Source organism: Pygocentrus nattereri, chromosome 13, assembly GCF_015220715.1.
Source record: "Pygocentrus nattereri isolate fPygNat1 chromosome 13, fPygNat1.pri, whole genome shotgun sequence".
Lineage (NCBI taxonomy): Eukaryota > Metazoa > Chordata > Actinopteri > Characiformes > Serrasalmidae > Pygocentrus > Pygocentrus nattereri.
Window position 1 is genome coordinate 6,179,691 of NC_051223.1, and position 72,089 is coordinate 6,251,779.

Consider the following 72,089-nt stretch of genomic DNA (forward strand, 5'->3'; position numbering starts at 1 on the left):
GGAAATATTTTGGTGCAGAACTTATGTCAGTAGATGGCAAACTTATGCTGATAAAGTTGTCAAGATGAAGTTGCAAGCTATATAAGGTACAGTTAGCCCACCATTCCAGCACTAGGAACCTGATAGCACATCTCAAGAATATGCATCCAATTCAGCCAAGCCAAACTCCCTCTGTCATGAAGGCAGGCGCATACACACATGCAGCACTGAAGCAATGTGTCACGCCTGCTACCAATCCACATTTGCTTCAGGACTACAATTCCCAAGATCCATTGCAAGGTCACATGACCCAGGACACAACACCATCGATCCAGAGATCCAGATCATCTGAATACTGATTCCTCACAGCTGTGTAGTATGGTCATGTGATAGTTTAGGATATATATAAGCCTGGGCTTTAGTTCAGATTTACTGAGCGTTCTTTCCTGTGTTTATTATCTTCGTGTGTGATTTCCTGCCTGTTATTTCTCTTGACCCTGTTTTTGGACTTGGCCCTTTTGGTACCTATGCCTGGTTTGTTTGCTACTTTGGTTTTTTGACTCTCTGACTGTTTTGTGGATTTTGCCTTGCCTTGCCCTTTCTTGTTATGTTTGCTTTGGTTATTGTATGGGTTATCCTGGATATGACCAACGCCTGTTCTTTGACTCCTCTCTGCCTGTCCCCAAGTAAAACTTCACCTTTGTTTTTGAACCGCGAGTGTCTGCTTTCTGATTGCACATCACACAATGGAAAGTGAAATGAGTGAAAAGGTCTTATGCCTTAAATTCATATTTCAATCTGTGGGAAAGTGCAGACTCTTTCTTGAACCTTTTTGACTTTCCGTAGTTGCAGAGTTGTTTGGTGCTGATTTCTTCTCAGTGAATGTGCTTTTGGGGGCTTGGCTCATAACGGGGAATGTAATTTTAAGGAGGAAATCTCTGATGCAACATTCTTGTTGTATTGATTTGTCCTTTTATGGACATACTGTGTGAAAAAGAAAGATATTTGAATGGTTCAAACCTATTTGTTTTTTTTTTAGAAGGAATAATTGGACATCATTTTTGGCCCGTTTTGATGGCCCTAATGCACATTAGATAATTAATGACACTAACTATAAAGTAAGAAACACAAATATATCATTATGCAATTCCTTAACTCTATAACAATATAATAGACTTCCTGAAATTTAGTTATGGCTTTTGGTTTTGGTGTACCCAGATTTTCAGTGCCCTCCCCATCTGGCCACTGTTTAGGATTGCCACTCAATGTGTCCGGAGAGCCTGGGTTACATATACAGTGGACCTATAATGTGGATGGAGCTCACAAAGTGTACAATGAGTAGAAGTACAAGGTAGGTGTTTCTAATAAAGTGGCCAGCGAGTGGAAGTACGAGGTAGGAGTTTCTAATAAAGTGACTAGTAAGGTGAAGTACACGGTAAGTGTTTCAAATAAAGTGGCCAGTAAGTGAAGTACAAGGTGGGTGTTTCTAATAAAGTGGCCAGTGAGTGGAAGCACAAGGTAGGTGTTTCCAAAGAAGTGGCCAGTGAGTGGAAAAACAAGGTAGGTGTTTCTAAAGAAGCGGCCAGTGAGTGGAAGCACAAGGTATGTGCAAAGCTGGTCCCTTCGTCAGTCAGTATCTCTAACGCTTTATTTAACATTCAATTGGAGGTCAAACCATTGACAACAGGTTGTAGACTGTGGTTTCTGACCACAAATGTGACTTGAGAATGTCAAATGGAATCTTGCCCAGATGTCGAAACCGTTTTCTACAGATTCCACTGAAAAAAGAATTGCTTTCCTTCCTCTTGTAAAAAGAGAACTGTCCCTCTTCTGTCTTCCTTCTGTCATTCACCAGTTCACCAAAGGAAGGAACAATTTGTATATATGGGGAAAGCTGTGGAATTTCGAGAAGAAAATTAACTACACAAGCAGAGCAGCAAACATTCGCTTTTATCTCCTCATCAAGAAGCCCAGTATTCGTTCTTCTAGTGGCTCCGTACAACTCTCAGTATAAGATATTTGTTGTGCACATCAAAGCGATGAAATGGATCATATACGTTGAAGAGGCTCAGTAAAGCTTTTGAAAGCTAGAGTGGAGGATATTGCAGAGACTGTAGTTCATGGTTTTGTGGCTAGCTGACTGGAGGACAGGCAGATGGCAGGCAGAACAGATCACACATAATAACACATCATTAATTATAATGCCAAGGCTGCAGTTGATGGAGAAAATAAATACAGAATAATGTTAGTCTTTTAAACTTCTGCAAGGCATTTTGGCTCTTCATAACCTTTGATGTGAAATGCAATGCCACAAGAACAGGATTTACAGGGCAGTAATACAACTACAGCTACTCTAGCCCACTCAGAGTCTGTGGAACAAACGGGAACTTGAGGCACTAAGACGTGCAGTATCTGTTCACGAGGGCATTTCCAATAACCAGATTCATAGCCAGAAACAGGGGTCTGGGAAGGTTAACATAGGCTATAATCCATAAACCATATCCCAAGAAGCTCAGGTCAAAACTGGAGGAAACTTCAAGACTTATGTACTATTCATCAGCTTTTACTTGCCGTAAAATAAAACAACAAACTCAGGTAATATACATCCCCTGCAAACTGATATGTTGGTAAATATTGCACCATCTGCTTTGAGAAAACATTATAAGAGTTTCTTTATATGTGTGGAGGCTCTAGAGGATGTTTCATACCAATGGTTCTCAAACCAGTCCTCAGGTCCCTGAGATGGTTCATATTTTTGCTCTACCTCTATGTGTTGGGTGTTAGGATTGAGTGAATATGTGGACCATCTGGGGGTCCCTGAGAATTTAAGAACCTCTGTTCTATGCTATACATTATTCATGTCCTCAATTCACTGCCAAGTCCACCATGTTCTACAAAATATGTTCTATATCTAACATCCTGTATGTGTTCCATCACGTTCTGTATGTATTTCTCTGTCTCTGTTCCACAATATTCTATATCTCCTATTCTGTATGTGTTCCACAATGTTCTATATCTACTATCTTGCATGGGGGAAGCATGTTCTATATCTTCCATCCTGTATATGTTCCACCATGTTCTAAATCTAATAGCCTGTATGTGTTCCATTGTGCTCTAGATCTATATTTCTGTATGTTCCACCATGTTCTATATCTAATGTCATGTATGTGTTCCACAAAGTTCTGTATCTACTATCCTATGTATCTCCCATCCTGTATGTGTTCCATCATGTTCTATATCTTTTTTCTTGTGTTCCATCATGTTCTATATCTCCCATCCTGTATGTGTTCCATCATGTTCTAGATCTACCAACTGTTATGTCATCCACCATTCTCTGGAGCTACAGGATGGATGTGTCCCACACAGTCAGTAGATCATCCAGATGCTTTACTAAGATCACTAGTGTAAGTCTTGGTTCTCCTCCCAGGAGAAGTTTTTCCTTTTAAATGCTGGCTCTTCTTCCTTATCTTCTTAGAGAGTTTGTCCTTTTGGGGTCTTGGTTCATCTCAGATACTTTATGCTCGTAAAGAGGTTTTTCTTTTGAGTCTTGGTTCCTCTCACTGTTTCTTTTTCTAAGCTCTGACATGGTTATAGAACGTCTTGTATATATAAAACTGAACTGTACTGAAATTGGAGATAAAGTTTCTTCTGCAAAGCTTCACTTCACTGCTTAAGATGCATTCTCTAACCTTTAACTGTCCACTACTTTGATGGGATTTTGCTGCCAGAGGCAACAAATGGGAAGCCACGTTCCTCATGATGCCCTCACATACACAAAACTACTAACAATGGCTTTCAGCAAGAATGCTTTGGGTGAGAAGGTTGAGTCATCCTCTAAAGCACTGGATATATTTGGCTAACGAGTGCACCGGCCCTGTTTCTCAGTACGAGTCTCAGCCTGAAAGCCTCATTTGCTGGCCCTTAGTGTGGATCTCATGGCCACACTGTTGCTATGGTCACCACAGGCTTGGCGCCTGGCCTCGCAAGTACACACCTCTGAAATGAAATGGAGATCCCAGGCAAGAAGCGGCATGCCCATCCACAATTGGCATTTGACAGAAAAGTGATTCTGCAATGGCACAGCTTAATATCTCAGTTTGGGCAGTGAGGGAGTCCTAGCTATGACCATGGTGGCTGGAGCAACTGAGTGTATTCCTTCCAAGCAAAGCTAGTTTAGAGTATTGCTAAGTATATGGCTAAAAACCTAACTTACAGTAAAACATGATGACCATTTACAACCATTAAGTGTCTGGTGACTTTTCCATAATATCACACATGCATGAAAATCAATGTGAAATCAGAATTGATTTTTGTTTATACTTCGCTAGTACATGTGGATATCAGTCTCAATTTATATTGTGTCAGTAATAACTGCGTAATTACATGTGAACAACATATGCAATGACAATGTAACTACTAATGATTTAGGCACTGTTACAGCTGGATTACAGACATACACCTTATGTAATTACACAAGCGTATTAACTACAGTTTTGCCTCATGTAATTACAGTCGTAACAGCATTCTTTCACATGTAATTACAGGGTAATAACACAAATCTAATTACATATGTTTTCAGACGGGAACAGCATAATTTTTAAAAAATATTTATTTACATTATACCATTATTACACTTTCCTAACATTTAACTAGCATTTATGTTACTAGTGCTATATATCATTCTGGATTTATATGTGACAGTAAAATGTAACTTATGACATTAATTAAATGTGTTGCATTTCCGCCAAAGGAATTTCTATAGTAAGTAAGTAAGTAAACTTTATTTATATAGCACTTTTCCAGAGTGACTCACAAAGTGCTTTACAAAATACTTACAAATAAAATACAATACAAGACAATTATCATTATAATCATATACTCAAATAACTAATGCACACAATTAAATACTCAAATGCACACTGACTTATAGCACATAGATCAAAAGCTGTTAAAAGCAAGGGAGTAAAAATAAGTCTTTAAACATTTTTTAAAAACCTGGGTGGAATCAGAGAGTCTGACATCAGTAGGAAGATAATTCTACAATTTTGGGGCATAAACTGTAAAAGCCCAGTTGATTTCAAGTTAGTAGGAGGAACAGTTAATAACCCCTGATTAGAAGACCTTAAAGTTCTCACACTTTGAAGAGGACATAAGAGCTCAGTAATGTATGCTGGAGCCTCATTATGGACAGTCTGATTCAAATTTTTCAATCTATTCTATAGCTTACAGGCAACCAGTGTAGAGAAGCCAATACTGGTGTAGTGTGTTCCCTCTGCTTTGTCCTAGTGAGAAGACAAGCAGCTGCATTTTGAACATGCTGTTGATGAGCCACCTCTCTCTGACTCAGACAAGTAAATAAGGCATTGCAGTAGTCCAAACAGGTGGAGACAAAAGCATGAATCATTTTTTTCAATGTCAGAAAAGGGCAGGAAATTTCTAACTTTACTAATATTTCTAAGTTGAAAAAAAAAAAAACTTGAAGATTGAAGAAGCCTCTTGATGTGCAAGGAGAAACTGAGGTGGGAGTCAAAAGTCACACCGAGATTTCTCACAAAGGGCTTTGCCTTTAAACCACTCTATAGTACCACTCAGTACCTACATAATAACTACACAGGAACTTTCCACTTATTTTAAAGTATAATTTTAACACTGCACTACAGGAAAGTATCTGTGTAGAAGATACATTTGTGCAATTATACGAGGCAAAACTGAAGTTGATATACATTGTAATTACATAGGCTGCACTTCTGTAATCCATCTGTAACACTGACTAAATCATCAGTAGTTAGTGTTAATGCATATGTTATTTATGTGTAACTACACAGTTATTAGTGACACTATAATGTGGGACCTGCATATTAAGATTAAGATTAAGTGACCCTTATTAGTCCCACAACGTGGAAATTTCACCTCCGCGTTTAACCCATCCGTGAAGTGAAACACCACATACACACTAGTGAGCACACACACACACTAGGGGGCAGTGAGCACACTTGCCTGGAGCGGTGGGCAGCCCAATCCGCAGCGCCCGGGTAGCAGTTGGGGGTTAGGTGTCTTGCTCAAGGACACCTCAGTCATGTGCTGTCGGCTCTGGGGATCGAACCGGTGACCTTCCGGTCACGAGGCTGGATCCCTAACCTCCAGCCCCCAAGTACATATCAAGTACATATACACCACATATTTCATGTTTTTTTGCAATCTTCTGCCAAAATGGACCAAAGTGGAAAATTCACCCAACCTCTAAGACGGAGGTGTTGAAAAATCTCCTTGCAGATTTCTATGAATAACAAAACACATGTAGCAGGCAGCATGCTTAAGTGGATGCAGTAAAAACTGAATAAAAATATATTATTTGGTATCTTTACATTATGTTCAATTAAGTTTGGTGTGCTGTAAATGATTGGGCCTTATCAGCATCAAAGCAAACTGCTGACAATAATAAGAATTACAGTCAGACTTGAACATGGCACTTTCATTAAATTGAGCTCAAATCACTTGAGTTGACTTAAGTGTTAACACCTCAGGTGTCAGTAGCTGTAGCTATTTTAGAATAAGGCCAATGGCTCAATCAATCAATTAATCAATCAGTGCTTTGCAGTGTTCCACAGGAGTTTGCATCACCAGTAAATCATGCAAGAGCCACTCCAGCATTCAGAGCTCATAAATTGAATCTTAGCAGGAGGCCATTATGAGAAGTGCAACTCTTCATGCACCCAGTCATTTCAACATAGAGCCACATCATCCACATCTCCTCCACTATTTCGCAAAAAGGTCAATACTTTAGTGCACCTGGCTTTTCCATGACTTTTGAATGTTTACTGGAAAGATAGCGAATGCAAACATAGTAATTAACTGTGTCCTTATTGGGTGTCAAGTACAGTAAGATGAGTTTGTCCTCTTTAATAAGTGATTACAAGTGCTACTGGTTTGTGCAGATGTCATTGTCATTGTCATAAGGCCAAAGACTTTACTTGAGTACTGTTGTAAGCATTGACAATATAGATGAAAACATTGAGCTAATAATATGAAACGTTGAAGATTGTGGTAGATGAATCAGAATTCAAAGGGGAATTCATTCAAATCAACATTTTTTATAATTTTGTGATTGAAATGTAACATTTGAGTCATTTAGAGTGGTTTGGTGTGAAATAGTTGACAGATTCAGGTTCTTTACACTGGTAGTGCCATGTCTACAACATAAATATGTATGAGGGAAGACTGATTGAGAACTCTGAGAACTTGGGCTGGAGTTCTGGGCAGCTTTTGCTTGTAGACAGAAGGCCAGACCCCCCCAAGTAGCTGTAGTAGGAACACGAAGGAAATGGCGTGGCAGTGGGGAATGGCGAACACTCTATCACGGCAATGGAAGGTGAGGATATAATTTATAGTGCTTTAGATTGGAAGAAGGAATGTTCTTCCCCCCAACCTTCAGTTATAAATGGTGGTAAATCTGAAACTGTGTTTTTTTGGGGGGTATTTTACTTCGAAACACCCCATAGGAATGGATTTCAGAAAATACATTTTAGCCCAAAACCTTCTCAAAACCATCATAAAACAAGAGGTGTGCTTCAGGTATCAGGCAACTTGATTGTTCACAATCTTTTTATGTAATGGCTTTCTATGCCGTAGCTTTTTACTCTGCACTATGGATGACTCCGCTTACTTCTTATCAAAGTAATTATGCAGCAATTTAGAAAAATCTGAAAATTGCCCTTCAAGGAATAATGAGTACACATCAGTTTGATCCACATTTTGAGTTTGAAACCTCTACTCATTTTCCTCCACAGTATGGGGCTATTTCTGAACATTTGGGGTCCCTAAACAGCATCCTACTTGTGGGGCCACTTACCCAGCCTGGTCATATTATTTTGCATTCATGCTTGAAAAAGAACCAATACTTTATTCATTTATATCAAGATAAAAGAAAGGAATCAACTTCATTCCACAGTATTGTGTAAAAGTCAGAGAGCACCCTTCATTGATTTAATTTGAAGTCAAAACAGCCATAAAATACAAGCTATACATTCTATACATTAGATATAAGACAATCCATTGCTTATGAAGGGAATAAGTCAAATAAGGAAACAAGACTTATCAAAAAACTGGAGTTTAAAATGGGGCTCCTAACAACCATCTGGAAGAGCTGGTAGACACCAAAACTGCCCCATCAGATAAACAGCACTTACAGCTTTCATCTTTGTGAGAAGACAACTCAGTGCTGTGGGTCTGAAAGGATGTATAGCTGTCAAGAGGAGCCTCTCTGAGAAAAGGAGACAGACACATCAAACAAAAAAGCTGAACAATGGACTGACCACTCCAGAGTCCAGACCTCAGCACCACTGAATGTGTTTGGTTTCTTAAAAAATATGATCAACCAACTTCAAAGACTGAACTTTGTATGGAAAAATATCCTTAAGTACATGTTTTCCTGGTCCGGAAAAATTAAGAACCTGTATTTAATAGCTGTTTCAACGGGAAGTTAAATAAATGAAGGGTGGTCTCTGACTTTTGCACAGTACTGTATATAAGTAAATAAAATAAATACATGTCACGTACTTGGTTGGCCCTATGCCTTTCGCCCAATGAACGCTAGGATAGCTTCCGGTACCCTTTGTGACCTGGAAGGATAAGCAGCTTAGAAGATGGATGGATGGATGGATGGATGGATGGATGGATGGATGGATGGGTGGTTGGCCCCTATGCCTTTCATTCAATGTATGCTGTGATAGGTTTCAACACCCTCCACAACCCAACAGGATGAGTGGCTTATAAGATGTGTGAATGTCAGACAGGTTCTTTGGTTTTAGTAGCCTGTTTTGAACAGTTTGTAAAAGAAATACAGGACTTGAATAGAAATCCTGTACAAGGCATTTGTCTTCAAGCAGTCAGTCAAAGGGAAAGTTCTCTCTCAAGGAGCTAAAATCTCACCAAACCATCTGCATACAGCATGCCAGATCTTTAGATTTCCAGAAAAAATGTCCAATAGTCAGACATGGTCAGACTGCTATTAGTTAATAAGAGGGTTGGAAGGAACAATGCTAATAGACTTGTCACTAGTCTGCATGTTAAAATAGAGCCTAATTAATTAAAAAAAAACATAGTGCAGAATTATGTAACTGGGTTCTGGGTGATTTGCTGAACATTTTCCATGCCTAATTATGTCTCTGTGTGAGCTACAGACAATTGGATTTTCAGCACTTCAGCTGGGACTCACAGAGTCTCAGAACATGTACGATGGTAATAGTACCACTCAAGGGGCATTTATTAGTGGACCAGTGTGATCAGTGTAAGTCGTTACTGAGTTGTAGTTTCTGTGGAGATGCAGAGATGAAGGCTACTTGAAGGACCCCGTTTGGTTTCCATCCACATATGGATTTGGTAACACTTTTTCGGTCCCACTTTGTATTGAATCTACATTTACTGTGTAGTTACTCATTAACAATACATGCAACAGCAACGTAACTACCGATGATGTATTCACTGTTATGGGTTGCAAAGGTACAGCTCATGTCAATTTGGAATTAAGAGCCATTTGGCAACTGTGTTTTGCACACTGTGGAATTAGACCCCCGCATTTAACCCATCCGTGCAGTGAAACACCCACATATATGCACACTAGTGAACACAAACACTAGGGGGCAGTGAGCACACTTGCCCAGAGTGGTGGGCAGGCCTGTCCACGGCACACGGGGTTAGGTGTCTTGCTGAAGGGCACTTCAGTTATGGAACCGGCAACCTTCTGGTCACAGGGCTGGTTCCCTAACCTGTAGCCCATGACTGCCCCATATGTTTAGCAAGTTCCGTTTCACTCATTTAATTGCACAAGTTTTGCTTGATGGCTGCAATAACATATTTACTCTTAAGTAATTACAGATGTATAATAGGGAAATCTTTTTTTATATCAAGGATAAGTGTAATTGCCTACATTATGACAGTCTTTGCACTGCATCTGCACAAGAAATGTCATTGTGAAGGTAACCAAACCTTCTGGCTTTAAATCACTCAGTAATATCCACTGTAATGGCATTTACACAGCAATTGTGGATGGCCATTTGTTTTCAAAATATGCTCCATGTGAACTCATTCATTTTGGACTTGCTCGGCAGCGCCCCCTAGCATTTGAGAAACCCAGAAAACAAGTAATTCTCCTCTCTACAAGGTCTCTGGTAGCAACATGTGAGTGGGGGAGCCCTAGTTATCAAGAAAACAATGGCCTATCTTAGTTTTCTGTTAGCAAACCTGTCACTCTTTTTTGGCCATTAATGATTCTGACTTTAATAGGAATTCACCAGAATTAGCAACAATAGTCAGTGTCTTGGTTGGCCAAAGGCACAGTGTCTGGGGTCACAGCCCTGGAAAATCTTTCAACATCCTGTTGACACCCCTGAAATAATCTATATATTTCTAACATTTGGAATTAAACCCAGATCTATCATTCACTTATGTTCACTCATTGTGTTGTAGTTAAATAGACTTTGCATTTGCATGTACTGCAGTCAGAGTAAACATCTCTGAGACCCATTGTTGCAAAGTTGTAACAATGGTTTATAGCACTCTCTTTTTGTGTCTGGGGTACATCACTAAAACTACATTTCCCAACAGTTCACACTCTAAACTGTAGCATTGCGGTAGAAAAAGATAGATTCTGAATTTAATAGTACACTAGAACTAACAAAAAGAAGCTGTATTATTGAGTGTGGTGCAGACAGCTCAGCACATCACCGTGGTCCAGCTCCCAAACCTCCTGGACTTATACACCAGAATTCTAAAGGACTCCACCCACCCAAGCCACTGTCTGTTCTCACAGCTGCCGAGCAGGAGAAGGTATAGAAGCATAAAGTCCAGAACCAGCCAGTTCTGGGCAACAGGCTGCTGAGCAGCCAGTAGTGCTTACCTGTCACTGCACCTTGGTGTTATCATCGTGATGATCTCCATGGACAATCTACACCTCATCCACATCTCAACAGACTCTGATCTTACTGCACCTTCAGTCTAGCCAATCTACTTACACGTATAGATTGCCATTATAATCAGTGGGCCCAGCTATTTTCGATTGGAGGGATGGATGCATGGATTTTAACTTCGTAAGGAGAATCACAAGGACAAAAAATTGTAACCTTTAAAACTTATTGCTCAGAGTTTTCCTTAAATCCACCTAAACCCTTGAAACCAAAGCCTGCAATTTCAGGTCAAGGGTTAAAGCCCACAAAACCATATGTAACTTCTAGTCTTCGTAACTTCAGAACGGTTTAAGCTACAGACATGATATACATATCAGGACATTTGGCAGACCCAGCCCTAACTATGACTGTGTCAGCATCTTTGAGAAATTCGGCTTCGAAAAATGGCCGAAAATCCAGATATCATTGCTCTTTTTTTTGGCCTTTGTGTTCCAACAAAAGGTTAAAACAGCAACATGATTCACACAGCAGATCACTCATCAGACTCTGCCTCACCATCCAGAGTGATTTCATCCACCTGTGACCATCCTTCAGTCAGCAATCCAGCTCCAAAATCACCCACACCCCTCTCGCCACTGTTATAGTACATCTCAGCTTTTCAGGGTTTAAAATAGCGACATGATTAACACAGCAAAAACCAGCTCTAACATCCCACAACCCAGGTCCAAACACAGCCAGATCACTGCAAACCTGATATTAGCTCTCATACGACAACAAAAAGGGTTAAAAGAAAGGCGTCAATTGATGTCTGACCCCTCTATGGTCTGTGTGACAAAATAAGATGCTTTGTTATTGCTTAATTGCTATTATTAGCAGCAGCAGCTTGTGCTGCAAGAAGAATATGATGTATGTCAAGAAAAAAATGCTGAAGAGATTATGTAGACAGTGCCCTGAGGAATGCATGTACTCATGCTGAATTCCCTCCCTAAATTGATTCAGTACATTGGAAAAGAAGCAAAATTGAATTTTATTTTTTTTTTAATTTTGCGTTTCATTTGTTGAACACTCACCAAAATACTGATCGAATCTACACGAAACAAAGTAGGTTTAAAACTTGGGTGAAAGGAAGCCTTGTGCCTTGTTACAGTGCCTTACAAGGACGGGGTGGACTCAAAGAACTTTTTCTTTAGTTCGGTCCATTTCGACAGCTGTAAACACTCCATCTGTACTTGGATGCACGCCAAATGGTGGTCGGGCAAAAACTATCTTGGTTTGCTTCCAGATGTACCATGTTTTGGGTTCGCTGCTGGTGGGAATGCATTCTTGTAATGGTCCACACCAAACAAGGGAATTCAACATCAGAGCATATCGCCACTGCAACAACTATAGGCGTACCACTCCCTTGATATGTTTTAGCACCCCTGCAAACGCTCCTGGTGATGCCGTGGCTTGGCCCATTTAAACTGAAGAATACAGGAAAAAACAGAAGGCTGTTTAAGCGCTGGTTATGTAAGAAAAACATAGTGGAGCCACTGGCAAAAGGTTTGCTATTTCCCAGGCAGTGTGCGTGCTTCTCTTCTCTCTCTGACCCTTTGTACATTCTATAGTGTTTCCAGTATTTACTGCTGAACAGATGGTGAAACAAATTCATGGCATAGCAAACTTTCCTAATGCAGCAATCCTGGAGCTGTTATTATGAGGTAATCTAATAATCATTATCATTGTCCTGGCTGTAAAAAGTGGATTCAGTCAGCATCAGGTCACTGAGCCATGAGCCATGGTTTTACTACACAGGAGCAGACTAATTATGCTGCTTCCTATTGGCCCAACCGTGTGTTTCTCTGGAATTCTTTCTGAAAAAGCAGTTTTAACATTGTAATGGTCTGTGTTTCTACACTTGAGGGGCATAAATAAGTAACTGTTTATGTGAAATTAAAATCATTGATCATGCCCTTAGAGCAGCACAAACAAATGTTTAAAATGTATTAAAGGTTTTGGTAGATCTTCCCGAATGTTGGAAATTGGAAATCATTATCATTGTTCTGTGCAAGTACCTGAACTACCTTCAGCATAATTTTTCTACATTAAGGAAATTTATATTGCATTTGTATTGTATTGCCATGTATGACACTATAACCTTGTAAGTAATGTAGCGAGACACGGGTAAACAGTGCAGTAGTGTGGTGCCACAAAGATGTAGAAGTAAGTAGCTGAAGAGATAAATTCAAGCATAAAAGGTTTGACATCTACAAAACTGGCTATATTCCTCAAATGAAAGAATGTAGATTGTGTAATTTTCTTAACATATGAGCCATATAAAAATCCTGATTCTCACATTGTCAATAGACAAGGTAACATAGAAAACCGAGCCAATGTTAGACTTGCCTATTACTTCAGTTTTTCAGACTTATTCTTGATGAAATGGTGACTCGTCCATAATTTAATATGCTGCAAGCTAGTGTATTGAAAGAAAATGGATGATTAGGCTTTGAACACATGTAAATTTGAGCGTCGTCAGTCTATGAATCCTATCTCAAGCTGAGAGGGAGCATATTGATACTAAACAAAATGGCCCAAGAACTAACCCCTGAGGAACAACATACATGATGGTAGTTAGGGCTGACTTTAATAACTCTTACTAACTCAATCGATTACTAAAATAAGACTGAAACCAAGACAGTTTGAGGCCAATAGCATCCACAAGACTATTTAGGTGATGCAATCTATTGAATTCAACTCTAAAGCTCAACACAACAAGTGTCATGTTACTCCAGGACTAGATTTAGGAATCAATCCATTCTTGAGTATTGTAAGACCCACTTCAGCTGCATGCATGCTGATTCATTTAGCATCAATTTTAGCATCTGCCACCACTTTATTAAATCCCTATCACTGACTGGCCACTTGAGCTTCACCCAACTTTTTTTCCCCATTACATACAAATAACTTCTAACTTCATAATAACTTATACCTTCATATTGCTCAGCTTGGACAAACAGTTCTAGGAAAAGAAATATAATTGGTAAAGAGCCTATAGTATGTTTAGGTTCTTCAAACTTTAAAAAAAAATCTTCTTCAAACTTTAAAAAGAAATCAGTCATCTCATTTACAAAGAAGATTCTGAAGAACCATCCAGTGAATGGCCCAAGGGAAAAGGGAAAGCAATGAATGAAATTTTGTTTAAATGAAAGAACTCAGCACTTATACTTATTGTGAAAGATGGCAGTTAATGGCAAATGTAGTTTTGGCAGTATTGACTATGACTGTAATAGAAAACATATGTGAACCCCAACCTCCAAGAGATGGTGTTATCCACTATGCTAGCCTACCATAATAAATGCATTACATACACAGATCAGTCATAACATTATGACCATCTCCTTGTTTCTGCAATCATTGTCAAATTTATTAGCTCCACTTAATCTATAGGTGCACTTTGTAGTTCTACAATTGCAGACTGTAGTCCATCTGCTTCTCTGATACTTTAATAGCCCCCTTTTACTCGGTTATTCAGTGGTGAGGACCCTCACAGAGCAGGTGCTATTTGGGTGGTGGATCATTCTCAGCACTGCAGTAACACTGATGTGGTGATGGTGTGTTTGTGTGTTGTGCTGGTTTGAGGGGATCAGACACAGCAGTAGTGATCGAGTTTTTTAAACACCTCAGTGTCACTGCTGGACTGAGAATAGTCCACCAACCAAGAATCAGCATCCTGTGACCACTGATGAAGGACTAGAGGCTGACCAACACAAACTGTGCAGCAGCAGATGGGCTATCTATAAAGTGGCCTGACAAGGTAGGAGTGTCTAATAGAGTGGACAGTGAGTGGACACAGTTTGAAAAACTCCAGCAAGACTCCAGCAACACACACCACCACCACGTCAGTGTTACTGTAGTGCTGAAAATGATCCACCACCCAAACAGTACCTGCTCTGTGAGGGTCCATGGGGGCCCTGACCACTGAAGAACAGGGTAACAGAGTATCAGAGAAACAGATGGACTACAGTCTGTAACTGTAGAACTACAAAGTGCAGCTATACAGTAAGTGGAGCTGATAAAGTGGACAATGAGTGTAGAAACAAGGAGGTGGTCATAATGTTATGCCTGATTGGTGTATATAGTATACACGTGTCAGTGTCATTGCTGCACCCACAAATATCCAGGAAAGAGCCAGAAACTCACCATTAATGAAGGGCTAGAGGAAGCTGCACAGGTAATGAGTCTGATGGTAGCTACAGGACTGCAGTGCACATATGGAAAACTTCACTGAAGAGTGAAGTAGCAGAAATTAACATAATAATGAAGTTCAATTCATGCCCACACCAGCTAAGCCAGAGTAAACAAATGCTCAACATCATGCTTAGGAACAGAGTTATTGGTGTGTGTGGAATAAGGGCAGCACAGATATATTGATGAACATTTTGCAGAGAACATTTCACAGGAGCAGCACCTGCGAGGGATACAGAGATGGGCTCACTAAACATAGAGGACTTTCATTCTGCCACAACACTGAGACTAATTATGCCTTCACTTCATTCAATCAAGAAGATTCCCTTATTAAAGAGCAACAACTCAACTGGAAATACAATGATGGGCAGTTTCTCTGGGCAGTAAGTTCATTTTTACCAGTTAAAAAAACTATATGACATTAAAATCATCAATACTAATAAACATGAATACACTAAAATTTAGGAAAAATGTGATGGTATAAACAAGTTCTTAATGTGTTGCTTCAGAGAATACAGTTAGAAGAACAGGTTTAGTTCCTGACTTCACGCTGTACTCATGTGCTATCACATGGAACTGAGGTACAGCTGATTTAATTTGATGAAAGATTGATTAGATAAACTACTTATTGGATGGTGTCTGCAAATACTGCTTAGATACATATCGTTTTCCCAGGCCGAATGAAGCAATAAGCTATGAGAGACTGAGTTACGGCGATTTTATCATGGGGAAGGCACATTGTTAGGCACATCATAATGCAGAGTTTAAATGGGTGGGCATCATACTGCTTTGATTAAATGGGGCAACATAAAATATGTTAAAAAAAACCACGATGTTGTTTGGAATTGGAATTGTTTGTTATTATTGCTAGTAATTGACATAAACAAGTATTCCACCAAGAAAAAATATTGCTTTTAGCCTGTTGACCAGTCAAGTTCTAGTTAAGAAAATAAGTTGTCAGATACTCCGTTTAAACAGAAAATGGGTTCTTGCTTCATCAGTACATCTGTGGTCCATCAAGCAGCATGAAAGCTGAAGAGTAAGCTATTACCAGGACAAAGAGTTTTCTTCGTTTTTTAACACAAAGTTCAGTTGTTGTGTATATCTTACATTTTACAATGGCTTCAAACGTGGCTCAGCCAATCAGCTTTTAGGACCAGAACTATCCATTTTATAATAGTGCATTTACACTTGAACAAATTCTCTCCCTTAAGTTGACCGCATGTGGGTGTCACAAGGGAGTACACTGTGAACTCCAGTTGAATGAATCTGATATTTATGTAAGTAATGCTTCCATTATTTTTGAATAAATAGGAAGTCAATGTTGTATGCGCCATTCAACTAACGATTTCTAAAACATTAATAACGCTAAATCTTGAAAAGATAAGAATTTTGGTCATTAATTACCCCTAGTTATTTATATCAGTAATATCAGACATACACAGCTGGGGTCAGAGCCCCTCCTGACCTTGGTCAACACTGTCCATGCTTGCTTGTGTGAACAAGTTGACCTACATAACAGCAGTGGACCCCTTTTTGGTGCTATATTTTTAAAAAGGTTCTTACAGTTGGTTTTGCATCATGGAGAAGTACCACGTGACCACATGACGTTGAGTGTTTATGGTTCTGTGTTGAACAATTGCTTTTACTAAAGAACCTTTGAAGAACCATTTTTACAGTCATACATTCTACAATAACATGTTGAAAGTGTGGTCTTCACTAGGAAAAATCAAATCCTTGTCCAAGATAATAAGACTAGAAGATTTGCGAACCTACTGCCAATTATGTAGCAATAGAAAGAGGTGCCAAATAAGCTTTAAAGCCATGCGACCAACTAACCAGGTTTGACTCAACCTTATGCTTCTTTGAAGAACCTCCATTTAAAGTTTCTAAAGGTTGTTTCCTAGAACAGCAAGGCCAAGCCAACCTTTATAAACCTGTTTTTTTAGCAATCTAGGGAGCCAACATGTATTGGTGTTCTGGGTATTTTGGGTTCTGGGTAGGTAGGTATGGAGCCCTGCTGGTGACATCCTGTATAAATAAAAATAACGCATGGCCACGACTTAGTAAGGCATGGGAATGAGATCGTAATGCGTGGCCATGACTTAGTAAGCCGTGATCATGTTCCCATGCCTTACTAAGTCATTGCCATGCATTAGGATCTGGTTCCCATGCGATAATAAAACGTGGCCGCGCATTAGCATCTATACAGGATGTCACCAGCAGGGCTCCATAGGCAGGAGCTTTGAGAGATGAAAAATTAAATGACTCAAGCTTTTGTTCTCCTCTCCTTATAACACATTTACAGTTGTTTACTACACTAATCAGCTCTGATTGGAGACTATGGGTCAAGCTGACCTTGTACTGGACCATTGCATCTGCCTGGGATGCAGCTTCGGGGTCTCCATTAGAACACTGTGGCTCTGAGGCTCAGACACACTTAGGGAGTAATCATTTAGAGAAAGAGTCACCGCTGTATCTCACTCTCTCAGTCTGAGCACTAATTTATCTCTGGCTAAAAGCTTGTATCACAGCTCGCCGGATCGGATGACGTCAGGACCGACCTTGTTCCTCTGACTGTGAAACTTACAGGTCCATGTTTCCAGCTTCATGGCAATTTAAAAGTTATTGCTCAAAGTGTATTGCTTGGGGAAGTATTTTGAGCACACAGTTGAATACAGTAGAGTGCAATGGATTTAAGTTAGGATATTTCATCATGTTGTTATTTATGTAAGAGACCAGCCTTTATTTATTTAATTTTCAGTCAAAACGGTCATTAAGTACAAGTTATTCATTTTTAAAGAATATATTTCTGAGGAGATTAAATATATATAAATATATTTAATTTATAAATATATATAAGATAACCCACTTGCATAAGTAAGAAGAAAGACAAAGGAATAAAAGTAAACAATAAAATTGCAAAGTTTACAAAAAAAAAGTTGAAAAACTGATTTAAAGTTATAGAGAAAACAAGACTCCTGACGACCACCCGGAAGACCTGGTAGACACCAAAACCGTCACCATCAGATAAACAGCACTGAGGTTGTTTATAGACCATCTTCTATTTTTGTATATAAGGGCATGTTCCTGAGGTTGCTTATAGACTAATATCTTCTATTCTTGCATATAAGGGCATTTTACTGAAATTGTTTATGGACTAATATCTCCTATTCTTGTGTATTAGATCATTTTATTGAGGTTGGTTATAGACTAATATCTCCTATTCTTGTGTATAAGGGCTTTTTTATTAAGGTTGAATATAGACTAATAGCTCCTATTCTTGTCTATAAGGGTTTTTTTTTTTTATTAAGGTTGCTTATAGGCTAATATCTCCTATTCTTGTGTATAAGAGCATTTTATTAATGTTGCTTATAGACGAATATCTCCTATTGTTCTGTATAAGTGCATTTTCCTGAGGTTGCTTATAGGCTAATATCTCCTATTCTTGTGTATAAGAGCATTTTATTGAGGTTGCTTATAGACTAATATCACCTATTCTTGTGTATAAGAACATTTTATTGAGGTTGCTTATAGGCTAATATCTCCTATTCTTGTGTATAAGAACATTTTATTGAGGTTGCTTATAGGCTAATATCTCCTATTCTTGTGTATAAGAGCATTTTATTGAGGTTGCTTATAAACTAATATCTCCTATTCTTGTGTATAAGAACATTTTATTAAGGTTGCTTATAGACTAATATCTCCTATTCTTGTGTATAAGAACATTTTATTGAGATTGCTTATAGTCTAATATCTCCTATTCTTGTGAATAAGAACATTTTATTAAGGTTGCTTATAGACTAATATCTCCTATTCTTGTGTATAAGAACATTTTATTGAGATTGCTTATAGGCTAATATCTCCTATTCTTGTGTATAAATGCATTCTCCAGAAATTGTTTATGGACTAAGATCTATTCTTGTGTATAAGAGCATTTTATAAAGGTTGATCATAGACTAATATCTACTCTTCTTGTGTATAAGAGCATTTTATTAATGTTGCTTATAGACGAATATCTCCTATTGTTCTGTATAAGTGCATTTTCCTGAAATTGTTTATAGACTAATATCTCCTATTCTTGTGTATAATGGCATTTTCCTGAGGTTGCTTATAGACTAATATCTCCTATTCTTGCGTATAAGAACATTTTCCTGAGGTTGCTTATAGACTAATATCTCCTATTCTTGTGTATAAGAACATTTTCCTGAGGTTGCTTATAGACTAATATCTCCTATTCTTGCATATAAGGGCATTTTACTGAAATTGTTTATGGACTAATATCTCCTATTCTTGCATATAAGAACATTTTCCTGAGGTTGCTTATAGACTAATATCTCGTATTCTTGTTTATAATAGCATTTTCCTGAGGTTTCTTATGGACTAATATCTCCTATGCTTGCGTATAAGGGCATTTTATTAAGGTTGCTTATAGAGTGATATCTCATATTCTTGTGTAAAATAGCATTTTATGGAGGCTGCTTATGGACTAATATTCGCTATTCTAGTAGGACTGTTTATTAATGTTGTTTCTTCCATTCTTTTGTATGTAAGATGTTTCTGACCTATCTAAATGCAACACTATTGCTAAACTTCCATAAAGCAAGAGCCTGTATTATGTATGCAGACGTTCCAGATTGTCTGGTGCCTGCTACTCATAGATGAAATGATCCTTTCCATCAGATCAGTTAAATCAAAATCCTTTTTTTCTGTGCTATCCAAGCACCTGCCAGGTTCCACATGCTTTAAATTAGTGTTTGCTTCTCCTGGCACCTGCCCATCATTGTTTTTATCCCACCGGCTTGTCTAATATTTGACACACATCAATTGCTGCTGTTTATTTTACAGGAAAAAAATCAGCTTAAAACTAAGTTGTTTGTTCTGGTTGGGAGTTTTTTCTTTAGCAGTAAGGATAGATTTATTCTCAATAATACCCAACAGTACATATACACAGTGGCCATTCCATGTTCACTATTCACACTCCTGTACCTAATAAAGCTACAGCACAGTACAGTATTGGACACTAAAATTAATAGGGCGGTTAACATGCAAATGTACAAACTTATGCTGACAATGTTAATCCACAATGTACAGGGCTAGAGCTGCTGTATAAATCATAAGTCAAGCGCAATCAATTTCCTCTTGAATATGCAGTGAAGTGAAATTCACAATCTGCTCGTACTGTATCAGCACATGAGAACAACTCCAAAATAGCAGAAACAAGGTCATTTGACACTGTAACGTTAATGGTGGATTCCATACATATCCACAGACCATGTTGGGGCAGGTAAGTGACACATTAATCACACAGGACAGAATATGAATGTCTAATCTGAGTGTTAAATGGACTGTAATTGAATATAAGTGCTACTCTTTTCCTTGAAACTACAAAATGTATATATATTCATCATGGATCCCTATTACAAATCATTCATCTTTTCCAGAAATCGTTGAAGTGAACCTTGAACAGACAATGAAACTTGTAGCTCCACTTTCTTGGTGTACAATTAGAGACTGGTCTTTGCTAGGCCAATTGTAAGGGGGCTTTACCTCCCTATAAATTTTATTTAGCCCCCATTTCCTAAGTAAATGTACATTACTAGTCCAATTACTAGTCATCTATAGTTCATTCTCATTCACAATATACTGTAATAGCAGGGTGTGACCTGGGGGAGGTGCTGCTGCTGCTCTAATGCAACGCTGCCTCTGCTGTACTACCAGAGATTGACTAACGTGACGTTCAGCCAATAATTTCAGACTTCATATATTGTAAGCCAACCATGTCAGGTGTGAGGGAGAGCAATTATTATTATGCAATTAGTAACCAAGCTGAAGACAGGATTTGGGCTAAAAGCTCACTAAAGTAAACATTAGGCCTTCTACAGAGAGAAATAATATTAAGATGGAAAACATCCACCTATAATATGGATTTGTGGCAAATTGGGATCAGAATAACAGGACATTTGTTTTTCACCTGATTGCTCATTAACATTGGGTTTAAGTGAGGCAAAGAAAATAGGCTAGGCTAAGGCTGACATTAGCTAACTAGCTGATAAACTAGTTGAACCCATTGGACCTTTGATATAACCTCACTTTATAGTGCAAGAGTGTGAACGAACAAGAGAAATAGAAATAATGTTATTGACTGGTCTTTTTGTTTCTAGATTTCTAGATTGACAGTTTTTGTTTCTGGATGTCTCTTCAGTATTTGAGGACAGTGACACCAGTATTTGCCATATATTGTCGTTTACAGAAAGTTAATATCAGCGATAAGGACAAGACCGAAGTTGCTTCCTATTTGCCAGATTCTTATGGCGCGGTGCCAGAATGTAACTTCTGCAGGTGGAAAAATTCAAACAAGAAGGTTCAGCTTTGTGTGAAAAGGTCATCATAACAAAGTTTTATATACCTCAATTCCTCAACCCGTAGATGGCATTTAAGAGGTAGCAGCTCCATCAGAGCCCAATTAAATGAGATTTTTAACAGTTAAAGCAAAAATAATAAATGAACCATTACTTCCATCCGTTCTTATAAAACTGAGTTTAATAACAGTAATGTATTACTAAAGACAGGAAGAAGGAGAGAAAGAAGCTGAAGGAGACAGTCAGGACTGAAGGAGCAGCTGTAATGGAGAAAGTGAGGGAGAGTTTAAGCTTTCGGTTAAAATTAACAGTGAATTCCGTCACCTGGCTTATTAAACATGCCTACAGAGTAACATCATGCTCTGATAGCACCAACTGAGACTGAACTGATCTATAATTTGTATGTTTATATAATACATTTAGGACCTTGGTGCTTAAGAGAGAGAAGGTAGCATTGCTTGACTTTAGTACTAAGACAGATCCTTGAGCTCCTGCTCTTCAAAAAACAAACAAACAAAAAAAAACATCTTAGCAAGTGAAATTAAGTTAAATATTATGTTTCATTTAAATCTATGTTATAACATCTAATGTTTCTCATATTGAGATTGTTGTAATCTTATTATATAAGATTATTTAACTTATTTCTACACATTTATACTTGTTTTACATGATTTTGTTCAGTACATAAAGCCAAGCCCATTCATCTGTCAGATATTGACTTTCTAGAATCATAAGTAAGTAATAATAAATAAGTGGATCACTATCTCAAAATAAGAAAGAGATGAGTGTGAGTCAGTAGAACACTATACAGTGTTACCCAGCATCTGTTTCTCTGAGGAAAACAATATCTTCATTGCTGTTACTTCTCAATGTCTTGCTCTTTGTCTTCTTTTTTACATTCTACATTGGACTTGATGTGACTATTACAGTGCGTTAAATTAAAAAATGACAAATGTGAAAGGATGACTAAATGAGAAATTGTAATTAACCATAAAAAATACTGTTACTGATGATGTTTATCAATGATGATTCATTTACAGCTCAGTTAGCTGTGGTCTCTGCTATGACTAACAGCATTCCTGTGGTTAAAAAAAAAATACTGTGCCTGAGAGATGGACATAATCTGTAATTGTGGTTTGTAGTAGTATGTGCTTCCAATAATTTGGCCAATAAGTGGAAATAATGTACAGTGCAACTACAGTGCAGTACTGTTGTAAACTTAAGTTAGTGCATCTCTAGGCAAAATAACATTTTATTGATTTTTTTTAATGAAAATAAATTTACACATCTTCTCCAGACAGCACTGTTCTGCCCATTTACTGTTTATTTGCTGAATTTATATGTGAAGCGTGAAAAAAGTTTGATACATTTTTTATATTATGTTTTTTTTTTTGTCCCAATCGGTTAAGCTCAGCAAGTAAATAGAAACTGCACTAAAAACTAGTAGAACACTTTAAAATACAAATAAGCATATATGAATCAACAAATAAGCACATACAAATACTTAACTAATGCTCTAATCATAATGAATAAATGCATAGACTAATACTTAATACTCAATAATCAGGAATTTATGAAGCATATATGCCATCACCTCCAAACAAGCATTATACATTCTAAAAAGCTTTCATTTAATATATCAGTATATCGCTACTGTCAGAACAAAACCTTTTATCTCCAAAATGCTAACTTTAGAGAGAAGTTAAAAACATACCTTACTTTTAATGTAAGTCGATGGAACCAGACTTTTTGGGGCGGTTTCTTGTGGATCATTCTTCATGAAATCTACACAAAATGTAAAGGTCAACAGACAGTTTCAAATTATGTCAAAAACAGACAAAAATGCAGTATATGCAGTGATAACTTCCATTATTAATGGCTATTCATACATAACTCACTCCTTTGTAAACATATATGCTTCATGCTTTCCTGATGTGTTCAGTTTTAAGCTATAAATTCATTATGAGGAAACTATTAGTTTACTATGTATTACTATATGCTCAATTGTGGACCAGCATTGTAAACATTTAATGCAGAAAATGTCATTTTTAGTTCAGCTTATTCCCTGTAGGAGATGTGTTAGCTTATTTTTAATGTGAATATCAAGAAAATATGTCATATGAGGTGTCTAAAATTTCACATGCGATTGTAGGTGTTTGTAATTAAGTGGATGGCTAGTGTAATAATCAAGCACTATTTCTTTGTACTGCATTATTAAGCACATTTTCCAGAACGATGTGGGCCGCTGTGAAGAAAAAAGTGTTAAAGACTATGAAGGAACTGAAAGAACACATTGTGCACTTGCCAAGCAGTAACAGTTGAAACACTGTTTATCATTTTTTCCCAACAGTTCATATCCTTTGAAGTAAAGGCAGGTACATAAAGAGATAAAAGGACGCATTCACAGCTCTCAGCAGGCCAAGAATGCCGCCTCGCTTTGAATATCTAATAAAGGCGCACTTCCTTCTTCTTCGTTTTGGTTCTCAGCGTGGTCCGACGCTTCGGCCCAGTTAAAAGAGGGGTGGTTAAAAGCCGACCGCGAGGAGGCCGTCGCACAGGTGGCAGGTGCTGCTCTTTAACTTAAAGATCATACCTGCTGAGATCCCACCGCGGATGACTCAATCACACTCTGCCTTCCGCCGGGCCGCTTTAGAAGTGACCCTCATTATGGTCACCCTTGGATTGGCACTTTTCCAGCCACCCGGTTTTTACAGAGGCAGTTTTTCTTCAGCTGCTTTTCAAAGGTGCCTCTCAAGCGGGTGCAGATGACACAGGTTGTTGCTTTCTGGATGTTTTTTTTTTTTTTCCTGGGCCGAGACAAATTTACTGACAGGACAAGCAATAAGATAAGATCTGCTCTACAGAGCACTGATCCTCACAATGGATGCAGGTGTCAAGAGCGAGGAGGACAGAGGAAAGCAATCGATGAGAGATCATGGGGGTGGCTTGGGGTTGAGAAGAGAGAGAGAGCGAAGAACCGGCATGTGTGATCTTCTTCAAAAATCCTTTACTTCTTACATTTACTGTGCAATGTACGTTGAGTCTCACCACTGTTGGCTGATTCTCCAAGAGATGCCAAAGATAACAATGAGAGTGACTTACAAAAGTGCTTTGTTGCTCACTCAAAGAATGTATCCTAGTACAAAAAGTTCTAAAGAGTCTGAATTACCCATGAGCTCAGACTCACTTTTAGATCATTTGTACATTATGTCTACAAAAAGGCAAGGCAGAGGCCCACTCTTCTCAGCAAGCTGAGGAGTTTTAACACCAGCAATAGTACAAGCTGAGGAGCAAGCTGAGGAGCAAGCTGAGGAGTTTTAACACCAGCAATAGTACTCTGGTCACGGACTACAGGTCACTCATTGAGAGTTCTCAGTTTCACCATTGTGTCCTGGTACATGTCCTGGTACAATTAAGCAAAGAAACAAGCTGGTCCAGGTGGCCAACCTGGCCAGTAAGATCTTTGGAGATAAACACCCTTCACTCCAGAACTTATACATCAGATCCCCCAGGTCTACAAGGACCCTGCTTACCCACTTCATTCATTAGCTGCCACCGGGCAGGAGATTTAAGGTTATAAAGTTAGTTATAAAGAATGGGTACCAAAATTAATTTTTGCCCTCTTCTGTGACCATTCTATTCACCTTAGAACATTGGGCAACAAGCATTTGCCAGTGGAGTCGATTAGCAGCAGTGGTTTCCATGTCTTCCAGGTGGACATTGATGATCTTAAGGTCTGCTTGGAATGTCCTCTGCCAAGTGTTCAGTGGTGAGTGGATCTTAGTTGCAGTAGTGCTAGATGTTGTGGACCAGATTACACATTGTCTGTTGGTACAGGAACCAAGAAAAGACAAAAATTGGTAGTCAACCAGGTCAATAAGATTATTATCAGTGTAAGCAGCTCCGGGTGCCCTAGGGAGAGTTAGCACCCCCTCGACTCCGGTGTTAGAGCCCTTACAGCGGGATGAATGGGTGATGACTCGGCGGTCTAGCCGGAATGCTAAGGCTAATGCTAACGCTGAGGCCAAAGCTAGCCCCCCGGAACACCACGCTCCTCCGATTTGCATGTCAAACAGTTTTGTGAAACACCCACTGTGGAGCCTGTTAAAAGTGCTCTGGTTATAGGAGACTCGTGAAATTAGCAACTCCTTTAGGGGTGCCAGCAGTAACAATTAGATGTTTATTGGAAGCCAGAGCGCTGGCAACCTTAGACTGTTAGCTGATAAGAGATATTCGAGGATAGTCATTCATGTAGAGGCCAATGATATTCATCTGTGGCAGTCTGAGATAACTAAGGGTAAGATTAGAGAGGTGATTAAACAGGCCCAGACGATGTCTGATGCCGTAATTTGCTCTGGCCCCATCCCAGTGCAGGCTTTTGGTGTTAAACTGCTGGATGTCCCCTGCAGTAGGCTTTCGGTGTTAAACTGCTGGATGTCCAAGTGGTGTTCCAAAAATCAAGTGGGCTTTATGGATAAATGGTTGCATTTTGAGGGCAAGCCTGGTCTTATAGGTAGGCATGGTGTCCACCCCACATGGGAGGGTGCTGCCTGACTTTCTTGCAGTATAGCTCATATTCAGCAGAGTAGTGTAAATAGCTGCTGACAGTCCAGAGCCAGGACCAGGCCACAGACAGACAGGCTAAACCGACTGTCTGCGATCCACCTTGAGGCGTCACCCAGGTTCAACTTTATTGAGACTGTGTCCTTGCCCCGAATCAAAACTAAATTTAATCATAGAAAAACTCAATCAGCCTGTTTAAACAACCTAATCAAGATATATCCATATTCAGATGATAGCACTAACACCTTAGATCAAAAATCTGGACTACTCAATATAAGATCACTAAACTCAAAAGCAGTCATTGTAAATGACTAGATATTAGTCAGAAACAATGTGACACTTTCACTTCCTTTGAGGTCCTTTCCATTCATATTACAAATCCGGTCACAAAAAAACAAGGCATTTTCATTATTTAAAATTTACAGGCCACCAGGGCCCTACCCTGAATTTTTAAAAGAATTTAGTGATTTCACTGCAAACCTGGCTGTGTGCAATGATAAAGTAATAATTGTAGAAAATTTTAATATTCACTTTGAGAAGGTAGATGACCCAATAAAAAAGGCATTTACTTCAATTCTAGACTCTGTTGGTATTACCCAAAATGTAACAATGCCTACGCACTACTGTTAGCTACTACGTTAGATTTAGTTTTGACACTAGGTCTTAACATAGACAAGCTTAATATCCTACCACAAACCTCAACGCAATCTCCGACCATTACCTAATTTCGTATGAGCTACGACTTAGCCATAATATATGTATGTCCCCTCAATAAAACCTTTTACCGCCCTACAATTTATAAAAACTATCCCAGAACTATCAACGGCTGTTTTCACTCCATCACATCCAATGGAGCTAGCCCGATTATTTAGAAAATACCTTCCGATCTACTTTAGAAAATGTGGCGCCACTTAAAATAAAAAGAATAAGGCAGAAAAAGCCGTACCTTAAAACAAACAGTTCGGAAACTAGAGTGGAAATGGCGACAACCCAAGCTGGAAGTGTTCCACTCTGCCTGGAAGGACAGCCTCATAGAGTATAGAAATGCTCTCACTAAAGCTCGCTCAGCATATCTGTCCTCACTGATCGAGAATAATAAATATAATCCTAAAGTACTGTTTAGCAACTCTCACCAATGAAGTTTTTATGGACTTCTTTAATAATAAAATTGAATATATTAGACAACAAATTCAACCCACAGTATTAAAACCAACTTGGCTGTCATCTGACTTGGCTGATATACATAGTTGTAGAAAAAAGCCAGGAAACTTTTTCCCACTCCCACAGCTAGAGCTAGAGAAGATTATCTCTGCAAATTGCACAACCTGCACACTCAATGCAATTCCCTCAAAATTACTCAAAGAAGTATTGCCAGTTATTATAAACCCTCTTTTAACTGTAGTAAACTCGTCCCTTAGTCTGGGCCATGTTCCCAAAACTTTTAAACTAGCAGTTATCAAACCTCTGATCAAGAAACCAAATCTTGATGTTAGCGTATTGTCTAATTACAGGTCTATTTCTGACTTACCATTCATATCGAGGATCTTAGAAAAAGCTGTGGCCCAATAACTTAGTTCATATCTACATAAGAACCATTTATATGAAAAATTCCAATCTGGATCCAGGCCACATCACAGCACTGAGACGGCTTTAGTTCAGATAACTAATGATTTTCTTCTTGCCTCTGATCAAGGCTACGTATCCCTGTTAGTGCTACTTGACCTCAGCGCAGCTTTCGATACAATAGACCACAATATTCTCCTAGAAAGGTTAGAAAACATGGTTGGAATCACAGGGACGGCCCTATCATGGTTCCAGTCTTACCTATCAGAATGTTATCAGTTCGTCAGTGTAAACAATTTATCTTCCAATTATTCAAAAGTTAGATCTGGAGCTCCGCAGGGCTCTATTTTAGGACCATTATTATTTACACTATACATGTTACCGTTAGGCACAGTTATAAGCAATCTTGGCATTAACTTAACCAGTAAATATTGGCATTAACCAGATTTAATTTTAAGTCTCGCTGATTTTCCAGTTACACCTGGCTCAGCAGCAAAAAATCTTGGCATCATAATTGATTCAGATTCATCATTCGATCAACACATAGGCAGCATCAGTAGGACTTTCACAACATTGCCAAGATAAGAAATGCCCTGTCCCTGCGTGATGCAGAAACACTAGTACATGCCTTTATTACTTCCAGGCTAGATTATTGTAACACACTAGTGTAAGCATGTATGAGCTGGAATCTAAGCAAACTTCAACTAGTTCAAAACGCTGCAGCCAGGGTTCTCACTAAAACTAGAACATTTGATCATATCAGTCCAGTGCTATCATCAGTTCACTGGCTGTCTGTTAAATTCCGTATTGATTATAAAATTCTTTTATTGACATATAAAGCCCTACATGGTCTTGCTCCTGAATACCTGCAAGAACTTATTTCCCATTACGAGCCATCACAACTACTCAGATCACAGAGTGCTGGCTTATTAATAGTTCCTAGAATATATATACAAGTATATAAATGCCCACATGTCCAGGCGGACACTGAAGGACGACTGACTGTCGAGCTCTCCTCCTACCCACTTCAGACCAACTGCCCACGCCCCAGCTACCGCCACCTACTTTGGACTAGTTGCCCACCCTACACTGATGTTTTCATAGACTCCTAGCTATTACTACTACTAATATTACTGCTATTAATATTAGTAGTATAATCACTTTTAGGTAGTTTGACCAGAGGAGGATGGGTCCCCTCCTGGTGAGCCTGGTTCCTCTCAAGGATTCTTCCTCAGTTTGTGACAACATCCATTGTAAAAAGCACTATACAAATAAATTTGATTTGATTTGAAGATCCTTTATTCATCATTCAATCTCCTGCCCAAGGTTAAGTGTTTAAAGTATTTGTCTTTGTAGCAATGTGCCAGATAGCCAAAGACACATTTCCACTTAATGCCAATTTAATGGACAATAAAGTTCTCATCTCATCTCATCTCATCTTGAGCTCAGACACTGCCAGAAAATAAAAGCTGGTGCTGATACCTAGAAAGAAAGATACAAAATTAAACCTAGCAAGTACAAGTACAAAACAATGCATTTAAATAAGCACATCATGCTTTACAAAGAGATGGTTTCTCTGTTGGTGTTTGAAGACGCTGAGGGAGTCTACTGTTCGGACAGCCAGTGGAAGCTTGTTCCACCATTTGGGCTCTAGGACAGAGAAGAGTCTTGATGCTTGTCTTCCATGCTTCTTGAAGCACGGTGGTCAATCAAGTTGTAATTGAAGCTCAAAGAACTTGAGGTACAGATCAAGTTTTAACCATTGCCATCACGTAGGGAGGGGCTGGTCCATTTTTGGCTTTGTAGGCAAGCATCAGGGTTTTAAACCTATTACTTGCAGCAACAGGAAGCTAGTGAAGACAATGAAGCATTGGAGTAATAGGAGTGAATTTACATCCTGTTCAGTATTTATACATCTAAGCTAAGGTCCTCTGACTCTGGTGTTCTAGTTGTTTCTTGGTTCAGACTTTTAATGTTGCTGGCTCCACCCTCTGAAACTCATTACATTCATCTATTCACTCTTTTACCTCTCTTTCTATCTTCAAAGCTCAGCCATATTCTCAGAATAATTTCACTCCCTCTGATTTTTCTTTTTTTCCTCTTAAATTGTAAATCGACCTTGGGTATGTGAAAGGAGCTATAGAAGTCTAACTTATTATTATTGATCATAATCCTCTTGTGTTTCTGTCATGCATGTACAATACCAGTCAAAGGCTGGTGCAGGCAGCTTTGGTAGTTCAAGGCTATTTGTTGGAGATTCAGCAAGAAATTGGGCACAGAAAATGTGATGACAGTTGCTTTTGCCTGTGATAGTTCTTGTGTTGTGTGTGCATGTTTTTCTTCAGCTTTTGTGTCCATTTTCCTTGAGGTTCACCTCCATGGCTCAGGGCAAATGTCTAAGCAGCCTTGGAACTAAGCTTAGTATTGATAGTAGCTTGTTAAGTGCTATGTATTGTGTTTCTCCCCATCAGCTTGTTAGTGTAGCTCATGTTATGCATTTTACCCAGTCTATCTCGGTAGTTTACCAGCAAGTTTAAGTGCTAGCTTAATACCTGTAACTATTTCTTGTTTGCTTCTTCTGTTTATCAGCTGACCAGGGTGAGGGGGGATGTCATTTCTTTTTGGCCTAGTCAAGGAGTTTGGGGGGGTATTTTTGTTTCTTTTTTTTCTTGTAGGTAAGTTGGTTCTCTACCCTCCCAGCTAGACTGGTTATGTGCGTTGTTTTGGCATTTGCCCACTCTGATGTCTGTCTTGTGTTGCCACACAGAATCTGTAATGTATAAATCAAACGGCAGAGAAGGAAACAACACAACTTGATCTTGACTGATGCTGACTTGTCTCTCTTTTCTTTTTTGTTTATGTTATGACTTTCCTAAAACCCCTAGGCAGGACTTAACAAGGACAACCTGTGCTGCTGCATTTTGGAACAGTTGCAAAGGCCTGACAGGAATACAGGAAGACCAACCAGGAGAATACAGCAGTAGTCAAGCCATAAAATGACAAGAGACTGAACAAGTGCCTGGGTGACCTCCCGAGAGAAAGGGTCAAATCCTTTGGATGTTACAGAGGAGAAACCTACATGTCTAATTCTGAGTTGAGGACAATAACTGGTCATCCAGAATCACACCATGGCTTCTTGGAGCTTCAGATGGAATGACCAAAGAGTTCTCGAATGAGATGGCAAGATCATGGTAGTTGTTGGGATGAACAGGAGCTCATTCTCGGTTGATGGGCCACTGATATCACCCCAAAAAACAAAAAGGGTCTGCATTAGTGTTTGGGTTTTTTGTGACATTGTATCTTTTATATTTGATTCACTTGATTTCACAATAACACAGCAAATCATATGTGTGGGAGTTCACTGATTGGACAGGAATTTGACGAGAATACAAGCACTTACTTTCACTTTTGCACCCATTTTTGGATGGTATTATTAGTCCATCAAAGCATAATCCAGGTCTACTCTTCACCTATATTAGTCATATAAAAGTATTGTCTTACTCATTATATTACATGAATATAAAGATGCTTAATTTCTAGCTGCATCACAGAGTACTAAAAACAAACCTTATGTGATCTTTACTTGACCAGGAACCACTGGCATGTGGCATGTCCAAAGTTTTTCTTCAAACTTCTATACAGTATAAGCCAATTTGTACTGTAGTACATGTACTAGTATGTACCAAGTCTGAGATGTTAAGATGTTAATGTTAAATGTCCCACCAGCGTACTGAACCAGGGTTCACTTGTAAGTGGACAACAGTTTATTTGTTTGGAGAAGAAACAATCATGGGAGGAGTGGGCAGACATGTCAGAATGGGTCAAAACTTTTCCCAGAATGGGAAAAAGTCCAATTGGTATAGCCCAGGGATCACCAACCCAAATCCTAAGAAGAGCCATTTTGTACTTTCAACAAAAATCCAACCAGCTTGGAAGCCAAACATTTATATTCATTTTACCATCTTGGCGGTAAATATGTGCTGATGTACTAGTATAGGCTACAAATACAAAGAAAAAACAGACTTACTTTGCTCTGCTTTAAGCTTTAGCTGAACTATAGTATTCTCACATCTCTGGCAGGAAACTTTTTGGCAAAAAGTAGAATAGTTGCTTGTAAAATGTCTCTCAATGTTTGATTTTTTTAGAAGGCTGAAGTCAGCTTCTCAGTTGCCAGCTTCTTTGAATTGTCCTGTTCCACCTTAAATGGTGCCTGAGGCTCAAGGATGTAATTGCTGCACAAGGTGGAACAGGACAATTCAAATTAGAAGATGGCAAATGAGAAGCTCACTACAGCTTTGCAGGTTTATGTATTTGACAGTTTCACATTGCAAATTAAACACATCACTAAACCAGCTGGAGTGATTATAAATCCATACATAAATATAAGTCCATTCATCAAATTATTGATGTTCATCTTAAATCTCTCTTTGCCATTTTGTTAGCTACTAGCAGGGTTGGGATAACTACTGAGAAATTAGTAGTTAGCTACTTTGAGGCTACTTTCCCAAAATTTGTAGCTAGCTACAATTGAACTACTTTTCCAGAAAGAGTAGTGGCTACTTTCTAACTACTTTTTGAAAAGTAGTACACTACTTTTTAGCTACTTTCTACTTGCTAGTAAGGGGTGATCAGTGCGTGGGGTGAGCATGTGCCTGTTTGCTCGAACTGTCCTCAGCTCAGTCAGGGTTGCACAGTTGCCACCAGCGGCTACAGCTATTAGCTACTGAAATTTGTATTTTTTTTTAACTACAAAAAAGTGGCTTGCAACTAAGCTATTCCCCCATCCCTGGCTACTAGCTAGGCGAGATTGTTGTCTGCGTTGCTATGGTCACCAGTAGTCTGAACACCGATCTTCCGAGTTAAAGGGTGAATTAGCAGTTATCATTAACTCTGACTCCAGCTCTAGACTGCATGTTGCCAACCTCTGGTCTACATGAAACAAACTAGATATGAAAGTGCACTTATTCAACCAGGAACTAGATTAAAAAGTTAGCTCTAGATTGTAGTATTGCTGACTACTAATGAAAAAGTATGCATGCAGTCTTGATCATTTCTTCAGGGAAATGATGGATATTAAAGCCTGTTTTTGAACAGCAAAGGACAAATTCCACTGATTTTTGTAAACAAAGTCATTCAGAGTGGTCTGAAGTCAAATTCTTTCCAAAAAGAAGTGTTCACATTGGTCATAGAAAGCAGACTTCTGATTTCCTATTCAGGGTGGAATGTATATAAAAGCTCCCACACAGAAAGTTATTACATGAAATGCTTCTGAATATACTGCCTGATGTTTGAGATGGAAAAGCTTTTTGCCATTATAGTGTGTGGTAAGAGTTTTTTCATATTTCAATATTTTATTTTAATATCTAGAACATGCCATACAAAAACACAACCGATATGTGTAGGTTCACAGATGACTTTGAATAGTAAGTAAAATGGCTATATTTGTGTTTTAGTGATGGCGAACCCTGGTTCCATTCACCAGCACTGTGAAGAAATCTTAGCCTCTGTAGTAAACCATTTCAATCCAGATATTTTTTAAATAGATTCACCTAATTCCTTTACTAATTATGAGAAATGTAACCAAATACTGTATCTTCTGTACTGCACTGAGTACCTTCTAAGCTCTAAGAAGAGCTTTTCCTCATTGTGTCCCAGTGCCACCAAGAAACACTGGAATGTGAATCCATTGGCGTAAATGAGAGGTTTCAGTGAAGCAGCTAATTAAACCACCATCATAGCTGAGAGTAATAGCCATTATGTCTGTCCTACAGCAGGCACTCAGTTTGTGCACATTTTTAGGGAGGTACAGTGAGCATGAAATCTACATAAAGGGCTGTCACATGTGAGAACTATGAGCGGATAATTTTGGGGTAGAGATAATCCTTGTTTGTTTGTGAGCACTCAGCAGTTAAGAGGTACATTAGCCATTAATGCTAGGATTTTCCTGCAGGCCTATCCCAATTAAAAATGTGCAATATGAAAAGGCAGAACCTGTGTAGTAGGCAGGAAAACATTTTGAACATCAGAACATGATGTGGTTCAGGTCACGGGCGAATTTGGCTCAGGTCAAATTCTGGCTCAAAACATGATGTTGTGGTTCAGGTTGGGTACAGACCAAATTTTGGCAGGCATGATTCAGATTCGGTCTAAAAACATGATTATTTGTTTCGTGTTTTGCTTGGACAGCAATTTGAAAGGCTAGGGTTGTGTTCAGACTCAAACCACAATGATGTCCTTTTGGTCATGTTTAGACAGGACTTTGGCAGGCTTGGGTCAGGGTTACAGTCAAAGCATAACGTGGTTTGGGTCACATCAGATTCCGACGGAATTTTCGGACTTGGGTCATGTTCAGAGTAAAAACATGATGATGTGGTTCAAGTTAGATTCGGACTGAATTTTGGCTGGCTTGGGTCAGGTTTGGACTCAAAATGTAATGATGTTTGGGTTGGATGCAGACCATGCAGATCCAGATGCATGGTGGTGTGATTTGGGTCAAGTCAGATTCAAACAGAATTTTCTCTGGCTTGAGTAGGATTCATACTCAACATGTGATGATGTGGTTAAGATATGAGTCAGATTTAGATAGAATTCTTTCTGGTTCTGGGTTCTGGTTTGGACTCAAAACATTTTGTGGTTCAGGTTGGGTTCAGACTGAATTTTGGCAGGCTTGGTTCAGATTCGGACTAAAAACATGATAATGTGATGTGGGTCAGGTTTGGACAGCACTTTGACAGGCTTTGGTCAGGTTCAGGGTTCAGACTCAAAACATGATGATGTGGTTTGGGTCAGGTTTGGACAGAATTTTGCCATGCTTGGATCAGGTTCAGAGTCAAAGCCGGTTCATTTGGTCAGGGTCAACTTTGGGTAAATTTTTATTTGGCTCAGATCAAACTCAGATTCATAACATGATATGTTTCAGGTCAAGTCAGATTCGGCAGAATTTTCTTGGACTTGGTTCACAGTAAAAAACATGATGATAGGGTTCAAGTCAGATTTGGACTGAATTTTGGCTGGCTTGAGTTGGTTTTGTACTCAAAATATGATCATGTTTGGGTTGGATGCAGACCCAATTTTGCAGAAACAAAGATATGATGGTGTGGTTTGAGTTAAATCAGGTTCAGACCAAATTTTGTCTAACTTGAGAAGGATTCATACTCAAAACACAATATGGTTTTGTGCAGGTCGGGTTCAAATATTATCGGTTTCTGGTTAGGTTTAAACTCAAAGCATGATGTGGTTCAGATTCAAGCCAGATCCAGACAGAATCTCTCCTCTTTGCTCCCATTGAGCTTTCAAGAAAACTCCCTTAAGACAGCATTTCTTGAATTATGCTGAAAGGGTGGAGCTAGGTGAGAGACTAATAGAGGCTCTAAACAGAAAACAGCACAGTAGAGGAGACAAAGCAGGTAATGAAGTGAGAACAGGGAGTGTGTATGTGTGTTTGTGTTCTTGTTAACCTTCCACAGCAGATGATTTCCTCTCCTGGGAAGCCCTTTGGGTAAGAGAAGAGCGGGAGAGCACAGCAGGAACTCCAGCAAATTTAATGGCTCAGTGGCCGAGCCCTCCACTCGATGAGGTTTAGGCTCTCAGTCTGCATTCCTGCATAGGGTGGAAAAAAATGGCAATTTTGCAAGGCTGTGGATGCTTAAATGGATTTTTGAGGAAGAAGTAATGGCCTTCCAGCACTGAGTCATGTGACAAAACAGTGTGAACCAAATAGGACAAGCGAAAACAACATTATGAGGTGGTAAAAAAAAGAAGATACAATAAATGAAATAATTACAAGGCCTTTATCATGGAAAAACTAATTTGCCTCCATGTAAAAGAAAGCATCCATTTCTGAATCCATTGGTTTCGCTGTGAAAAACACCACATTTACATACATCAACCAATTCTTCACGACGGTGAAGGACCTTGTCTCATGGTGCGAGCGGAACCACCTGCAGCTCAATGTGACAAAGACAAAGGAACTGGTGGTGGACCTGAGGAGGGACAAGACACCGGTGACCCCTGTGTCCATCAGGGGGTCAGTGTGGACACTGTGGAGGATTACAAATATCTGGGTGTGTATATTGACACTAAACTGGACTGGGCTAAGAACACTGACGCCCTCTACAGGAAGGGCCAAAGTCGTCTCTATTTTCTGAGGCGCCTGAGGTCCTTCAACATCTGCTGGACTATGCTCAGGATCTTCTATGAGTCTGGGGTGGCGAGTGCTATCCTCTATGCTGTTGCATGCTGGGGAAGCAGGCTGAGGGTGGCAGATGCCAACAGACTCAAGAAACGGATCCGGAAGGCTGGTGATGTTGTGGGTGTGGAGCTGGACTCGCTGACGGCCGTGTCGGAAAGGAGGACGCTGTCTAAGCTGCAGGCCATTATGGACAATGGCTCCCACCCACTCTATGACACGGTGATGAGACACAGGAGCTCATTCAGTGCAAGACTCATTCTACTGAAATGACCACCGAGCACCACAGGAGGTCATTCTTACCTGTGGCCATCAAACTCTATAGCTCCTCCCTCAGTGTGTGATTCACAAAACTCGATACCAAACTGTTCATATGTGTAATAATAATAATTGTGTGCAAAAACTCAGAGGTACAATAATTTTGAACGGCCTTATACTAGATGTTTAATATTTATTATCACAGTCACCACCACTTTACTGTATTCATAAGAGCATAAATCTTGTGTACATATTGCAAATTTCTCTTTATCTTTGTTTTAAATTATTAAAGTGTTTACTCTTTTACATAAATGGTTGCAACTGTAACAGCTCCAGTTTCCCTCTGGGATCAATAAAGGATTCTGATTCTGATTCTGATTCAGCCTATAATAGTTTAGCCCTGCCCACTCACACTGACATTATAGGGCGTGCTATCTGCAAAAGTGCACAATGGAAATGAATTCTTCTTGTTAACTACTAAGCCTTCACTCCACATCTCTATTACATCTCCACACATTCATAGTGCATTATGAAATGGAAAGGACTGTTTGCAGTGTTAGAATGAGAATCCAGCCCAAATAAAACAAAGCACCCATCGCTGTATCTGCTGTAAACATGCCACATACCACCGTATTCTCTAGAGTGAAATGTTCTTTAAAGCCTAGGAAAACTCCCATCGGATGATGTTGTTGGGAAGAACTTTTGAAAGACTACAGCTTTGATGGGGGTTTTTTGGGCAAGGGCTGCTTTGATTTCTCTCTTTTTTTTGCGAATGCAGTGAGAAGGCAGGTGGCTAACATTACTGCTAGGCAGCCAAATATCTTGCAGCTGTGTAACTGTCTTCCAATCTTCATCACAATGGAGAGGCATGATTATGCAATCCTAATGAATTTCCTGCATTATTGAAAATACTTATCAGATGAAGAGAATTAAAAGATAGAACGTTTAAGTTAGATACTTTACCTCAGTTTGGCTTGCTTTCCACATCCAGGTCTGTTCCACTCAGCCATCGTTTTTCAATTGAATTCTGTGTTTGATAAAGTAAAGAGCTCAGGTTGAAAGACTTAGGTGAGAACTACAGTAATGCTAGCATGGTTGTATTTATGAGCCTACAGATCAGTGTGTAGGCTAGCAGTCCAGACTGGTTGGTACCACAGGTTTCTAATGGTTGTATGATGTATTTCCATGATGCATGCTGGGCACTGTAGTGAGAGAACACAGATGGATAAAAAAAACATGGAAATGACATCAAATTCTAAACAAGACCTGAAAAATAGCAGATTAAAATCGTGGTTTAGGACAGAACACCCCTTTACAGTGCAAGGGTAGATGGGTTGGGTGTACACTTGCTGAAAGAAGTCAGGCTACCTTTATTTTGTTTTTTATTGTTGTTTTTTTATATCTTTTTGTTCAGCTGCATATCTTGAAAGCATATGGCTTCAAAGTAAAAGATAAAAATGTGAAACATTAATTTTTGAGAAGAACGCACAAGTTAAACTGTGTTGGAACATCACTGAGTCTAGTCTAGGACATTTGAGCAAGAGTCTACTAGCTAGCAACTATCTAGCCAACATAGATTAAGATTAAGATTAAGTGACCCTTATTAGTCCCACAACGGGGAAATTTCACCTCCGCATTTAACCCATCTGTGAAGTAAAACACCACATACACTCTAGTGAGCACACACACACTAGGGGGCAGTGAGCACATTTGCCCAGAGCGGTGGGCAGCCCAATCCGCAGCGCCCGGGGAGCAGTTGGGGGTTAGGTGTCTTGCTCAAGGACACCTCAGTCATGTGCTGTCGGCTCTGGGGATCGAACCGGCGACCTTCTGGTCACAAGGCTGGATCCCTAATCTCCAGCCCATGACTGCCCCCATACATACAGTGTCCTGTCAACACTAAAAGTTTACATTTTGAGGAACAGTAATATTGTTGCTCCTTCAATCTGCAATATTAATAAAGTTTTCTAAAGGGTTTCTCAAATGCAAACTTTCTAAGCCCTCTCCTGCTGAAATGTAGCCTTAGCTAACTAACCATTGATGCCTGTATCTTTTCTTAAACCTTTAGGGAAGGAAGAGGCCTCAAACAAAGTGGATAAAAGTTCCAACACCTCATATTTAACAATATAATTGAGTGATGCAGTTTGCCGTTCTATTTATGACATTACTGCTCCTGTGTATGTCTTTAGATCAGTTTCATACATAACCCATGGTCTAGAACTGTCAATCTAGCGGAATCAAGCTTGAGTTAGCAGTTACTTTCTGCACCAAAGTGGTGGTTCTGTGTCTGTTTTACTAGCCAGTGAGTCTAAGAGTACTTAGTTAGCTCACTGTCCTAATGCTAGCCACCAAGCGCATGCTCAACAGCTGTAAGTGTGAGGAAGCAAAGAGCATTTCTTTTGATTCTCCTGTTTCTTTTCTTGTAGAGTTAATTACACCATAAACTGAAATATCTCAATCAAACACATTTTCTAACCCACTTATCCTTCTAGGTCACAGGGATGCTGGAGCCTATTCAGGTGTTAATTGTGCAGAAGGCAGGAAACACCCTGTTTATCACAGGGCAGACAGACAGACATACACATTCACATTTAGCATGTCCATGCATGTCTTTGGACTGTGTGAGGAAACCCATGTAGACAAAACTCTGCAAAGAATGGACCCTGGTTGCCTGGCTGGGGAATTGAACCTAGGTCTTACTGTAAGATGACAGAGCTACCCACTGCACCACCATGCTGCTAGTGTCATTATCAGTCAGATAAAATATTTGGACAATGATGTAGTCAGTCACTTGTCTCTTCTTCTCTTATAGACAACTAGCCAGCAAGTCAAGAGGTGTTTAGTTACTTCACTATTCATGCTGAAATTTTCAACCATTTTCAATCTTCAGGCTAGCCACCAAGCGCAAGCTCAGCAGCTGTAAGTGTGAGCAAGCATACCAAGAGCATTCTTATTGATCCTGCCTCTTCCTTTTATAGTGGCATTTTAGTTACTTAACCACAAGCTTGTTACTTTAGTGCCAAGGCCACACTAGACAGGTGTAATAATGTACTGTGCATTCAGTCAGATGAAATGTGTGGACAGTGATGTACTTCACTTCTTGTATTAAACAGTTGCCACACCTGAAATAAAAGGATTGGATTAGCACTGTTGCTTTACAAGACAAACCCCAGTTTGCTCCAGTCAGCTTTGGCTGCTCTCATCACAGTTACGCATGACGCGCCAGGGCACCCCGTAGAAATGTCTTTCATGCTTCCAAACTCATTTTGCACGCTTCCCTGTCTGCCTTGAAGCAACACGAACATGTTCTGCATGTTTGCTGCAGGCACATACGTGCTGAGAAAGCATTTTCTTTTTTAATCCAAGGCTGTGAAGTTATTGATGGGAAGAGCTTGATGCCTAAACATGCTACAGACTTTGAAGAATGTGATCATAAGGAAGAGAAATGTACTTCAGGTTTTATGCCTCTTGGCTCAAAGTCATATTATTAGAACCCACATATTTCCAGACTATACCTGACATCATTCATGTTTTATGTGTTCTAAATTTCATGTTTAAGAACGGTAAGACTTTATAAAGGCTTTCTTGTGAGTCTTATATTTTCTTTGACTACATTTTCTGTAAATATCTTTGGATCATGTTGGCTGCTTTATGTTACACTGTAACTTTTTTACCAGGATTTTACAATATTTAACACCAAATTTGCATTATTTTATCGTGAAATATTTAAAATAACACTGCAAATTATTGTGAAGTTGAGGCTGTACTTGTTTTTGGTTAGGTAAGCAATGTCAAACTGAAAAATGTATATTTACATTTAAAAATACACATTGGGGATATTTTATTTTAGGTTACCTATAAATTGTACTTCCTTTATTTAAAAGTACACATTCATAGCTCTGGTAAAATTAAGTTTATTTGCAAATTTACATTCAATTGATACCCTACTTTTACAGTTGTTGTGTAAAAATATTATCACACACACAAACACACACATTTTCTAAGCTGCTTATCATTCTGGGTTGGGGGGGAAGCTGAAGCGTATCCCCGGTCAGTGGGTGGAAGGCAGGAAACACCTTGAATGGATCACCAGTCCATCGCAGGGCTGTAAAAATACAGCTTATTACTGTAAGTGTACAGCAGACTACAAACACAGTAATCCTGTGATGCAGTCAACTGTGAACTCAACTGCAATTTTGTTCTGTTATTTACTGTTAATATGGTACAGAAAATTACTCTGAAAGTAATGGAGCTATTAGCCAGGTAATTTACCGTAATTTTACAGAGAATTTTTTTTACAGTGTAGTTTCTCCTGTTATAAACCAAGAGCTTCACAAATGGTTGCCAGCTTTTAAGTAAGAATCGGATATGGGTTAAAAATTGTATTTGTTTGCACCATCAAGCATTAAAAGACACCCCTCTGAAGAACCACAGCATCTTATGTATATAAAAGGAACACAAAAAGAAGGTTTACATTTATGCTATTGCTTTACAGCATTAATCTTGCTTTACCATGATACTATAATCTTCGTGCCATGATGTTGTTTGACAACTCATTTCAGAGTATTTTGCATCTTGGGACCATCGGTTCTGCAGTGTGCTCTGAATGCATATCAGCTCCTTCTTCATTTCAAAGAACAATCCCAAAAAAATTGACTTGATTTTGATTGCAAATGAGAACAATATCAGTCATTAGCCCCATGAAATCTGTCTTATTCACTGCAGCAGCAGCTGCAGGGACACAAAATCCTGGCAGTCTTGTGGAGGAGCAGTATGTCATGACCATAAAAAGAAACCATAAGCTTCTACATTGCAGAAAATCATCTTTGAAATTTGGGCAGGCCTGATCATGCATGCCATATGGTCGGCTCCTCGTTTGCATTCTGTCAGCCTCCCCAATGCCCTGGTCTGTTCCAAGGCGCTCAGAGCAAACATTCAGATGTCCTTTAAGAGGGCATGTGAGATGATTTATGTGTTTTTCTACAGCAGAAACAAATGACATATTACAGGTAAACAGTTGGGGGTGGGGGTTGTCTACGTGACCAGGAGGTCAAACTGTGGATTTCTAGTAATGGATGTTAACCAATGAAGCAAAGGTGAGAAGAAATATACAGCAATAGCTTGCAATGAAAAAATATTTCTACTGGACATCCAACCTGGTAGACATCTCTTGGAGATCTATGGCTAAACCCTGCTCTTGGGGATCTACACCTAAATTCTGCTTCTGGAGATCCACAGCCTTTCCCTGCTCCTGGAAATAATTGCTTTAGGAGATGTACAGCTATTCACTGCCTGTGGAGGTCTGCAGCATAACCTTGATCCTGGAGATCTGTAGCTTTTCCCTGCTTCAGGATATCTACAGCTAAACCCTGATTGTTGAGATCTACATTTCAAATTTACCTCTGGAGATTTACAGTGTTTTCCTGCTCTTGGAGATCTCTAGCTAAATTTGCTTTTGGAGATGTATAGCTAATCTCTGCTCCTGGGGATCTGTTGTCCAATCATGTGTCTAGAGATCTACTAGCCAACCCTTCTTTCTCCTTGAAATCTACAGTTTCTTCCTGCTCGTTGAGATCTACAGCTAAACCTTGTTTGTAAAGATTCACATCTAAAGTCTGCTTATGGAGATCCTTAGCCTTTCCATGATCATGTTGATCTACAGGTAATCTTTGCTTTTGGAAATGCACAGCTAACCCTTGTTGCTGGAGATCTACAGCCTAACCTTGATCTTGAAGATCCATAATCTTTCCCTGCTCTTGGAGATCTCTAGCTAACTTTATTTTTGGAGATTTACAGCTAATCCCTGCTCCTGTGGATCTACTGCCCAACCTTGCAACTAGAGATCTATTAGCCAACCCAGCTTTCTCATTGAAATCTACAGCTTCTTCTTGCTCATTGAGATCTACAGCTAAACCCTGCTTGTGAAGATCCACATCTAAAGTCTGCTTCTGGAGATTTACAGCCTTTCCATGATCAAATTGATTTACAGGTAATCTTTTCTTTTGGAAACATACAGCTTACCCCTGCTCCTGGAGATCTACAGCCTAACCTTGATCCTGAAGATCCATAGTTTTTTCCTGCTCTTGGAGGCCTTAAGCTACTTTTTCCTTCTAGAGGCCAACAGCTATTCTCTGCTTCTGGAGATCTCCTGCACTAAGAGGTCTACTAGCCAATCCTTCTTTTTCCTGGAAAACCATTTTCCAGGTGATCAACTGCCCCAACGCTTCTTTTTTTCCTGGAGATCTACTGGGAGGAGCTTATGGTGATCCACTGCCCAAACTGTCCAGAACATCTATTACCCAACCCTCTTATTGACCTATTACTCAGCTTGACTGGAAACATCTCACTCATCTATGGCATCAGCATACACAAAGAGGAGGCTTTTAAATATCAATCAAAAATGGATCAGAAACTACAACCCCCCTCCTGCCATCCTCTGTTGCCATTCTCATAATACGCACCGTAAATCCAGCCCCCTGTGGCAGCGTAACATTCCTGCACTTTGTTTTCGGTGCTACCCTTGGATCTTAAGATCAATCAGTACATTAGTACCTCATAGCTCTTCCTCTGAGTGTCATGTTGATTGATCGAGTGTGCTGTATCTCATTTCAGCCTCATGGAAACCGGCGGGCCCATGCAGCCGAAGCCATGCATGAATGCATCGGGATAATTACGACTCCCTGATCGTGCTCCTCATGGCCGCATCCTGGTAATGATCAATCATCAAACAGCCCACGTAGCTTATTAAAGCACTGCCTCCACTCATACCCCCTCCTAGAGCTTGTTTAGCACCATAACATGAGAATACATAACAACAAAGCAGGGAGCGGTTCAAGTTACAGGAGCTCCTCTTGGAGGTTTTCTGTCTTATGCATAAGAAGTAAATGCACATTCTTATGTGCAGGTTTTATTGGGCTTGGGCCTTTCAGCACCTAAGGGTGTCCACTGGTGTGTTGGAAAGTGAATGGTACCTTTGACTTTTTGAAGTTAGCATGGCCGAAAGAAACTCTGGGCTGGATGTACAGGGCAATGTGCACTCACTATTCATCTGAAATTAAAATTTGATTTACTGAGGCTGTGCCTAGGACCACAGACTGTGCAAAGACTAACGGCAAGGCTGTTTCAGAAGTTTAAAATGGTCTTGCATTTGAATTTAGGTATTTTAGGATGCAATTTTCTGTTTAAAAAAAAAAAACATTTGACATCCTGTCACTTAAAAAATAATAATTAATGAGACTGCATTAAACTAGTGCTAGCTGCTGCTGAGCTAGCCAAGACGGGCAATTTAAGTTACTTTGACATAAATTTTAATGTTTATTAAATTGTGCCTGCAATTTGACAGTGGTCTGAAATTACATTTGAACTGGCAGTAAAATTTCTTCAAATACGTTCCATCCATCCTTCCATCCATTTTCTAAGCCGCTTCTCCGTCAGGGTCGCGGGGGGATGCTGGAGCCTATCCCAGCAGTCTTCGGGCGGAAGGCAGGATACACCCTGGACAGGTCGCCAGTCCATCGCAGGGCAGACAGACAGACACAGACAGTCACTCACACCTAGGGGCAGTTTAGCATGTCCAATAGGCCTGACTGCATGTCTTTGGACTGTGGGAGGAAACCGGAGAACCCGGAGGAAACCCACGCAGACACGGGGAGAACATGCCCACATAGAGAGGACCCCGGTCACCCGGTCGGGGAATCGAACCCAGGCCCTCCTCGCTGTGAGGCGAAAGCGCTACCCACTACCCCACCGTGCCGCCCTTCAAATACGTTTTAGATACAATTTAGTAGTAAGTAGTTTAGTAGTAAGTAGTAGTTTAATAGTAAATACCACTTAGGTATATTAATTCCAAAGTAATTACATTACAATTAATGTGTCCATTTTACTTATTGACCCGAAAGCAACACGTTGATGAGATTTGAAGCTGAAAATCTACTCAGAGTCTAAAATGTGTATTAGTGAGCAAATATCAGCTTAATTGTGCTTGTCAAACATTAATCAAGTGCCATGATCTTTTGATCTGTTATGTGAATTTTGAACATTAAGCAGTGAAAAAGCCACAGAAGGAAAATCTATTGACAATATGGATTCAATTTAGTTTGGTTCCTTTACTCTTGTGGAAAAGCAGTATGGGTTTATGAGGGTGAACAGACTGCAGTGCCTTTGAATACAGATTTGTCTGTATCAACATAGATAAGCATCCTAAGTGCAGAAGACGGGTCTGAGTATTTACATGCCTTTTCGGATATGAGACATCAACTCCAAATTGCAGAGTGCTGGGCCTTGTTAGGAGCTCTGCTAGAAACTCATTATGCACCAAAACCATGATAAATAAGTGAAAAATAAAGAACTGTTCAGCTGCAAAAAAAAAAAATGGAGAACAAAAACACAAATATTAAAAATGTCAGTGTGGATTGTGCCAACACTTTGTGATACAGTAGTAATAGAATCTAAACAGGGTGACATCAGGGCACTCAGCAATTTCTTCTTATTCCTTTCTCTTTGTTATAGATGGTTCAGCCTGTGTTACTGCTGTAATCTTCTTGTATCCTACTTTGCCCCTTTGCTCCTAGAGTTTCCATATTCATTCAAATGAGGCTATTTGCCTTTTGGAACCCAATCAATCAATCAACTAATCAACCAACCAACCAACCCACCAACCAACCAATCAACCAAAAAAATATCAGTCATCCTTTATATAGACCAGGGGTGGCCAACCTGCAGCTCATGCAGGCTCGTCTTTGCCTGCACATGGGCGGCTCGTCTATTTACAATTAAATATTCATTTATTTGTTTGTTTATTTATTTATTTATTTTAGTTGCACACTTGTAACATACGTTGTGTATTTGAGTCACTGCTTGAATATTTTCCGCGCTGGAAGAAGCCAAAGCCTGTTGCCACAGTGATGCTACACCCCTGCCCCTCCCCCTGCAAGGAGAACGTCGCAGCAGAGCCACGCGCTTAGCCAGGCTGCTGGCTAGCCAACCGCCGAAACATGGCAGCGTCGGGGAAATGTAAAGCCAAATGAAAATATAAAGATGAACACAGAACCTTCTTACCAGGGTGGGAGGATTGAACGGAAAGGGAAGCCGTTCTGTTTGATATGCCAGACATCGTTATCCAATTTTAAAGCTTCCGATCTTCAGTGCCACTTTATCTCACTGCATGCCAACACGGACCAGGAGTGTCCCGAAGGTCCCGAACTGTGCGAGGACAAGCTGAACACTTTGAAACACCAGTCAGACGAACGGACTCGGTTGTTTCAGAAGTTAACTAAACGGTCAGAAATTGTCACGCTTGCATCCTATCAACTGGCATGGAAAATCGCTTGTGCTAAAAAGCCGTACAGTGAGTGGGAATTTGTGAAAAGTTGTCTCAGCGACGCCAATCTTATCTCCAGAAAACGAACATTTGAAATGAATGGTATCAGAGCTCCAGTTGTCCCGACTTACATGTCAAACACAGAATATCAGACATTAACAGTGCAATTGAGACACAGTTAGTGAAATAGTGATACTTTTTTGATCCCACAACTGGGGAAATTCCACCTCTGCATTTAACCCATCTGTGAAGTGAAACACCACATACACACTAGTGAACACACACTAGGGGGCAGTGAGCACACTTGCCCGGAGCGGTGGGAAGTCCTATCCATGGCGCCCGGGGAGCAGTTGGGGGTTAGGTGTCTTGCTCAAGGACACTTCAGTCATGGACTGTCAGCCCTGGGGATCAAACTGGCAACCTTCCGGTCACAGGGCCAGATCCCTAACCTCCAGCCCACGACTGCCCCTCCAGCCCACAGCTGCCCCAGAGTTACACTCTGATCTTGAGAAATGAACTTTTGAACTCTTGAACCAAGTGAAGTTGTTCCTGGAAGAAAAACACAAAGACTATCCTGAGCTTTCTGATCCCCAGTGGATTTTAGATCTGGCTTTTTCTGGTGGACATGCTGCACCACTTGGCCAGCCTGAACCTCGATCTCCAGGATAAATTAAAGATTCTACCTGATCTAGTGCAGTCAGTATTTGCATTTGTTAACAAACTTCAAATGCAAGTGCCCACGCCGCTCAGGTCCTAAAAGGGAGAACTGCACACTACGCAACACTTCTTGAAAGTCTGCAACAGAACTTTGAGGACAGATTCCATGATCTACAGCTGGAAAGGCCACAAATGACATTCCTTGTTAACCCTTTTGCTGCTGATTCAGACTGTTTGAAACCCCCATTGGTGACAGATGAAGCTACATCTCAAATGGAGATGATTGAACTTTTTGAAGATGACACTCAGGTCTGTTCTGAGTGAGGGAACCCTGGAATTTTGGAAAATCGTGCCTGTGGAGAAGTATCCCAATGTAAAACAAGCTGCACTGAAGCTCCTGTCAATGTTTGGCTCAACCTATGTTTGTGAATCAGTATTTTCTACCCTGAAACATGTGAAATCAAAGCATCGCTGTGTTCTTACTGAAACACATGTGAAAGAACTGCTTCGAGTATCAACAACTGAATACAAGCCAGATTTGAAACAGATCGTGGAAAACAAAGAATGCCAGAATTCCCACTAAACTCATCTACATGACAGGTAGCAAAATGGGTTTAAAAACTATTAATGTTTGTGTAATTATAGCCTGTGGCTCCTAGTAGTGAGCATTTTTTTCTGGCTCTTGATGTCTGAAAGGTTGAAAGGTTGGCCACCCCTGATATAGACTCTGAAGTGCATTGAGGGCAACCCTCATTTACAATGTAGTCAAGCAAATTTCATTTAAATGAAATTTACCTAAAACAAAAACATTTTAATTAAAACAAATGAAAATCATCAACACTAAAAGACTTACAATAAAATGAGGTCTCACTTTTTTTGGGTAGTCCACTACAGTCCCCTATAGATTAGTTACAGATGTTCAAATTGTTAACAAACTATCTGTTGAAACTCAGTTGATTGTACACAGTGGTGGGGTTAGGATTTGGACCAGGGTGAGGGTCGAGTAAAGGTTTCGGCTTGAGGTTAAGGTTAGAGTTAGCATTAGAGCCAGGTTTAAAGTTAAAGAAAATTATGCTCAATTTAGTAGATATTTAGTTGAATGTAACTTCAAAGTAAATTAAGTATCTAGAAAAGGTGTAAAGTGGAATATCCAAATAAAGTGTTACCAAAAATGATTCTAAAATAAACATATGTCAAATAGAAAATATAAGGCATAAAATATAAATGAAATATGTAATGAAAACAAGTAAAGTAAAAGTAAAAGAACCAACTTAGATTGTAAGCAATAAGACGACTACAATTTTTTGGAAAAATCGAATTATTTACTAGAATTCAGTAAAAGAATTAACACCAAATAAGCCAGTTGCAATAAAATCTTAAAATAAAATAAATTATTTTTGTTGGCTAGAGATTCGAACCCCTTAAACCTCTTATTACATACTAAAGCTTATTATTCAGTAACTACAGGACTTCAAACTACTTGACCTATTCTTAGATTATGAGTGTGTAATAAAACTTTGCGCCGGGCAATTTAAGGGATTAAAACAACCTCTTATTTGGTCTTTCGCTTGTCTTTCCTCTCTTTACACCCATCACTTACCACCTCTCAAATCACAAAGGGATCTTTTCACATGTGATAGAAGACTCTCGGCTCATTTTTCCATTTGCCAAGCCTCTGGTTGACACTGCCCCGCTCTCCATCTACAGGGCTCTCATTACTTAAAAGTACAGCTTCCACTTCCACCAGGGTTTAAAGCAGAGAATACTCTTTTCCATATTTGTTAAGGTGCTCTCAATCACTGTGATCTGTGATTCTGTATCATGTTGGCTCTGAATATAATGGTTAAAAGACCCATCAAGTTCCACAGTAACAGAATTTAGGAAATGTCCCTCATAACAAAACCATTTCCTCACAGTTTCAGGCATACCTGCTGGGGTAATGTGAACAGAGCCATTTGGGAGATGTGGTTGTGTACCCATTAGTGGCAGGAGCTTGCAGACTGTCCAACTGGACATTGGCCCTAGATCTTCAGGAAAAATGTTCTGCACCTCCTTGCTGGTTGGGGACTTTTAGGATACTCTAGATTAGAGAAACTCCAGGGGCATCGCCTGGCTTGGGTGCGAAAGGCTGTGGCATATTTTTTAACCAGCCCTGAACTGTGTAATGTTACACAGGGGCACATTCACCCCTTAAGAGAAAGAGAAGACAATGCAATAGAAAGAGAGAGAGAGAGAGAGGGAGAGAGTGGTGAGATTGCAAGAAAGAATGCCAGAAATTTCCATCAAAAAGGCAAACTAGCAGTGTTAAATTTCATTGAATATCAGATAGTTAACAGAAGAGTTACTCTGTGTTACTTTTGATTAACTTATGACTTGAAGTTCAATAAACTTCTATGTTTTTACAGTATAAATAAAAATCACTTATATTTTAAACTAGCCCAACCCAAGCCAGAAGCTGTACAGGGAAAAAATGATCAGCTTGCAAAATTACCAAGACAGAATGGAATGTTTTGTGTGGTCTTTTATGTTGAAAATATTGTTTCTTGTTTAATTTTAAGGTAGGAAAAGTTTTACTGAATGACCATATAGCTTTTATAAATTTAGAAAACCTGTATATAATATACGCCTCACAGCGAGGAGGGCCTGGGTTCGATTCCCCTCCCCTTGTCTGCGTGGGTTTCCTCCGGGTTCTCCGGTTTCCTCCCACAGTCCAAAGACATGCAGTCAGGCCAATTGGACGTGCTAAATTGCCCCTGGGTGTGAGTGTGTGAGTGACTGTCTGTCTGCCCTGCGATGGACTGGTGACCTGTCCAGGGTGTATCATGCCTTCCACCCATTTTTTTCATTATCTGTTACAAAGTGATTTCATTCTTTTCATTTTCATTTTTAATGATTTTGTTTATGACTCACCAGACAGCATTGCTGTTGTTGATGTAAATCCTCGCATTAAATAAAACAGTAACAGTTGCAGATTTTACAAGACATGTCACGATTGGCTCCTCCCACTCCTCCACGTGCTTTTCTGTTTTGGTCTCGTCCACAAGCTACTTTGTTTTGTGTTCTTTGTCATGCCCTCTTGTTTTCTGACTCTGCCCCTGATTGTTGCCACCTGTGTTTCAACCTGTGGTCTGTTATCCCTAGTTAGCCCTCATGTGTAGAAGCCCTGTGTTTGCCCCTTGTTTTGGTTGGTCTTTGTTGAATTTGTTTGATTTGTTTGATGTGTATGTATTGTTTGATCCTTTATTGTTTCATTTATTCCAGCCTCCGTTGTGCATTTCCTGTGCTTATTTGCGTCATGCCTGTCCCTCATTCAATCCGTGTTGGCTCAATGACCCTGGACTATTCTGACCCTGAGTTTGCACTTAATAAATCTTGCTTTTCTCCGCACATGCATCCGTCTTCTCATCGTTCTATGTTACAAGACAATTCTAAAATAATTCTATGATGAAGACAGATATGAAGAACAGTTAACGCCCCTGAGAAACACGCTAAAAAGTTTTCAAAAGCAGAAGTGAAACATTAGCATGAGAAAGAACCTGTGAGAGGAACTAAGACTGACAAGGAAAAATTGTCAAAGAGCATGAAGAAGAAGGACTAACAGGAACCAAAAGTCAAGAACCCACTAAGAGCATGAGGAAAAACCACTAAGAGGAACCAAGACTTGAAAGGAGAAACTCCTTAAGAGAATGAGGTAGGACCACTGAGAGGAACCAAAACTCAAGAACTAAAGTCATGTGGAAGAACCACTGAGAGGAACAATGACTCAACAGGAGAAACTCCCTAAGAGCATGAGGAAGAACCATAACTCAAAAGGAAATTGTCCCTAAGAGGATGACATTGAACCACTGAGAGGAACCAAGAAATTCACTAAAAGCCTGAGGAACAACCACAAAGAGGGACCAAAACTCAAGAACTAAGAGCAGGAGAAAGAGCCACAAGAGGAACCAAAACTCAAGAACTCACTAAGGGCACGAGAAAGAACCACTAAGAGGAACTAAGAATCAAAAGGAGAAACTCCATAAAGCATGAATAGGAACCACTAAGACGAACCAAAACTTATGAACTCACTAAAAGCATGAGGAAGAACCATGGAGAGGTACCAAAACTCAAGAATTGCATACATGAGGCAGAACAATAGAGAGGACCCAAAACTCAAGAACTAAGATCATAAGGAAGAAACACTGAGAGGAACTAAGACTCAAAAGGAGAAACTCCTTAAGAGGATGAGATAGGACCACTGAAAGGAACCAAGAATAGAGAAGTACCTAAGAGCATGAGGACGAGCGCTCGCTAAGAGGATGAGATACAGTATGACCATGAGAGTAACGAGAGCTACCTAAGAGGAAGTCAAGGCCTACCTAAGAGCATGAGAAAGAACGTTAGAGAGAAATCAAAACTAAAGACCTACCAAAGAGCATGAGAAAGAACGATAGAGAGAAATCAAAACTCAAGACCTACCAAAGAGCATGAAGAAGAACCAAGAAGAGGAAACAAAACTCAAGAACTAAGAACATGAGGAAGAACCCATAACCACCAAGAGGAACAAAGGCTCAAAAAGTTAGTGGAGTTAGAATACAAGTAAAATGAGCTTACAAGAGCAATTGAATAGAGACATTGGAATCATATAGAGGAAAAATCCAAGAGCAGAAAAACGAAGGAGGAAAACATTTGGTGGATGTCCAGGAGGATAGACTCAAATTAGGACAATAAATTGATGTCATATTTTCATGCAAATGATTCCAAGAAACCACACTCTATGCTGGTCTTTGTACAAGAGGCAGGTCGAGATTACAAAATGCAATTCCTAATGTAATTATAATTAATAAGAAAATAACAAAAGAAAGGGTAATCAGTGCGCTGCATATCATCAGGTGGAATGCTTCGTCGGTTCCAGTGTGGTGCAATAAGCCGAGCGTGAAGAGAAAGCAGGGCTGAAGCACGTCAAGGTTACTCCCCTGGTTAAGAATTCACTCCATGTAGCAAGAAAAGTAAATAAAACCAAACAAGACACAGACACAGGCACCAATGTTTGAGAAAATACACACCACATGTCCTTTGCACAGCACGTCTTGCGTTTGCTCATCCGTACATATTAGGCTCTGAAACCGAACATTTTTGGCACTAGGTAAATAAGAATGCGAATGCAGAGGGTGATGGAAACCTCATGCATGAAAGAAAAGTGGGTAAGGAGGCGGAAAGATTGTGTTTGGTGATTATTTCCAGCTCTAGTCCTACTTCTCAGCTACTTTGCAGAAGAGTCAAATGAAACTTTAATGGTTTGTCAGTATCCAACATGCCTTCCTCTTTGGATTATTGATCTGCCAGTGGCAGGTTGTTTACAGCAGCCAGTTTGACTAAGATGCCTACGTCCTTTCCCTTGCACATTTATCATGTTTTTCTGAACAATCTAAAAATTTGTCCCTGACCTGAGAGGCAAACCAGCGTAGAAACCGAACAAATTCTGTTTTTGTGGTTCAACTGGTACCACGACCACAGCCTGAGCCAGAAAAAGACCAGTGACCGCTACTGCTGCTACCAAAACACTGCAACCACCAGAATACTTCAACCAAAAAATGATTTTAAAGCAAAAAGGCATCTTTTTGAAACAGAACGATGTGTTGGTTACAGTTTGTATGGCATAGTTTGCTTTGGCTGCCTAACCAGTGCCTCTTATGCTTGATTCACACATATTACGTCAAGCCTGAGCGACGTGGAACATCTTCATTTGCATTTTAGTTAATGGATAAGAGCTTCTACACAGGCAGCATGAGTGGAGTGGCAGAGCATCCCAGATGTGGCACCGAAAGAGCGTAGCGTTTAGAGAGTAGACGATGAGATAGGTCATGTAAATAAATGAAAATTAAGCAGAAAAGTGAATAAAATGGCTAATTCTTTCATTTAATTTAGTTCATGAATGTTGTTTAGCAAGGACTGCACACTGATTTACTGCTAAGTCTACCAAACTTTGACTCAATCCCAAGTCAGAATGCTCCCGGGGGTAAAGACATGTACTGTACTCTTTTATCAATTACATTTTTAACAAGCAGAGTGACCAATTTGACCATTTATCCATTTGGATAAAGCATCATTTTGCAACTTTCTTGCAGGTCCACTCACTTTTCAGTTTTTGACATCATTTGAAAGAACTCGTCGCCCTATATATCGTGTTAAATTTCATGATGAATGGATTTTTTCCTTCTCCTGTTAAGTTTTCATTTTGGAGATACGAGGTTTTGTTCTGGCAACAGCAAAATGCTGCATGTATGAAAGGCCAGTGTGTGCATGCTTTGCCAGTTATATTTATTTATGGCATTTGGCTGATGCTCTTATCCAGAGCGACTTACAAGTTGATCTTTTTTTTTTTACACAGGTAGGCGAAGGCAGTGTTAGGAGTCCTGCCCAAGGACTTTTATTGGTATAGTGTAGGGTGCTTACCCAGGTGGGGGATTGAACCCTAGTCTACAGCATAGAAGGCAGAGGGGTTATGCACTACACTACACCAGCCACTACTAATTATGTTGATGGTTTGTGTGAATCAGGCCTTAGACATCCTCTTAACTGTTGCCAGTTCAAAGGTTGCTTACATCACCAAACGAAGGCCCAGTCATTCAGTTTCAGTGTGCAGATTTGAACACGGACTGTTCAACAGTTTTTTGTCCACCATCTCGTAGAAAAAAGGCATCGAGAGCCTATGGACATCCCTCAAAACACAATCTGCAAACAGTGACAGTGACTATTTTGGACATTAGTTATGTTGGTAACACTTTACTATTGGATATTGCTCATAGGCTACCTGACACCTACCTAAGCTTGCAATGACAACTGACATTACCCCACATTAGTGTTCATAAATGCCTTTTCCAAAAGGTGTCATTCGCTTTAAAGGTTACATTTACCAATTTTGATCAGTTTATGACAGATTATCCTTTATGACAGATAACACCAATTGGAATAAGCATTTCGAACATTTATGTAGATTTAGGTCAGTTGTCATGACAAGCTTATGTAGGTGTTATAAAGTTTTAAACAGTACATTCTAGTAAAGTGTTGCCACTATGTCATATTGTCAGAGCTCTTATTCACAAATAGAAAGATATATTACTTTTATTTTTGGTTACGAATGCTGGCCTTCAACATGTTGCATATGATATGATGATGCAGCATCAAACACATACCAAAGAATCCCAAAAGAACCCAATTGTTAGTAGCAGAATGTTCTTTCCCCAGTCACTCCTGGTTCATTAGGTATGCCAGTTCTTTCCACCCAAAGTTCAGCCTTAAAACTTGGATCCATTTTCTGCTTCTCATAATCCAAGTAATCGCAAACAAATTCAATGATGCTGGGGTGGTGAGTCCATTGTACCGAGAACACAAGCTGTTTGATTTACTAATGATTTTATTGTTTGTTTATCTCCTTTTCTCAGTGAGGTTCTTCTTAACAGCTACGCTCCTTTCAGACCCATGAGTTGCCTCCTCACAGTTTAAAGATGGATGTGGATGTTTTCAGATCTGATGCAAGGATGGAGCTTGATTTTCTCCTCTCTCTCAAAGATGAAAGCTTTAAGAGCTGTTTATCTGATGGCGATGGCTTTGGTGGTCTACCAGGTCTTGCGTAACGATTGCAGTTGTTCTCGAGTTTGTTCCCTTAGAGCATGAGGTAGAACCACTGAGAGAAACCAAGACTCAAAAACTTGCCAAAGCCATAGGCATTTGATTACTTTCAAAGTTGTCAGATCACTACACAACTTGCAGTCTTGTAACAGGGAATCTTGAATCGTGGTCTGCACACTGATCTGTGTCAGGGGTTCCCACAGTGCAAGATCTTCCACCAGGAGGAATCTCTGATGAGTCTGTCTGGTCTCTAAACTATGTTTTGTCACAAAAAACGTGTGAGATTTGATGCAAGAAGTTTCTTCCAAAAATGGAGGAGAGCAGGAAGCAAATGATCCAAGCAGGCATTTTCCTTCAATAAAAGGAATCATCACTTCGAAAACATCCTTTTGTGTTTACTCGGGTTATTGTTTCATCAAATTTTAAAATTAGTTTGATCTGAAATATTCAAGTGTGACAAAGATGCAAAAATAGAACAAAATGGGGTCTCTGTAGTATTTGGATATGGCTAGGAGCCCACCAGTTGATGACGTAAGCAAGGTGCGCCAGAGTAATAGAGTTACAACAATAAAGGTTGGCGACGCACGCACGCCAGAGAGCGACTGAAGCACATTGTCTGTGTCTTTATTATATCGTTCCGTGAACATTACATGGTGTCAGAGTTCAGTGCACATCAGCCTGCCGACGGAAGATGGACAGCACAGGTATCCCCACACCACGAATGGACTGGGACTCATCTAACCTGCCTGACGCATGGAGAAAGTTTCGCCAGCATGTGGGCCTTATGTTTTCGGGTCTGCTAGCCTCCAAAAAAGAGGAGGAAAGATGTAGCTACTTGCTACTGTGGGTCGGCGAGAAAGGTCGCGACGTGTTTAACACATGGACTCTTACGGCGGATGAACAAAAACTGCTAACTACATACTACGAAAGGTTTGAAACATATGTAACACCAAAAGCAAACCCCATTTTTGCACGATATAAGTTTCACGAAAAGATACAGGGGAATAGTGAGAGTTTTGACCAGTTTGTGACTGAGCTAAGACTACTAGTAAAAGACTGTGGTTACCCTAACGGCGACGAGATGGTGCGAGACCGAATTGTTTTCGGCATAAACTCGCCAAGAATACGTGAAAAATTACTATGCTACTGCTCAGGCCTCACGCTTGAAAATGCTATTGACATTGCACGCACGCCAGAGAGCGACTGAAGCACATTGTCTGTGTCTTTATTATATCGTTCCGTGAACATTACAGTCTCAACTGATCTGGATAGTCCACAATTGTCCACTTCAGATTATCCACAGATGTTCGAATTGTTTTCAAACAAGCTGTTGAAACTGGATTCTAAGGAGTGGTGGGGTTAGGTCTAGGATATGGACCATGGTTAGTGCTAGGACAAGGATGAGGGTTGGGTTTAGGTTTTGGGTTGAGGTTAGGATTAGAGCCAGATTTAGAGTTAAAGAAGATCCTGGCCAATTTAGTAGGTATTTATGTGAATGTAACTTGAAAGTAAAGTAAGTAGCTATACAGCATCTCAAGTAGACTGTCCAAATAAAGTGTTGCCAAAACTGGGAAATAACCTTTGTTTTGCCAGTGTCTTATTGTCTATTATTTATGAAACCCAAGAGATTTTAAAAGAAAACAGCCGTCTGAATTCACAGTAAAACCGACAAAAGCAGAAATCACTGTTAAAATTCATTTACAAAGGTAATTCTGAACTGCGTTCCTACCGATAAACATCAGCACCCATAGTACTGTAGCTCCTTCTGAAATACCACACATGCTATACTGTCACACAATAGCCTGCAGATTAAATTATAGGCCACCTGTTAATTTCCTGTTGGTTACTCGTGTCTAATCCCTGCTATTGCACACATTCTTCGCTCTGCAATATCATGAATAAGTGTCCGAGGCCATTATCCATCTATCAGTGCAATTAGATGTTACGTCAGCAATACATGTCCACATTCATTTAACAGCAATGGCAGAATGAATTAGTGGTGAAAGCTAATAAAACACGTCTAGATATTTAATTGCATCTCTAATATGAAACCTCATTATCATTAAGCCGCCTTAAAAGCGTTGGCAGGGCACAACCCTGATTTAGAGACGATTGTTCTGTTTGTGGGAGATCAGCTGAACGTCAGGGTCAGGGATAATAGCCTAATGGGGAGCATCCTCAGGTCACGCCACAGGCGGAGAAATCCTTAAATCCACTGGCCGATATTGTTAAGAGATGACGGTAAGTGATTCACGGGGCTGTCTGGGGAAATTGTCCTTCGCTAAATGGGCATGGACTGCAGGCACGTCGAGCAATTACGCACTTGGGTGGAATATTAAGTTTTGTAGGAAATGATTAAATATTAGTAACTTTTAAATGGACTGCAATGATGTTACAATAGGGCAACCTATTCACTAAGCACTGTGTAATAGTTTTGTTTGACTGATTGATTTAATGAGTGATGATAATCACCTCTTCATGATGGTTAAGGTAAAGGTAGCACTTGTATTTTAAATGACCAGTGGTCTGGTTAATTATGATATTCATTAACCTTGTGAGGATGCATAACTATATCATTGCTGTCGGAACAAAACCTTGTATCTGCAATTTTGTTTTGCAGTTTTTCACAATGAATAGACCAAAAGAAACAGCCCAAAAAAGCCTGGCTCCATAGACTTACATTAAAAGTAGTTTTTTCCCTTCTCCTGTAAAGTTACCAATTTGGGGATACAAGGTTTTATTCTGACAACAGCGATATAAATCAGGTCAGATATGTGATCAGTAATCGACCGATATTTCTCTGACTGAACTGATCCTGAGAGCTGATCAGTGACATAAAGCATTCTTAACCTAATTTGGCTGTGGACCACCTATAGGCCATAAAACACGCTTGTGGGATTAGCTTAACCAATTTCATGTTTTAATCAATTTAAAAAATATTAATAAAAATGTACAAATAAAGACATCACAGTAGTGGGCTAATTAAATCATAGGTTTTGAGACAATGAAGCTGTGGGCACGTGATGCAGACAGCTAGCCAGTTTCTTAGGGTGTTTTGTTTGCCGTGGCCACACCAGCAATAACATTTTTTTCTTTAGTTCACTCTGTTTTGACACATGTGAACTCCACCTGTATTGGGTCTGCAACAAATAGGTGAACTGGTCAGGCAAAAACCCGCAGGTCTCGGTCTGATTCCAAACCAACACTTGTTCAGTTCACTGCTGATGGAAATGCATTGTGTGATCAAATGAGGGATGCTCTTCATGAGCAGAGCTGGCTCTGCTTCTTTCTCTTCTAGCAGCACGCCGGCGCTGTACTGTCAGCATATCAATTCTTTTAACATCTGACTCTTTACAGACTCTCACCACAACCTGCTGTTACAAGCAATAGACTTCAACTCACGGATTGCGGTGCGTATTTGTAGTCGAGGATTAGCGATCTGAGTGGTTAAACTCCAACTGCTTAATCATTGACAAAGTAGAAATCAAGACAAATGCATCATTTTGTTGTTGACATATTGTAATGATGCTAATCGAAAACAGAATGTGGTTTATTTCAACTGAACTACAAAACACCTCGAAACTAAAGAGATGTCTCGAGATCAAACAATTGCTCTTTTGGGAAAGTCAGTGGAATATTTTCAGTGAAAATGCAATGAACTGCAGCTCCAAATCCAAGTCCACATCTTCTTCACAACTTTCTGTTCTTTTGATTTTCTTTTTCCCCTTTTTTAAAAATGTAAATTAAATTTAGAACCATTTTGCCAACAGTGTGGCATCAGACCTCCGCATTTAATCCATCCGTGCAGTGAAACGCCCACATGCACACTAGTGAAAAACTGTACTGGCAGTGGTGGGATTCAAACCAATGCCCCCGAAGAGACTGGAGCCTTAATCTATCTTGGCCATTCTATACAACCGTCTGTGTGTTTTTTTTTTTTACGTTTTATATTTTTGACATGACTTTTTTCAGGCCCTACTTCTCAAGTTTTCCACGTCAACGTTAAAAATGAATAAATAAATAAACAAACTTGTATTTAAACAGCTGATTTTAGTTTTTCTGTGGGCCGCTAGGTTTGGTACTTACACACTAGTGGGCTTTATGGTGGAAAAGGTTGAAAACCCCTTGTTTAATAGGATTTTCCTTGTTCCTTGTTTGAATGTCAGATGGAAATACAGACCTTGGGACTTATGGAAGGTTGTTTGTACCAGATAAGTTAACTAGTAAGTAACCTTACAAACCCAGTGTTAGAGAATGCTTCGCCAACATGCAGACAGCGTATATTAAGGAGATCATCTCGGCCGTAAGTAACCAGGGTTCTAGGTTAAACCAACGCAGTCAATCGTTCGAGTCTTACTCACTCTGTTGGCTCCCTCACAGAACAGCAGAGTTACTTATCAGCTTGAGGTACCACGCCAATACAGAGTTTGTAATTCTTTCCATGTCTCACTTCTGAAGCCTGTCATTCCTGTTCCACTGGACGAGGCTTTGTCTGATGTTCAGCCGCCCTCTCCGGTCGAGGTCAAGGGCTATGCTGTGCGCAGGCTGCTGGATTTTCGGAGGAGGGGAGGTGTTCTCCAGCACCTGGTCGACTGGGGGGGTTATGGACCTGAGGAAAGGAGCTGGGTTCTTGCCAGAGATGTCCTGGTTGGTGGAAGAGGCAACACATCCCAGAGGTCATCCCAGAAGTCATCCAGCTGGTTTCTCCAGAGGTCATCAGGGAGGATTTCCAATGAAAGGATCTTTGATCCAGCACCACACCATCTCCGAGAATGTATCCTGAGACTCCTCCAGGAGTGTGGGTGGCCATTGTCGAGGTCGGCCTCATTCCTTGGACCTCTCAGACTCCTTGGGGAAGGGTACTGTCACACTTTCTGATTCTCAGTTGGACATTTATACCATAAAGGACTCCACTTCCCAGAATCCCAGAATAACCTTCAGGTTATTGACCTGGTCTGGTGGTAACCCTGTTCATCTCCTTTCAAATAAATTCTCTGGGTTCATTTTTATCCACGCGTGTCTGATTTGCAAACCCAGTGTTACAAATAAGAGGAGCACCAAGTAGAAGCAGAGCCTTGAATCCCCCCATTGACATATGGAAATACATGCAGAATCACTCGTCATGCAGCTATAATTATTCTAAGAGGCGGTGAGACTGGCTTTGTTGTTGTCTGTTTTGTAGAATGGGATGTACCCCGTGTATGTACTGTTTAGTTGCAGTGCTTAAAAAAAAGTTTTCAGAGAGTTTGGACCTAAACACTTTGGTTCTGGTGTGAAAGTCCCACTATGTTAAAATTGCACCCATTTTGTTATCTGATATTGTCATATTTGGTGTAAATAGGCCTTAACATTCCAGCTCTGCTCTCGATCAACATTGATATTTCCATTTGTGTCATTTTCAATTTTTTGACATAATTTGATATATATACTGTTAGTGGCATTATAACAAAGTGGAATGACAGCAACTCAGCCACAAAGTGTTAGGCCACATAAAATGACGTTATATGTATAAATTAAGCTATAATTAACATTTCAAGTTGCTTCATGTGTTTAAAAAGTAATTGGAAACCAGTTTTTAATTCATCTCATGAGTAGCAAATCAATCAAATAACAAGCAGTTTTGATGTTGTATTTTGTCTCATGTTTCCGGGCTCTAACCTTGACTATCCCTACATTTTGAAGCTCTTACACGTGTCTCTTTAATTGTGCATGCAGAAAGGCATCTGCACTATATTAACATGTGATCTTTCTTTAAGATAAAGACAACAAGATGACACCGATCTTCCAGGTAATGGATTGTGTGGGCATTAAAGCAACATTGAATCAATCACCTGAAAACTACAACATGCAATCAGAGTAGGTTAAACCACAAACCGCCCTTGAAGCTGGTATGTATGGCCTTAGTGGGGGCAGCAGCCGGCTGATGACGGATCTCCAGGCCGTGAGGCCGCCATGAATGATAATTAATGATGGTCTCTACATGGCTCCGGCGCAGCTTGCTGGGCCTCTTAAGGGGGGTTCATTTATCAGTGCTGTCACCGTGATTAATCTGGTACAGTCTGTGCTAGGCTCTGGACCACCCTAACACTGGCGCTCGCATTAGAGCAGTGGGAGTGGGGAGACAACCTCAAACGGCAATAACTGACCTATCTGGGTCCCTTGTGTGTCTGGAATTTGATCTATGAATCAGTGAAGAGCTAAGAGAAGGTTGTCCAAAGCTGGATCCTGTAACAGGTTCTTCCCGTAACAAGCATCTATCAACATGCATGTGGAAACATACATCTCACTTTCATGGAGATAAAAATCTGAATTGCACTAATGGTAAAGACGACTGGCATAAACAGAATTTTATGGCTTGGCATCCATCTTCTAGATGCCTACTGGAAATCTGCACAGCAGTAAATGCGCTTCGCAGCAGACTACTGTGCAGAGTGTGTGGGCAACTCTTTGCAGCCTGAGCAGAAGTTCTCATCGTGTTTACAGATGCATGTGGAAAAAACAGCAAACGCTGCATGGTGCATATGTCGCAAGGTTAGGTCACAATATATTCATTACATTTGCATGTGTACGTGTGAAGGAAGTGGCAAAAAGTAATGAACAGGCTTCCTTCCTAGTGACAAAAGTGCTGAAGTTTTTAAAAAGTAGAAGGAAGAGGTCAAAAAAGTAGAAGCAAGTCAGACAGCGTTCATACCTTACTGAGTATTAGGTTAGCATCAAACAAGAAGAGGCACGTTGAAGCACACAGCCTTCCTTGGCATGCTAATTTTCACAACAGTTGGTCAGATGAACAGGATCACCATTCATGAGGTAGACATATCTGTAATGTCAGTAATCAGGAGAAGACTTCAGTAAATACAGAGGGTTTACAACAAGATGCATGTATACATTGTATGGGGTTGGGATAGTGTAGTGGTTAACACCTCTGCCTTCTACAATGTAGACTGGAGTTCAATCCCCCACCTGGGCAAACACCCTACACTATACCAATAAGAGTCCCTGGGCAAGACTCCTAACACACCTTGGCCTGCCTGTGTAAAATGATCAAATTGTAAGTTGCTCTGGATAAGAGCGTCAGCCAAATGCCGTAAATGTAAATGTAAAGATGCCAAGCCTCAAAAACAAAAAGAACAGGTTAAAGTTTGCCAAGACATGTCTAAAAAACCCTGGAACAAAACCAGATGTGACAAACATCAACTTGAGAAAGATATAAAGAAGGGGTGGAACTGTTGATCCAAAGCACACCACCTCATGGGAAGCCTGGTGGAGGTAGTGTTATGGTGTGGGCCTGTATGGCTGCCAATTTGACCTCTTACAAAGGCGAAAGGAATTCTGAAGTATATAGATACCTTATCTGCTCCGATTCAGCCAAATGTTACAAAACTCACCGGACAGTCAGATTGTCGATGGCCCAAACCATACTGTGAAGCAACCTAAGACTTTTTTGAGACAAAAAACAGAATGTTATACAAAGGCCAATCAACTGACCTGAATCGAACTAAGCATGCGCTTTACTTACTGAAGGCAAATCTGAAGGTAAAATGCCCCAAGAACAAGTAACAAAGGCCTGGCAGAGTGTCACCTGGGATGAAATTCCATATCTGGTGATTTGTATGGGTTCCAAACTTCAGGCAAAGGATTTGTAACTGAGTATTAAAAATGACAATTTAATTTATGAGTTTGTTAGTGTCGGATGTTTTGAAGAAATAATCTTCATATTTGAAAGTTCTAACAAGTAGCATTTATTAACCAAAAGAATAGTAATCTTCACACTTTAAGATAGACCTTAGCTTGCATGGGAATAGGCCTCAGCTTGTATGGGAACTTGGACTCCGGAGTGCCCTCTTAACAAAGAGGCATCTAGAAGTTTGTGAGAATCTGCTAATGCAGCTATGTGAGAATGAAGACGCTGTCCCTGAGATGATGAGCTAGAGGTGGAGCAGGTGAATTTACAATGCAACCAGTCAAAAGCTAATGCCCTTGGGAGAGTGGAACATTCTGGTACAGCTGAGATAAGATATTATTCAAATAAAAACACATCATGTATGATTGGAAATAAGGGTTCCCATGGAAAAGTGATGGCTTGGAAACGATGGGAACTAAGATGGTATAGAATTTTATAGAGAGGGAGGGGTGATTACTTCATCACCCCAAACAGGATATAAAAATGGATGTTTTGTGATGATCATCTTGCCACTCAAGCTCAGTAAAGAAGAAAGCCTTTTCCTTCCTTCCACAAGAACCCAGCAACTGAAGTCTTTTCACTTTGTTCTTTTATACTCATACATTGGCTCTTTCATTGTTAGAAGAAGTTATACTGCAATTAGCTCTTAAGGTAATAACAGAACACGCTAGGAGAACCCATCTCTGGGTTAGATGCTAGGAGAACAGAAGAGAGGCTCTTAGGCCCAACATTAGTTTGGGGAAAGAGGTGTTGTATGAGAATGGTTGTAATTTCTATGTTGTTCACCCAATTTTCGGTTAATGAAAAGGTAAAATATCCACAACTTTATCTAATTCCAAATGTTTATGGACCGGGATGTATGTGAAATAAGAGAATATCATGCAAAATTAAGGGATTACTGCAGTCTGTCTGTTTTACGTGGTGAGAAAATGTCAGTTCTTATTTCAGTGACTCTCAAGACAGCAGACTGAGGAGGACAGAGGTTTTGCCTGGTCTTTTACTTTCATTTGAAGAGGTTTTGACAAACTAATTCTCTGTGGTTGATGTATCGGTTGATTTGATGTTGTATGTAGACTTAAGTCGAAGAAATGTCCACATTCCTTACCTTCTGCTGGGACATCACTGCTCCTATCTGAAGCTGTATTTTCTACCATCTGTAGGGATCAACAGAAGGAAATGTATATTAACACAGATTGTGCTTTACAGTAGAATCAGGCTTATTCAAACCATGCTGTTTTCTGCTTTGCCCAGGCGGCTTAACCAAAGTCAGCCTAATGAATGCTTTTTATTGCCTGAGAAGATTATCAGCATGTATAATGGTTGGAAAAAAATGTTTTATTTTTATAAGAGATGCTGTAACGGTGCAACCTCCAAAAGAAGAGGCACCGGGATTTACGCACGGCCAAATTGGCGCTATGGGCGTGGGTGTGGATACGAGGAGGCGAGACTCCAAGTCCAAGTGCACACGTACTTATTTTATTAGACTCAAAACAAAAGAAAAACTGAATTAAACAGAAATAAAACAAAAGATAAACTTGAGATTTCGCCGCAAGGCTAATCCTCACCACAGGTTATTCCCAAACTGTTACAAGCAGCTAACAGCCTCGTACCGGGATTAAACCTCTCCTCCCACAGGTAGCTGAGAAAACCCCTGTTGAAAGAACATCGAGCGTTCTTATTGTCGAAGCCCCGCCCCGACTAAACTAATAATTTGCTTTAAGGGACGATGTCCCAGGGCTCTAATCTACATTCACACACAAACATATATACACACCCATATATACACATCTACTGACTAGTCGTGACTAATATATACATATTACCGGTAAGTATTCCTTAGTTAACTAATTCATTCCTTTGCAGGTTTTTCACTTTAGGACACTGAGGCCCCTTTCCTTCCCTGAAGGTGGATCCGCCCAACAGGGACAAGAAGCCTCGGTCCACTTTACCTCCCATTTGCCCTCATCCCCTTCTACACAGGACATCAAGGTAGGTACATACAATATTCCTATTAATTTCAGTGATGGGCATACACTGCACCATCACACACCCCCCCCCTTACGTCAGTCACTGTCCTCGTGACGTGAGAGGTAGTCCGCTGTCACATTGTCCTGTCCCTTGCGGTAGCGAACCTGAAACCGAAAGGGTTGCAAGGACAAATACCAGCGAGTGATCCTGGCATTAGAGTTCCGCATCTGCCGCATCCACTGCAGCGCCCGATGATCAGTCTCTAACACAAAATCATGACCCATCAAATAATACTTCAAAGAGTCTAAAGCCCACTTGACTGCCAGAGCCTCCTTCTCTACTGTGGAATATTTACGCTCCCTCGGAAAAAGCTTCCTGCTAATATATAGAATGGGTTTACGGTCTTTTTCCTCGCCTTGGAGCAAAACCGCCCCCAGTCCATTTCCCGACGCATCAGTCTGCACAGTAAAGGGTTGGCTAAAATCAGGGCTTACTAAAATCGGGTCAGAACACAAAGAGTCTTTAAGGTCCTTAAAAGCCTTATCGCACTCCTCAGTCCATTTGACTCTTTGCGGCTTGTCATTACGGGTCAATTCAGTCAATGGGGCCGCACGGCTTGAAAAGTTAGGAATAAAACGACGATACCAACCAGCCAATCCTAAAAACGACCTCACCCGTTTTTTTGTAGTAGGTATCGGACTATTCCTAATGGCCTCTACCTTATCCACTTGCGGCCGGATAACTCCTCCCCCCAAAACATATCCCAGGTAGGAGACAGATCCCTTGGCCAAGTGACATTTTGAAGAGTTCACTGTCAAGCCAGCCCCGCGAATCCGCTTTAGCACTTCTTCCATGTGCTGTAGGTGGTCCTCCCAGGTTTCACTGAAGACCACCACATCATCCAGATAAGCGGCCGCGTACTGTTCCGTCTCATGCAGCACTCTGTCCATCAGCCGTTGGAATGTCGCTGCCGCTCCATGGAGACCGAACGGCATGGCCGTAAAATGGAATAAACCATTCGGCGCCCTGAACGCGGTCAATTCCTTTGCCTCCGGGCTGAGTGGCACTTGCCAGTAACCCTTACACAAGTCAAGAGTGGATAAAAATACAGCTTTTCCCAACCTCTCGATGATTTCGTCGGTCCTTGGCATGGGGTATGGGTCGAAGACAGACACCGCGTTCAACCTTGAAAAATCCACACAAAAGCGCAGTTCACCGTTCTTTTTTGGAACCAACACCACAGGACTACACCATTGACTTGTTGATGGCTCTATGATTCCTGCAGAAAGCATTTGTTCCACTTCAACCTTGAAGTCTGGAATCAGCCTAGCTGGCACTCGGAAACTCGTTTGTCTGATCGGCTCGTCTTTCAGCAGACGGATGGAATGCTCAATCATTGTAGTCCGACCTGGCTCTCGGCTAAACAGACCTGCTGGTATTACGCCCTTGAGCGCCTCCACCTGCGCTGGTGTAAGGTGTCCCAGTTGTAAAACCTCTGATTGGGTGGTATTGGATGGAAAGTACTGCTCCTCACATTCCTCCTCCTCTCCAACTGCTTGCACCCACAGGTGTTCCGTGGTGTCTTTATCTCGTTCTTGCCACTGCCGCAACATGTTTATGTGAAAAGACTGCTCGGTTTTCTTACATTCAGGACGTAACAGTTCATAGGTGGTCTCATTCACCCTTCTTAGCACTTCGTAGGGCCCGTGCCATTTTGCCAGAAGACTTGTGTCAGACGTCGGTAGCAACACCAGCGCCTTATCACCTGGTGTCAGTGCCCGTTTCCTCGCTGACTTGTCATACCAGCTCTTCTGCTGACGTTGCGCTTGCTCAAGGTTCTCATGTGCTATCTGTGTTGCTTGTGCAAGCCTCTCTCTCATCTTGAGCACATGGGAAAGGACGTTCAGTTGTAAACCGGGGCTAACAGGACATACGGCCACCACGTGTCCCAATCAGATCCAGTCTCGTTCACAAAACGCCTCAACATCACCTTCAACGTCTTGTTAAATCGTTCCACGAGACCGTCAGTTTGCGGATGGTACGGAGTGGTTTTCAAGCCCTTAATGCCCAACAAGCTAAAAACATCTTTAAGCTGCTTTGATGTGAAGTTAGTGCCCTGATCAGTTAGAATTTCTCGGGGTATTCCTACCCGTGAGATCAGCTGGATAAGAGCGTTAACCACCTGCCTGGTCTTTACGTTACGTAAAGCAAACGCTTCTGGATACCGGGTTGCGTAATCACACAAAGTGAGGATATACCTATTACCCGAACGGCTACGGGGCAAGGGGCCTACAATGTCCATCGCTATTCGCGTAAAAGGTTCATCTACTATTGGCAGATTAATTAAAGGGGCTCTGTCTGATTTATTCGATGGGGCCGTTAACTGACATTGTGGGCACGAGCGGCAATAACTTACGACATCTAAGTGAAGCCCAGGCCAATAAAACCTCGCCAAAATGCGGCTTAACGTTTTGGCTTTCCCCATATGGCCCGCCCACTGTTCAGAATGTCCCATTTTTAAAACCTCTGCTCTAAGATCTTTCGGCACTACTAGCTGCTCCTGCTCCCCTTTCTGCCTATACAAAATCTGATCTCTGATGACAAACAAACTCCCTCTGTCGAGTGTACCCTGCGCTGCTTTGAGAAATAATGACTGTATGGTTGTATCGTTCTTCTGCAGCACCGCAAGGCTAGGGTTCGTCAGGCCAGAGCCGAGGTCTGCTACCGCTACAGGCTCCGTAATTTTGGTGCCGCGCACCTTAGCTTGTCTCCGCTCTCGCTTAGACTTTTTAGCTTTAACCACATCGCTAAATGGCAACTCACTCAGGGTCCTTCTGTTACCCTCCTCAGCACTTTTAGCTCTTTGTCTGGTTGCGACTAAAACTTCTGATTCATTCTGCCTGTCCGTCAGCAAATCTATCAGCACTGGCACGTCGCGACCCAGTATAACCTTATACGGAGAATTCTGCATTACCCCAACCGTTAGCAGGTAAGTTTGCCCTTGTATTTCCATGTTTACCTCTGCTGTAGGATAGACTACCTCATCCCCGTGCACGCACTTTACTTTCAGTCTACCCGCTAATTTTAACATGTCATCCGGCAAGCAGTTGTTTAGAACGAGTGTCTGGCTGGCTCCCGTGTCTACCAACGCTTTCAGCTTTTTCCCTGCTATCTTAACATTGACTGTCATTTCTGTAGGCTTCTCAACCAAAGACACATTATCGCTAATTGCGGGGCTAATACCTAGCTGACTGGTGCCTCTAGCGAGCCTAGGACACACACTAGCTTTGTGACCGGGTTCGTTACAGTTAAAGCATTTAAAAACGCGCGATGTGCCTGGTTTGTCTAAGCTCCCAGCAGTACTTTCAGCCGTTTTAAAACTCTGGTGTCCCCTACTAAAGGGCTTGGAAAGTTTAGGCTTAAAACCACTTCGAACCGCCCACTTTGACTCACCGGTCTCTTTGAAACGCCTGCCTTCGCTGTTGCCTCCGCCGAGCTGGAACGGTCCCTCCGCGCGCCTTGCCGTGACGTAGGCCTCCGCCATTTTGGCTGCTTCGGCCGCGGACGACGGACCCCTTTCCAGTATCCAGCTCCTTAGGTCGGGGTTGACAACTTTCAAAAACTGTTCCAAAATGATGGTTTCTCCTATTTGTTCTTTGGTCTTGGTATTCGGCAGCATCCATTTTTCATAGAGACCTTTGATACGGACGTAGAGTTCTCGTGGTGATTCATCTTCGCCCACTACATCATTACGAAATCGCAGGCGATATGTCTCAGGACTGATCTCAAATTTCTGAAGGATAGCGTTTTTAACACACGCATAGTCCAACGCGTCTCTCGGCTCCATGGCAACATAAGCTGAACGTGCCTTCCCATCCAGCAATGGTACTAAATGTATGGCCCACAGCTGCTCAGGCCATCCAGCGGCCGTTGCCAGCCTTTCAAACACAGTCAAAAAATGCTCAACATTGTCCGAGTCTTTTAACATGGGGAGTCTAGGTGTCGGCCAGGCTGTGACGGGCGGCCCGAGTTGCGCATATGCCGTTTCCTCGGCCGCTGACGCCATCCGGAGAATCCGCGTTGAGCTCGCTCTCTCCGTCGCTGCAACATTCTCACCGGCTACTTCACTCTCGGCTCCGCGTTCCGACCTTTCCTGCCACCGCGTCGTGCTAACTTGCTGCTGCAGCAAGCCAAACTGGTGCTGCATAGCGCGCCACCGCTGTTCTTGCCTGTCGGCCTCTTTACGTTGCAGCTCGTCCTTCTGTCGCTGCTCTTGCATGAAGCCGCTGAGCATTTTGCACAGTTCCTCGACGCTCGCAGACCTCGGGCCGGACGTCCCGTCGGAGGTAGAAGGTAAGTCGCTTTGTTGCTCCGTCTCTGTCATCGGCACCTGCTTCTTGGGCGCCATCGCCCCCTTTTTCCCACAGTACCCTATCGCTGTGCTGGTCTAACTGCAGGGGCACCCGATGCGTCAGGCGCTGGGCGTCCGCAAGCCTTGCACGCTGCTCCGTACTTCTTACACTGCTGCCACCATTTGTAACGGTGCAACCTCCAAAAGAAGAGGCACCGGGATTTACGCACGGCCAAATTGGCGCTATGGGCGTGGGTGTGGATACGAGGAGGCGAGACTCCAAGTCCAAGTGCACACGTACTTATTTTATTAGACTCAAAACAAAAGAAAAACTGAATTAAACAGAAATAAAACAAAAGATAAACTTGAGATTTCGCCGCAAGGCTAATCCTCACCACAGGTTATTCCCAAACTGTTACAAGCAGCTAACAGCCTCGTACCGGGATTAAACCTCTCCTCCCACAGGTAGCTGAGAAAACCCCTGTTGAAAGAACATCGAGCGTTCTTATTGTCGAAGCCCCGCCCCGACTAAACTAATAATTTGCTTTAAGGGACGATGTCCCAGGGCTCTAATCTACATTCACACACAAACATATATACACACCCATATATACACATCTACTGACTAGTCGTGACTAATATATACATATTACCGGTAAGTATTCCTTAGTTAACTAATTCATTCCTTTGCAGGTTTTTCACTTTAGGACACTGAGGCCCCTTTCCTTCCCTGAAGGTGGATCCGCCCAACAGGGACAAGAAGCCTCGGTCCACTTTACCTCCCATTTGCCCTCATCCCCTTCTACACAGGACATCAAGGTAGGTACATACAATATTCCTATTAATTTCAGTGATGGGCATACACTGCACCATCACAGATGCCAACACTAGTACTGCAGGAATATTTCCTTTCAAAATGGTAATGTGGTTAATACTAAACACATAATGTTATGCATAGGAGCTCATGCTTGCCACATTAGTGCTTATCCCTAACACTTTCTTACAAATAAAGGAAGGAACTGTAAAATATTCCATGCCCTTTCAAATTGGTTATCCCCATCAATGTGTCCCTTACGTGAAATGCCATGGACTTACAGATTCTTCCATGAAGCTTTCCAAATTCAATTAATTCGCACCCAGCCGAGCAATCTACCCTGCCCCCTATCCTCCACCTTCAAGCCTAGCAAATATTGATCCGTCAAATTACCTCTCAAGGTCAAACTCGGCAGGGTGAGTTGTGAAGTTGGAGATAAGGTAGAGAGGCTGCTACATTTGAGATCTGAGGAGGCCCCACATAGGCAAGCAAAAAGTCTCTCTGAACCCAGCAGGGGCTTGTCTGGTGCTGGAATGGTACCCACCTGGGATACTTCAACTCAAGGGCAGTAAGGGAGTTCTTGGAAGCAAGCTCCTTCGATTTCATATCGCTTTAAATAAGTCAATGAAAATGTTATAAAATGTAGTTTTAATAACTACATAAAAATGTGCTTTAATAACACTGGATGAGCTGGTAAAGTTGTGTCAGAGATCATCGAGGGGCCACTATTACTTTGGCAGTATTTCGATGGCTGCATGCCACAGATGGGCGCTGCAATAAGTGTAACGTTTGACCAGTAAGAAGATGCTCGCGGTTATAAAACACAGAAGAAGCTTTACTTTGTGAGTCAGGCAAAGATCAAATCAAATCAAATCAAATTTATTTATATAGCGCTTTTTACAATTGATGTTGTCACAAAGCAGCTTTACAAAAATGGGAATCACAGCACAGAGAATCAGACAAAACACTGAACATAATATACAGAATATACAGAACCCCCGTGAGCGCTGAGGCAAGGAAAAACTCCCTCAGAGCTGGAGGAGGAAGAAACCTCGGGAGGACCAAGACTCACATCTAAAGGGGGGACCATCCTACCACTGGTCAGACAACTTATAAGTTAAACATTGAAAAGTCAATTTTACATCCACGCAGTTCTAATATATTCAGGTGTGTATAATCAACAGTGGAAACAATTAGAGTTCATATAGATTTGGATGTGATCTGTAGTGGAGAAGCTGCGTTCCAGAAACTTCCATCAGTCTGGTCAATCAGGGGGACAGGGGGACTTGAGGGTGGGACATCCATCAGTATTGGGCCGGACCGGTGGACAGTCAGTAACTCGGAGGAAGGAAAGATTTAGGAATTAGTTTAGACTGGATTTATGAAGAACAGAAAATGTAAAAAATTATCAGAGTGTGACTAATGACTCCGGCAGGTCTGAATATGACAGCCTAACTAAAGGGAGAGAGCCAGAAGGTAACATAGACACGGAGGCTCCCTGAGACACTGGCATTCACCCACTCCACCGTCCACAAACCTGAGTGACTGCATGTAGTGAGTGACAGCAGCACCAGCATCTCAGTTTACCCACAATTCACTATGTCCATGAACCCCTGGATCTGCAGCCTTATCTAAAGGGAATTAACATTAACTACCAAAAGCTAAACTAAACAAGTAAGTTTTTAGTCTAGACTTAAAGATTGAGACTGTGTCTGAGTCCCGAACATTATCGGGGAGATTATTCCAGAGTTGGGGCGCTTTATAAGAGAAAGCTCTTCCTCCTGCAGAGCTTCTCTGAATTTTGGGAACTACTAGGAAGCCAGCACCCTGTGATCTAAGTAATCGTGGTGGTTCATAATAGGAGATAAGGTCTCTCAGATACTCAGGAGCGAGCCCATGTAGGGCTTTATACGTTAACAGGAGAATTTTATAGTCTATGCGGAATTTGACTGGAAGCCAGTGAAGAGCTGATAGGACTGGACTAATATGGTCAAATTTTCTAGTTTTAGTAAGGACCCTGGCTGCAGCATTTTGAACTAGCTGAAGTTTATTTAAGTTACTGCTAGAACATCCTGACAGTAGCGCATTACAGTAGTCTAGCCTTGACGTAATGAAGGCATGTACTAATTTTTCTGCGTCATGTAAGGATAAAGCATTTCTTAGCTTGGCGATGTTACGGAGATGTAGAAAAGCTGTTTTAGTAACATTAGATATGTGTTTATCAAATGCTAGATCTGAATCTATGATAACGCCAAGATTTTTAGCTGTTGAACCAGGTGTGACTGAGAAGTCGGCCAGATTCAACATTAGGTGTGATAATTTATTTCTAGCAGCTTTAGGGCCTAATAGAAGAACTTCTGTTTTATCACTATTTAATAGAAGAAAGTTGTGTGACATCCATGATTTCACATCTTTTACGCAATCCTCCATTTTCTTTATTCTCTGTTTGTCATCAGGTTTGGCTGATATGAAGAGCTGCGTGTCGTCTGCATAACAATGAAAATTAACATTATGTTTTCTAATAACTTTGCCCAGGGGGAGCATGTATAACGTAAATAATAACAGTCCTAAGATAGAGCCTTGTGGAACTCCATATCTAACCTTTGTATAATTGGAGGGTATATTATTTACCCTCACAAACTGAAAACGATCGAAGTATGATTTGAACCACGATAAGGCAGTTCCAGTTATACCGACCATTTTCTCTAATCTTTCTAGGAGGATATTATGATCTATTGTATCAAAAGCTGCGCTCAAGATATCGTTGTCAATACACAGGCATGGGTCAGTTCCAAAGTAATCCACAAAACACAGAAGGCGAACATAACCAAGATGGGCAAAGCAGAGCAGAGTCAAAAACAGAGGCAAAAAAAATCAAAAACCAAATATCAAAACAACCAGGCAGGAAAAACAACAAGAAACAGGGGATTAAAAAAAAACAAAGTCAAAAACACAGGAGATCAAACCTAAAATAACACTCAGTAGATTCACTAGGAATGCAATACCTCACAAAGTAACCGGTCTAAGGCCCAGGCTTAAATAATAACCTGAACTAGTCACATGAGAAGCACACAGGTGAACATCATTAGTATTCAGGGGAACCTGAGTGGTGATTGGCTGCTGTTGATCTTGATGAAACAGGACTCTGGGAAATGTAGTTCCTAGGCTGACTGGTTTCTCTAGGTTGGGTGAGCTGTAGCTAACTTCTTTAGTTTACATATCTATGTTGCAAGCATAGTAGTTGACCATGGTAAAAAGGTAAAGGCCACTACTGCAAAAAAAAAAAAAAAAAAATTACAAGAACTTTGCAATCTTTAATCAGACCAGGGGCATAGCAACAGTGGGGCCTGCGTGGCCTAGACCACCCCAGATTTCTGATTTTTAAAAGAATCTGGTTCTCAGATTCCATCATAAGTACAAAACATAAGATTTTTCATTTTCATGACTTTTTCCACAGTAAACAAACAAAAGAGGCTAATAATCACAGATTTTCAGTGGACGCTACCACCATGTCAGTGATCACATAGATTCATTTCTATAGGCCACACAAAAAAGGCTTTCTTCTGTTCCAACACCAAGATCTATTAGCTTGCTTCGCTGTTTCACAGGATGGTGAGGATTTAGCTGAATTGTACTAATTGCTACAG